General features: G+C 38.4%; 2 protein-coding genes across 4 annotated transcripts; one reads left to right on the top strand and one right to left on the bottom strand.

Annotated features, from left to right (window-relative positions):
* Positions 1-25,978: 25,978 nt before the first annotated feature.
* On the bottom strand, positions 25,979-40,842 carry LOC148011073 (uncharacterized). 3 transcript variants are annotated; one of them, XR_015689523.1, is made up of 5 exons: positions 40,708-40,842; positions 40,379-40,474; positions 39,539-39,630; positions 26,384-26,518; positions 25,979-26,302 (listed from the first exon to the last, which is right to left on the bottom strand). XR_015689523.1 is itself a non-coding variant. In XM_087671830.1 (4 exons), the coding sequence occupies exon 4, from the start codon at positions 35,253-35,255 to the stop codon at positions 34,641-34,643; it is 615 nt and encodes a 204-aa protein (XP_087527956.1). In that variant the 5' UTR covers positions 35,256-35,750; positions 39,539-39,634; positions 40,379-40,474; positions 40,708-40,842; the 3' UTR covers positions 34,552-34,640. The 3 variants fall into 3 exon arrangements, 1 of the variants encoding a protein (XP_087527956.1); XR_015689522.1 differs by having other exon boundaries at positions 39,539-39,634; XM_087671830.1 differs by lacking the exons at positions 25,979-26,302; positions 26,384-26,518 and adding an exon at positions 34,552-35,750 and having other exon boundaries at positions 39,539-39,634.
* Positions 40,843-41,316: 474 nt separating this feature from the next.
* On the top strand, positions 41,317-45,535 carry LOC148011074 (glyceraldehyde-3-phosphate dehydrogenase, cytosolic-like). The gene is made up of 14 exons (XM_087671063.1): positions 41,317-41,587; positions 41,683-41,771; positions 42,279-42,343; positions 42,435-42,473; positions 42,925-43,025; positions 43,108-43,220; positions 43,384-43,483; positions 43,630-43,776; positions 43,874-43,934; positions 44,024-44,121; positions 44,301-44,443; positions 44,672-44,755; positions 44,838-44,927; positions 45,013-45,535. Exons 1-14 carry the CDS (start codon positions 41,474-41,476, stop codon positions 45,071-45,073), a joined length of 1,305 nt encoding a protein of 434 aa, XP_087527189.1. The 5' UTR covers positions 41,317-41,473; the 3' UTR covers positions 45,074-45,535.
* Positions 45,536-72,089: the final 26,554 nt, after the last annotated feature.

A 72,089-nucleotide genomic window follows, 5' to 3' on the forward strand; every position in this document is an offset into this window, starting at 1 on the left:
CATGAAATCCAAGTTCTTGAATAACTATCTCCCCTTGATGAAGATGGCTTGATCATTTATGAACCCAAAAATATTGTTGGCAAGTGGGAATAGGTTCTAAGGAATCAAATTCTTGTGGAGTGTGTCATAAAATGGAAGGGTTTGCCTATGGAATAGTCTTCTTGGCAACATGCTTCATATTTGGAACAATTTCCATGGCTTCTTCAAGAGGATAATTCACTCATGCTTTATCTTCATCAAAATTTGATTTGGATGCCATGCTTGGATACTACATATTTTCCTCTACATTTCTATAGCTTGCACATGAAAATTGGACACTTCTACTTCAAGATATGGCCAAATGTGTATTGCAACCTATTTTGGCTAGCGTATAACAATTTGTTTCACTTACATGGTCTTTCTTCATCAATTTATTTGGTCTTTTTTAGCATGGAGTTTTATTTTAGCACAACTTCATCTATTTCAATCTATTCTTGTATTCATCCTTGTAATCTTGTCCCAATTTCAGCTTTGAGAACAAAGCTCTTTTAGGTCATGATGGCTTGTAATAAAGTGGAAATTCCTTAGCCAATATTTAGCCTACTAGGGTGGAACCCCAAGAGGAACACCAAAGAAAAGGGAATTCTCTTGCAAGAAAATCTATATTGTAACATCAACAAGCTTTTATTTCATTTTTTTGATCATCAAAACAAAGAAAACAACAATTCTTCACGCAACATCATAGTAGATATCTCCCATGGATTTGATAAAATCAACCATATTATCCAACATCTTCACAAAATCCATCAATATAACAAAGCACACAAAGAAATACACCATCTTTGAATGGAAATACATCACATATTATTCATCTTCAATATCTTCATAATTCTCTTTCTCAATCTCTCATACACAATTACACTGTTTTGATAGAATTGACTATCTCTGATTCTCTCTCTCTCTCTCCATCAATAATACATCATATCCTCACTACAATACTCAATAATCACTCTCAATAATCCTTCTTAGGTCGTGAATACACCTCCCAAAAGGTATGTCAAATATGAAGAGTCACCAGAGACATCATAGTGTCCTGTGAGATCTGTCTTCTGTCACTGTCCCTCTGTAACCTTCTGTAAATCTTCATCAGTTACTTCTTCACTTCAATTAGCTTGGATAGAGCTTCCATTCATCCTTTTCCTAAGACAAGAACACTTCCCAAAACATCCATACATCCATCATAACAGTCAACAGAAACAAACAGAACAGACCACAGAACAACAGAGCAATAGGACTATAGAGCTACAGAAACACAGAAGCTACAGAACTTTACAGAAGATCAACAGAACCCATAAAAATCATAAAAACCAAAACAAAACCAATTCAATCTCTCATAAATCTTTTAACACATCCTCAATCCTCTCTCAAAACATCCATTCAACCATCTCTACTACCAAAATAGAACCAAAACAGAACAAAACAGAAGAAAATCAGACCTTACATAACCATATAGAGAGAGAATTAAGAACTCTTCAGAATGACATATTTCATCAAAAACCAACATAAACCCTTTCAAACATACTCAAACCACTCCAAACACTTCAAAATATCTTTAAACTCAAATAATCAACCACCAAAAACAACCATTCAGCAACAAAAACAACAAAAAATCAGACCAAAAACCAATCATTTCCACACTCAATATATCCCCACACTTAATAAGGAAGCGTCCTCGCGACCTAAGAAAATTGAAGAATAAAAGCTCTATGATCTGCTAAAAAAAATCTTCAATTCAGCATAAATCACCCACTTTGATCACAACCCCAACATATCAGCTTCATAACCTGGATCTGAAACACATATGAAAGGAAAACAAATAACACAAAAAAAAACCATTCCAATATTATAAAAACCAAAATAACTCAAACTATTAAAGGATATAAGAGTTCTGCATCCAAATCTGCAACTGCAACCATGTGATAACCAATTGCATCAATCTTCACAGCTTCATCTTCATCAGCTCCACACAATTGAAAAAAAATCACCCAATACAAAAAATACCCATATACAAATATAGTCTGAATGGCATGGATCCCCAAAAATTGGAGAGCAAAAAGAAATTTTCCATTAATAAAGGAGGAATGATACAATGAGGAAAAAGCTCCATTGCTAAGTAGAATGAAGGTATTTCTTCTTAAACTGCATACTAAGCTTTAAACGCTCCAAAGCTTTACTCTCATCAACAAAATTCTGAGGCACATTCTAGAGGAATTGTAAGCAACACATCCTTTCCAGTAAGATGAGGAACCTGGTAGGGAAGGCCTGTGCAAAGTAGTACAGAACATCCATCTGAGCAACAGTCACGTCTACATTTGGATTGATGAGCAACTAAGAGATACTCTTTCGAGTATTCAGCTTTGACTCTACTGATGCATGAAAGCAAGATACCAACAAAAATGAGTTGCAAGGCGAACAATGGTATCCTTAGAAGTAACATGCACTTTGGCAAAATGAAGGTAAGAGTTCGAACATGGTGCAGATGTATCCCAAGACCCTGGAATGAGAGGCCAGCGGTCCTGTCACACAATCATGTAGCGTCCATTGTCTTCGACAGAGTATGTCACTGTCATATCCTGGAGAATCTAGCACTGACTGGGGAGGAAGATTGATATAATCAGATGAAGGGGGCAATGGAATAAGAGGAGAACATTGTAAAGGAGGATAAGATAAATCATAAAAGGAAGGCAAATGAAGGGATAAGGAAGATGGCAAAGATGGAGAATTCAACAAAAAGGTACGAAGGGAATCCACTGAGAAAACAGAAGGAATAGGAGGAACAGAAGGTGGAGGGAGGAGAGGAGGGAGGGAGGAGGAAGAGGAGGATAAAGGGAGGAGGTGGGGGAAGGAGGAGGGGAGGATAAAGGGAGAAGGTGGGGGAAGGAGGAGGGGAGGGAGGAGAAGAGGAGGGTGATGGAGGGAGGAGGAAGGAGGGAGAAGGAGGATGGAGGGAAGCAGAAGGAGGGGAGAGAGAGAGAGGGGGTGTTGGGGAGAGAGAAAGTAGAAAGAAGAAGAAGAAGAAGAAGAAGAGAGAGAGAAATAAAGAGAGAGAAGAGGGAGGGGGGTAAATTTATTATTTTTTTAAATAATAAAGATGTTTTTTCTAAATAATAAATATGTTTTTTTTGAAAAATAATAAAGGTTTTTTGTGTTTTGTGTGTTAAAATAATAAATAAATGAAGTAAAAGAAAGGTGTGCCCCTGTCCCACGCGCGTGCACAGGGCAGGGTACAAAAATTTACCGTGGCAGGATCGGAACGGCGTCGGGACATCGGCACAGGCGGCGCGTACGCGATCGGGCGTGGCAAGACGCGTAAAACCACAAATGCAGGCGTTCATGCGCGAGACGAGTCGCGCAAAATACGTGAAAACAAAGAAAAAATAATATCTCACAATTTGATCGTCGAAACGAAATAGCGTAAAAACAAAAAATGTACCAAACAACAGGGGAAAGATAGGGGAAAAGGTCAACCTGGTTTCTGGGGGAAAGAAAGGGCATGCACATGCAAAAAACACGAAAAACAGCCCCGAAAACACATATGAGGATTAATTTCAGAAAATCCACTCACCGGAATGCAAGGCAAAAAGAAGGAAAAATGTGCAGAAGAACGCGCCCAACAACTTATCACGTCAAAACACCGTTTCAACAGAAATAGGACGCGTTCCCATGGGAAAAACGGAAAAAGAATACACGAAAACGAGGTCAGAAATTAAAAACAAAAGATTGGTTCACCGAAACAGGGTGCAGCCAAAACGACAATTGTGCGAGGGACAAATTTTCATAGGCCAGTCACGTTAAATGCAATTTCGATAGGGTTAGGAGGCGTTTGCATGCAAAAAACACCAAAAAGACACTAAAAAATACTTTTAAAATTAATAATTAAAAATCCGGAAGTCAAAATAGGGGGAGAAAAAAGGAAAAATGTAGGGAAAGGCGCGATGGACACGACTATCAAGTCAAATTGGAATTTCGATGCAAACAAGGCAGGTTCACATGGAAAAATGTCAAAAAGACGCACGAAAAGGTCCCGAAAAATTACAAAAAATAATGTTGGACAAACCGTGCATCGGAAGGACACTGAGTAAAAAGGAAAAATGTCAGGGCAAAGTGGTTGGGAGGGCTATGACATCAGATCACGGGTCCGAAGCAAAAAGAGCACGTTCACATGGAAACCGTCTAATGTATGCAAAACCCGTGAAAATTTAATAACTCAAAAACCGTGCATTGGAACAGGGGTAGCTAAAAAGGAAAATTGAACAATTCAAAGGGACAAATAGGGCTATAAGTTTAGATTGGAATTTGGGGGAACGTAGGGTACGTTCACATGGAAACACAGCAAAATAAAGGAGAAAGGAAAATGAAGGAGGAACATCCCCAAGGGAGGGTTGACAGTGGACGGCTGGGTGGGGAAGGGACCCAGGAGTGTAACAGAAAGTTATGGCATACATGCATGATCAAAGTGAGGCATATGTAGGGCGATATGCAAGGTAGACGCGCAGGGACGCGTTCCCATACTTAAAACCTTAACGGATAGGGTTGACCGAGCAACAGGGACCTAATACCACACAAGAGACCAACCACTAACGTCCCCACACTTAAAACATGAACATCACTGACAACAAAAAGTGTAGGGTTAGAAAAACTTGGCCCACGTTGTCAAGAAACAAGATTGACTGTCGATGGCACGTCCTATGTCGTTGTCGGCTGCAGGAGGTACGAAGGTATCTTCACAACACACGTCCTTCGTGGCAGGGACCACGCAGCAGCACCCAGTGAGGTAGCTGGTGGATAAATCGCGTCGAGTTGGTGTCGCTGACGAAGGAGAGTCACTCAGCTTACAGCATGCAGATGGGATGAGAGAACAGTCACTCGCCCCATTACGAACATCACTCAATGAATAATGATTGAAACCCATATCTCACACCCGGTTTAGGAATTGACAAGGGGGATGATGCAGAGGGAGTATGCCAAGGTGCATAGTTGATGGTGCATTAGTGCGTCCAACTCGTCTGGCATAGGTGCAAGCAGGAAGTCAAGGGAGCCTTACAATGCAGTGTACAGAACAAGGTGATGTGTCCTGTGATAATGGCAGAAATCCACCCTGTGGATGCATAGGGAAAAGAGAACATACCTTGCGCCAAAGGTCGTAATGTCCCTCAATCTCACCTCTCAGTAATTGATTGAAGAAACTCCAGTCACACTCAGCCCACCCTCTGTCTCACGCTCATTTGATAGTTACAGAGGGCAGCCCTTTCCTGAAACCCACTGATGTAATCCTCACGGTCACTTGTGCACAGGTTGTATGCCTTGTGCACATTTGATGGTGCAACTGTGCATCCCGCCCTGTGCTGGCATACGGTGCGAGAAGGAAGGCCAGGGAGCCTTATGGTGCAGTGCACAAGAATAAATTGTGCTTTGTGCATTGAGAGGCCCATCCCTGCATGCAGCACTTCATTCACACTTCTCACCTCTCATTTGATTTGAAGGGAAAAGACTGGTCACTCGCCCCACCCTCTGTCTCATTCTTTGTTGATAGTTACAAAGGGCAACCATACTCACTTCCCCATCTGGTTAGGATGAAAGCTCGCGTCACTCAATTGCTTGTCGATGAAGATCGTGTCGTCAATTTTATTGAAGAGGCATACCGAGGGAGGTAGCCATCAAATCGAATGTTGTGTTAGATAGGAACATGGTGTCTGCTAGAGGACTGTCAAACGCTTTGCAGAAAGGCACAGGACACAGCGTACCAAGGGAGGCAGCTTCGGAACTGGATCCTAGGGATGTCAACTGATGAATCCACCTTCTGGACTGCTGGGTGTTGCCACCTTTTCCACAGCTAGCTTCCTACCCAAGGGTGTTAACCACCTTTTCTTGGAACGAGGCCTGCTATGATAGGGAATTTCTTCCTTTTCTCCCATAACAGTTTTTTTTTCTTCTTTTCTTATTTTTTTTTCTTTTTTCTTGTTTTTTTTTCTCTTTTTTCTTGTTTTCCCCTATTCCCGAGGGTGTCTCCACCTTTTCTCGAAGAATAGGTCGGCATGACAGGGACCGAAGTCCTTTTCTCCCATGATCGATATGTATATTTTTTCTTCTTTTTCGAATTAAGCAAGGGAATGGTAGAAATACCATTTGTCAGAACCATCCTCGCCACTGTCACTGGTGGAAAATAGAGGATAAGAGATCAGGGGCAGGAGGTTGGGCTGAAGGGACAGAGGGTTGCGTCCACCTCATCAGGAGTGGCTGTAGAACGGCTATCAGAAGTAGCATAATTACAGTGCCACGCCAACGGGGGAAAGGATCAGGTGACCGTGATTGTCAAGATCCCCAAGGAGGGAAGTACTTCTTCAGGCGATATCCATTGATCAGGAAGGGATCATCAGAGGCATCAACGGAGAGCCATTAGGATTGACAGTAAGTACCTTATATGGGCCCATCCACCATTGTTGAAGCTTGCCAGGAAACTTGCCAAATCGTGAATCATAGGCTAGGACCAAATCACCTTCTTTAAACTCCTTGTGCTTGATGAAGCTGTCATGGTAAGCCTTACGTCGAGCTTGCGTGGCTTCCATGCACTGTAGAGCCATCCTACGAGTTTCGTCCAAACATTCCAAGTGAATCATCGTCCCCCAAACGCTCTTTAATAGCCACTCGCAAAGAGGGAAATTCCAATTCAACAGGGAAAACAACTTTTGTACCATACACCAACTGGAAGGGTGTCTGTCATGTTGCTGCTTTATGGGAGGTTTTGTATGCCCAGAGGGCCTTTGTAAGTTGATCATCCCAATCACAACGATGTGTGGCAAATGTTCTTGTCAGGATTGAGAAGAGGATGTGATTGGTGACTTTGATTTGGCCATTGGCTCTGGGGTAATAAGGAATGGACTTGTGATGGTAGATCTTATACAGCTCTGTCAACTCTTCCATGACTTTATTGATAAAATGAGTGTCTCTATCACTTACCAACTCTAGGGGACTGCCAAAACGGGTGATGATATTCTTGTACATGAATAGGGCCACGCTGTTACCATCGTCCCGCTTTAGGGCTTTAGCTTCACATCACTTTGTGACATAATCCGTACATACTAGGATGTATCGGTTCTGTTTTCTTCTGGTGGGTGGATCAATGGGACCCAGAAATCAATCCCCCACTTCTCGAACGGCTTTAGAGGAAGGATAGGTTGCAATGGCATAACGCTGGTCTTGGTGGGTTTTCCCATCCTCTGAGAGGCATCACATCGCTTACAGTAGTCATAGGCATCCTTATGAATGGTCTGCCACACCAGTAACCTGCTAGTAGAGCCTTCCTAGCTGTAGCTTCTCCTGCAAAGTGGCCTCCACATGGCTCGTCATGGCAAGCCTTCAAAACAATCCCAATCTCATCTCCTGTAACACATCTTCTGAGCACTTCATCTTTGCCTTTCTTGTACAGTGCACCGCCTAACAGGGTGTAGGGGGCTGATTCTAACATAAGCTTCTTCCTTTCCCGACTAGAAATGCCAGGAGGGTACTGTTGGGTTGCCAGCAGATTGGCAATGTTTGCATACCATGGGGTTACAATTTCTACTAGAAATAGGGAAGCATCAGGGAGGTTTGGATCATCGTGCTCCTCGTTTGCAGTCTGTGGGATACACGGCAGATGATCAGCCAGAAGATGGGAATGACCAGGTTTGGTAATTACCTCAAAGTCGAACTCCTGGAATAGAATGAGCCATCTCATCATTCATCCTTTCACGTCTGCTTTATTCATCAAGAAAGACAGGGCCTCATGATCCACATAAAATTTAAAGTGGGTAGACAGTAGGTAGTGGCAAAACTTCTCTAGGGCAAACACCATTGCCAAGCACTCCAGCTCTGTCACTGTATAGTTCCATTCCCTATCAGTGACTTTTCGGCTTGCATAATATATCGGTTGATCTAATTTGGAAAGGCCCTTTTGACATAGGATAGCACCTAGCCCTTCAACTGATGCATCAGTGTGTACATGAAACTCCTTCGTCCAATCAGGAGGTTGCAGAATGGGTGCCTCAATCAGACACTGCTTCAGAGTGTTGAAGGCCTTGTCACATTCTTCCGTCCAAATAAATTATGCATCTTTCCTCAGAAGCTTGTGCAAGGAGGTTGCCTTTGTTGCAAAATGGGCTATGAACCTTCTGTAGTAACCCACATGGCCTAGGAATCCCCTCAACTGTTTGAGGTTGGCGGGTGCTGTCAAAGCTGCAATCTTCTTGATCTTTGCAGGGTCCGTTGATATCCCTTGTGCAGAGACAATGTGGCCCAACAGAACTCCCGAGGAGACACCAAAGACACATTTGTCGGGGTTGAGGGAGATCCCATACTCCAGGCATCGTTCAAAGCATTGTTCCAAATGTCCCCAGTGTTCACGGATCAAACTATAGACACAGAAGTCATCCAAATATACCTGAATAAAATCGTGCAAATGATTTTGGAATGTGGCCATCATGACTCGCTGGAAAGTAGCAGAGGCATTGCAGAGTCCAAACGGCATCACTCGGTAAGCGTAGGTCCCCCATTCTGTGGTGAAGGTTGTTTTGGACTGATCTTCTTCTGCTATCTGCACTTGGTTGTATCCACTGAATCCATCCAGAAGGGAATAAAGCTCATGTCATGCCACTGTGTCCAATAGTTGGTTTGTGAAAGGGATAGGAAAGTGATCCTTCTTCGTCTTGGAATTCAACTTGCAGAAATCCACACATATACGAAGCTTGCCATTCTTCTTGGGTACAACTACGATGGGTGAGACCCATTCACTATTTGCCACTGGATAGATGAATTCGGCTTCAAGAAGCTTCAACAGCTCTGCTTTCACCAATGTGGAATAATTCGGATTCATTCACCTCTGTCGTTGCCGTATTGGCTTGGCATCAGGCTCCAAATCAATATGATGCTAACATATTGTGGGATCAATCCCCTTTAGGTCTTTATAGGACCAAGAAAACACGTCCAAATTCTCTTTCAACAAGTTGTACAAGGTTGACAACTCCTCTTCTGGTAGGCTGCTACCCACCTTTAAATGGCGTTCAGTGCCATCTGCATCCACAAAGGTTAACTGCCTTTCACCTTCTACTTCACGGATGAAGGTCCCACGGACTGCTTCTTGGTACAGATCCGACTCCTTCAAGGAGGTGGTGTCCTCTTCTGATGTCCCACTAGACCCAACGTCTTCTTGCAGTAAGGACTTAGGTTGCCTCTTGAAATGGTGAAATGGGATCAGCGCTGTCTCGGTTTTGGTTTGAATGTTAATTGTCTTAGAGCTTGAGGACTCCTCTTTAGAGGATGCATCCAGGAATGTTACAAAATAGGGGCTCTCGAAATTCTGTTGTGGCCTTGGGACTGGTACTTGTTGACAAGGAGCATCATCATCATCCTTTCTTGACAAGTGTGGATGGGTGCGACAAGAACCACTGATAAAAGACAGCTTATTTTGCTTGATCCACTTCTTATATAGGCTTTGCCTATGGAAAGATCCATTTACCAATCCAAAGGGTACCATTGCCATTCTGTCCCACAGCATGGAGTCTTCTGCTTCTAAAGCTTCTGGAACTCCCTCCTCATCTATGCCTTATGTGGGTGGAGTGGTTTCTTCTATCTCGCTTTCAAAGTCTCCTCCTTCAAATTCATCATCATCCTCTTCAGACTCCGGCTCTACCTCTGTAGGCGCTCTGTAAGAGAAGAATAGGTCCTCTGCTTTGCCTTCTGTCTCTGTCACTGGCTCTGCTATGGCCATGTAACAGGGAGAGCAGTACATCCATGCTTCTATCTCACTGTCAGAAGTGATTTCGAAAATCGTTCCTGGTTTAGGTAGGAAGTATTCCCCCATTGACAAGGACTTTGCATCTTGAGGAAGTTGGCTTACAGTGCCCACTGTCAGGGACTGTGCCATTGTTTTCTTGGGAAGGATCTATTTGACAGCATCTTCGTTTGCTGATGTTCCATCTGTAGCCTCATTGGGGGAGTCAGAAGATAATTCCAAGGAGGTGGATCTATGTCCTTTTTTAGCACCATATAGCTTCAACACCACTTTATTGGGTCCTCTACCCAAGGTCAAGGTTCCTTTAAGCCAATCCGTCCTTGCTCTAGCTTCAAAAAGCCATGGTCTGCCTAGTAACAGGGGGTAGGATGTACCATAAGAGTTTGGCTTCACCACCAGATAGGTTAGCCAATAATCTTTTCCAGCCACTGTAGTCTTCACATATGGGAGAATGCCCAAAGTCTTGATTCTGCTCTGATCCGCCAGTCTGATGAGCCATTGGGTTGGTTGCACACCTTGTAGGCCTAGATCCTTTATTGTCACATCCGTCATAATGTTCACTGATGAGCCACCATCAATCAGTGCATTTGCAATAAAGCAGCCTTCTATCCACACATCAGTCTCTGGGGTACTCGGATCTAGGAAGGCATTAGCCACATCCATTTCTTTTACAGTCTCTGGAGCTTTGTTGGACTTTTTTGCTGTTGAGGGAGCAATCCTTAATCTACGTCTTCTTGTCAGTATACTTTTGAACAACTAGGAGACAACATCAACAATTGTCGGAATGTGAGGTTTGGTTTAAAGGTATCTAGATCTCTGACCAGATCGTATTCCTTAATAGGATCCACTGGCTTCTCTAACCGGTTAGGGAATGGGGCAACACCCATTTTCCTTTTCCTTTTTTCTTCCAACAGGGGTATCATGGGGGCTTCTTCTGCCACTTGTGGCACTTCCTCCTCTTCTATCTCTTGGACCTCTAGTCCTGTCTCTAAAACTGTCTCTGTGACTCTTTGTGGCACTGTAGTGCTCTGTACGGCACTGTCAGGCTCTATTCTGTTCTGTTCTTTTGTTGGAAGATTGAACTTCACTGTTCTGACAGGAAGATTATTTTCTTTCTGGACAAATGGTTCCTTCTTCTTTGCACGCGTGATGGCAGCAACTTCCAATTCCACTAAATTGGAGGTAGACTCTTGGGCCTTTGCCAGACTATCATCAGCATTGTTTTTCACTAGGACTGGGCTTGGACAGTCTTTTGCAGTGTGGCCTTCTCCTTTGCATCGACTGCATAAGGGCTTGTAATCCACTGACCTTCTGGGATTTGGACAATTTGGTGAAATGTGTCCCTTTTCTCCGCGTCTATAACACTCCACTTCTGATCTCAGACCACCGCCAGACTGTCTTCCTCTGTAACTTTGGGATGGAAATCTTTTGGGTCCGAAATTAGGACCAAACTTCCTAGGCTTTGGTCCAATATCCTGTGTTGTCATTTTGGATTCTAGCAAGTTGAATCTTGCGTCTTCTTCCTTCCTTCTCTTATCATGCATCTCCTTTAGAGAGCAAATATCCTCTGTATGGTTCTTCCGCAAACAGTAGAAAGAGAAAGCTCCAAGAATGGTTGGTTTTTGTGTACATTCAGTGGCTAAATGGCCTACTTGATGACACTTACCACACCAAGTATTTGACCGCATCACATCTCTTCCTGCTCTTGCAATGTTGGATATGCTAGCGATATTCACTTTCAGCGTCTGTAGCTGCTCTGTAATCACATCCATCAACTCCTTTTTGATATTTGCAACTGAGTTGGATAAATAATCCTTCAAGCTTTCTCCTCCTGAGGCACTGGCAGTAGGGTTTTGAGGAGTCTCTGTAATCACTGCATAAACAGGTTGGGCTGGTGCAGAGGGGTCTCTGTTCTGATTCTGATTCAGAGCTCCTGTTTGAACTGTTGGATGTTGGCTCCAGTTGGTAGGGTTCCACTGTTGCTGCTAATTTGGCATTGGGAAAATTGTTTGGGACCATTGTTGTTGTGGTTGAACCATCATTTGAGGCATTGATTGTGGCCACTGTGGATTTGGTGCATTGTACTATGATACTCGGGGCATCTGTTGGTAGGGGTAGGGGACAGTCCCTAGGATTTCATTTGGTGGGTACATCATTCTTGACATCAGAGGAGGTAGGACTCCTCTTCTTGGATTCATCGCCAATCTAGCTTCCACTTCATCGTACAGTCTTGCACCTTCTGTTGCAACTTGCAGTGTGGCTGGTCTTTGCAGCTCCATAAACTTACGGACTTCTGGTTGTAATCCTCTGAGAAACACTCCCTTCTGAATGCCATCATCTAGATTATGGTTAGTCCATCTCTTCAGGATGGATTCCATTCGTGAGATATAAGGTTCTACTCTTTCTCCAGAGGACTGACTTAAATTCATAAATTCCTCTCACATTGGCTCTTCAAAACCTTCATGCCTAAATTTAGTGAGGAATGCCAACTTCAAGTCGTCCCATGTGCCAAAAGTTCCTGCTGCTTGTCTCTTATACCACTGAAACACCGCACCCTTGAAAGTGGCAGGGAGTATTGCTAACCAATGCTCAGGGGTTCTGGCATTGTTAGCCACACATGCTACCATAAACTCTGCTACATGAAGATCGGGGTCTTCATTGTACTCTCCCTTAAAAATTGGCAACGGGACTACATTCGCTGGCCTTCATCAATATTTCCAGGACGGATCTGGCTTGGAAGTGGACCTTCAACAGGACGAGGAAGGGATTGATGTGCCATTGGGACTTCTGCAAAGAGTGCTTTTAGGGCGTCAAAGGAAGCTTCTCTCTTCTCACGTACCTTTGGACTCGTTCTAATGCTTGCCTCTTTATTGCGTCATTCATCAGGGGGTTGGCTCCACTATGTTGTTAGTGCTCCACAGAGGGATAACAGAAGGCTTCAGTCTCTGGAGGACTCTCTTGCCAACATTTCTTCTACTTCTTCCTTTTCAATGTCTCTAAATTCTGCTTTCATGCCACTGCACAGAGGAAGGTATTCGGTTTTGAAGGTATCAAAATGCATACGTCTAAGCATTGTGGTGGTGCCATCATCATAGTAATGCCAGCTTCTGATGGTTTCAATAGTGTATATTGTAAAGAACACTTTGTCTACCAACTTCCAGTGGGTTACCAATTGGACAAACAAAAGATTGTCAGAACACCAAGCATCCCACGTATCTTGCTGTTGAGCGTCTACGAACAAATTCCAACTCTTTTCCTTCTTGTCTTCGTGAACCTCTACAGACCAAGACTCCTGAAGCTTTTTTCACAATCTCCCACTTGATGATGTCTGGAAACTTCTCAATGAATGCCAAATCTTACATGGATGGTCATTCTCTCTGTTTCTGCTCTTCAGTTTGCTCCCAAATAGTTTGCCACCAAGATGTAAGTCTCTATTGCTTCAACAGGAAGAGGAAACAATCCACCACATAGAGCATGCATCATGATGGTGATATGTTTTCACCATTGTGGGATGAACTTCTTGTGGAAAGTGGCAAGAAAATAGACTAATTGCCAAAAAATTATATCCAAGGTAGTGAGGCTGAAATTATCTTAGATGGTGGGAGGTTCAGACCTCAAACATGAAATGTTAGAATTAGTCAAAAATATCCTTGACAAATTACATCTTAGCCTTTTATACTTAACTCTATGTTGAGAGTGGAAATGATTGGTTTTTGGGCTGATTTTTTGTTGTTTTTGTTGCTGAATGGTTGTTTTTGGTGGTTGATTGTTTGAGTTTGAAGATGTTTTAAAGTGTTTGGAGTGGTTTGAGTATGTTTGAAAGGATTTATGTTGGTTTTTTATGAAATATGTTGTTCTGAAGAGTTCTGTAATTCTCTCTGTATGGTTCTGTAAGGTCTGATTTTCTTCTGTTTTGTTCTGTTTTGGTTCTGTTTTGGTAGTAGAGATGGTTGAATGGATGTTTTGAGAGATGATTGAGGATGTGTTAAAAGGTTTATGAGAGATTGAATTGGTTTTGTTTTGGATTTTATGATTTTTATGGGTTTTGTTGATCTTCTGTAAAGTTATGTGCTTCTGTAGCTCTGTAGTCTTGTTGCTCTGTTGTTCTGTGGTCTGTTCTGTTTGTTTCTGTTGAGTGTTATGATGGATGTATGGATGTTTTGGGAAGTTTTCTTGTCTTAGGAAAAGGATGAATGGAAGCTCTATCCAAGCTAATTGAAGTGAAGAAGTAACTGATGAAGACTTACAGAAGGTTACAGAAGAACAGTGAGACAGAAGACAGATCTCACAAGACACATTTTTTTCAGAGGGAGTTGAATTTAAGGGCACTCTTCTTAGTTACACTACCTAAATCACAAGATACCTTTTGCTCTATTATGTGCACTAACATACCTAATGATGGGTTATAGGTGCAGGATGTAGAGGGTGTACTTTTGAATGAAGAGGTTAATAAAAAGAATGTTGATGCTTCCCATACCTCTCATGCTTTGACAAATAGAGGCAATAATAGTAGGGGTGGTAATGACCATCATGCTAAAGACTCTCACTAGTCACATGGAAAGTCTCGTAGTAAGTCCCATTGCCGTAAGTTCTCATTAACTAGTCATTATTGTGGGAAAGTAGGACATATGTAGCCATAGTGCCATAAAATGCATGAAGACAACTGCAAAGAATAGGGCAATGGTAAAGCGCATGATAAAAATGATGATTGCAACATTTTCCCTAGCAAGTCTAATGTTAAGATCGAAGAGATTAATATTGTGCAACTTGATTCTGATGATGATTTCATACTTACAGCTTCTCCTCTTGATACTTCACTGCTAAGTGATGCTTTGTCAGGGTATACTCAATATTGGCTAATAGTTTCATGGGCTTCTTTGCATGAGAGGGGTTTCACTCCTACCACAGTCTAATTGGATCTGTCTGTTCAACATTGGAGATCGTTGGTATTGGTGATGTCTAGCTACAGTTTGGTTCACGTTGCATGTTTACTCTTCATGATGTATGTCATATATGAGCTCTCATGAGCTTATCTCTGCTGGTACTTTTGATGATGCAGGTTATCTAGTTTCTTTTGGTGATTCCTCATGGAAGATTACTTGTGGGAATCTTGTCATTGCATGTGGTGCTAAGTCCAATACTCTCTACCCTTTACTTGTATATGGGTCAGTTGACCATATTTTGGCAATAAATGCAGTTCCATATGTATCTCTTTGGCATTGTCACCTAGGCACATGTCCTTCAAATGAATGAAAATGCTTACTCGTTTTCAGTATGTTCTGTCCCTTGAATATAAGTGCTTTGAATCTTGTGATCGTTGTTTATATGATAGGTAGATACGTAATACACATAAAAAGTCTAGTAGGACATGCATAGGTGAGCCATTGGCTCTTATTCATTTGGATGTATGCATGAAGTATTTCATTACTTTCATTGATGGCTATATGCATAAAGTATGGGAATATCCTATTAAGCAAAAATCAAAAGTCTTGGCTACATTGCAATGTTGGCTTGCTTTGGTTGAGAACCAATCTGGGTATATGTTGAAATACCTAAGGTTAGATAATGAGGGTAAGTATGTCTCTAAAGCCTTTGAGGAGTTTTATGATGAGAGGGATATTAAGCATCAATTGACCCATACACCCCACCCCATAATGGTATAGCTAAGCGTTTAAATAGGACCATTCAAGAGTGAGTTTGTACTATGCTTAGCCAGGTAACCTTACCACAACATTTTTGGGCTAAGGCAGTTACTACTGCCATACACTTGATAAATCGGTCCCCATGCACTGCCCTTGATTATCAAGTCGCAGAGGAGATATGGTTTGGAAAACCTCCCTCATATGCTCATTTCTCTATCTTTGATTGTGAGGCTTTTTGTCATGTATCCAAGGACAAGCGCAATAAGTTGGATCCTAAGTCTAGGAAATGCACCTTTCTTGATTTTGGGGATGTAGGAGAGATGTGCTATCGCCTATGGGATCCGTATGCTCGAAAGGTTATCCACAGCCACCACCATGATGTTGTTTTCCATGAGGAGAAAATGCATAAGTAGCCTGAGCATGTCGATGAGGTATGCAATGTGATATTTCAGGAGGAGCCTCATATTACAATGTAGCCAACTAGACAGCCTATAGCAAAGCAGCAGAAGTTGATGCTCTAGTGGCCTAGATCCTTACTACTCCCTAGGATGTATAGGTCCAACAACTAGCTTGGAGGTGGTCTACTACAGATAAATACTAACCTGCTTGGTTTGAGACCTCTATGGATTATGTTTTGGTGACAAATGCAAGTGATTCTCTTACTTATGAGGATGAGGCCATGTAGCACAGAGGTGATGGTCACTCTTGGGAGATGGCCATGCAGTCAGAGTATGACTCACTATAGAAAAATCATATATGGGATTTGGTTCCTTTGCCTAGTGGCAAGCGTGCATTGCAATGCAAGTGGGTGTACAAGTAGAAAAATACAAGGCTAGATTTGTTACTAAGGGCTTCAAGTGAGAACATGGTGTGGACTTTGATGAAGTCTTTTCTCTTGCTGTGAAGATGACTACTCTTTGCTTAGTACTGGATTTGGTTGCCCACCTTGACTTGGATCTTTATCATATGGATGTCAAGATAGCTTTTCTTCATGGGGACTTCATGATGAGATTTACATGGAGTAGCCGAAGGGCTTTGCAAAACATGGCAGGGAGCACCTATTTTGCAGATTGAGGAAGAGCCTTTATTGCCTTATGCAGGCACCTAGGGAATGGTATCATGAGTTTGATACCTTTATGCATTCACACGGATATTCCCATAGTGATATGGATCCATGTTTATACATGAAGAAGGCTCATGATGACAGCCTTATGATTTTGATCCTCTATGTGGATGATATGTTGATTGCTAGGAGTGCTCATTATGAGCTGGATACCTTGAAATGTTAGCTCAAGAAGAGCTTTGAGATGAAGGATATGGGACAGGCCTCACAAATTCTTGGGATGTGCATTACACACAATCGCTCTAAGGGACTCCTCTACTTATCACCGCAGAAGAAGTATATGAAAAATATCATTAAGTGGTTTCATCTACAAGATGTTAAGCCTATTGATTGTCCTTTACCTTCTCACATGAAGATTAGTCAGGCCGATTGTCTATAGTCTAATGAGAAGAAGGTTGAGATGCCCAAGATCCCTTATGCATATGTAGTGAGCAGTTTGATGTATGCCATGATAGCCACTCATCTTAACATAGCATTTGCAGTGGGAGTTTTGGCATGCTATATGGCTACACCTAGCAAAAGGCATTGGGATATTGTCAAGGATATCATAAGATACCTAAAGGGCACAGCAACTATGTACATTTGTTATGGTGACCAGGATACATGAGCCATGGGATCCATTAGCTCTAATTATCTAGGATATGCATACAATAGAAAGACCACCTCTCGTTGTGCTGTGCCTTCACCTTTGTTGGAGGTGTGGTTTCTTGGATGTCCAGGGTGCAAAAATGCACGGCCCTATATAGAGGCAGAGTATGTTATAGCCACTAAGGCTTGCAAAGAGGCTCTGTGGCTAGGCCATCTAGTGGAAACCATCTAGTTTGGCAAACCTTGGCATTATTGATGTGGTCCCTATATTACATTCGGATTCTATGAGTGTTATTCAATTGGCCAATAATCTGGCCTTCCATGCAAAGACAAAGTATATTGAGGTATGTTACCACTTTATTCAAGAGGTCATTGAGGACAAGTCCATTGAGCTTGTCAAGATCTCAACTCATCAAAATCCTTTAGATCTACTCACTAAAAGTCTTTTAGTGGAGTGTTTTGCCTTCCTTAGAAAGTTGATGGGTGTTGGATGAGATGATGTCTTTCCTCGTCCTATTGTACTTATGTACATTTGTACTTTCACTTTTTTATTATTCTCTCCTCGCTAGGGGAACATTCGTCTTTAAGTGGGAGGTTGTTGGGGGTAAATGCACATGTGCCTAGCTGCCCATATATTAGTTACACTAATAGTACTCACATACTCGCAAAAACATACATTGCAAGTGGCAAGTGCCCATCATTGTCACTTTATACTTTATTCTTTCAATGACATTTGAATAAAGGGAAGGTCAGTGACACATTGTGACTTGGAGTTCCCACATCTTGTGTATTTCTCTCTCTTGCTCTTGCTCCTTCTATCATAGCTCTTGCTTTCACTCCGTGCTCCAACTTCATGGCTCACTCCCTTCACCTAGTCAACCACGTAAACTTAGGGCACATCAAGGATAGGACACACCTAGGAAACCTTGATTCGGTTAGACTTGTCTCCATGAGTTACTCACACAAATTCTTTCAAGTTTTTCTAATCTCTCACAACTACAATAATAATATAGGAAGCATGATAACTAGTAGGTTATCTAAGCATCACTCAATGCTACACTCCTACTGAGCATTGTAATCTCTGTCATCATGTCCATGAATGTGAGCCCCATTGATTGCACATTACTTCAAGGTTTTTCTCATGCTGTCCCATTGGCTCCTCTAACCCTCAACAACAATGATAATACTTCCCATTACCTACTCATCAACAATAGGTATTCTACTTCATTGACAATTGACTAATTGAAGCTTTTGTACTATCTTCTAACTATGCAATAGCCTATGTAAGCACATGCACTCACATAATAATCAGACCATAACCTATTCATAGATTGGATACTTAAGTATGCAACACCACTCTAGCTTTTGCCTTGAGTGGTGGCTTGCAACTTCTACCTCAAGCCAACATCCTTTGTGGTGTCCAATTCAATTGATTCCAAACAGCCTCCCACTAGGAGACCCTAATTCCATGAGCCTCATTCAATCCTTATTACCACTTTCTGCTTGGCATCAAAATCATAGAATAACTCTAGTTCCCACAAAACCTCCCAACAACTTTGACATCCAAATCAAGCTCTAGCAATAACCTCCACTCTCCTCATCATGATCCCCCAATAGTCCTTGATATTATTCATCTTTGGTGCAAGGCAAAGCATGCTGTACTCATCTAGAAAGGGGGGTAATGTTTAACTATAGGACAGAAGGCAGTAGGAGAGCAAAGCAAATTGACAAAGACACACAAAGATGAAAAAAGTAAAGAGAAGTGCAAATCAAGCAAAGGGTGCAAGGCATATAGTTTTCAGTCAAGTCCCATAACCATTCAATTAATTGTAATATTATTTTGAAAGCTAGTCATAGCACCCATGCAAGTTGTGATGTTTTTTGCCAAGTAGAAAGACCCATAGCTCAGTAAGGGCATGAGCACTAGCTTTCATTCACATTCGTGATGGTTGGCATAATTGAATATGTATGTATAATCTGAGAAAGGCCAGTTGCGAGCCAACAAATAGAAAGGATGAATGCCCAACTTAAGTGAAATCCCAAACATAAAACCACACATATAAAAATAAAAAAGTGAATGGATAAGCTCATTCTTGTGGTGTGCAAACTTGAGAGCACTCTTCTTCTTATTGCTTTTAGTCCATCTACTTGTGCTCCATCTTGAGAGAGAGAGAGAGAGAGAGAGAGAGAGAGAGAGAGAGAGAGAGAGAGTTGAGAGGCGAAGCTCCTTCCTTGCACATGCTCTTTTCTTCTTTCCCTTCTTGGATTAGGCATGGATTAGAGGAGGATCAAGTGGTCTTTTCTTTGCATTTCCTCTTGTAAATCGGGTGCTTGTGGATCAGATTGGTAGCTACGGAGTATCATCACACGGATTTTGGGGCCACCATCAAGCCTTCACTTCATGGCATTGAGGGGAAGGTAAGGCAGTAAGCTCACTACACCCTTATTGATTTGTTTGTTCTTGCTTTTGTGTGGTTTGGGAGAAGAATGGATAGATCGATGAGTTTGGAGGATGTATAGTCTATGTGAGAGGTAGCAATTGCCAAATCGAATGAAGTGCTTGAAACAATAAGTGTTTTGTCAAGTCCGATAGTCAATCTTGTGAAAGCTCTTGACATCAACAAGGATGTCATGTTCTTTATAAAGAAGGATCCCAAGGAATGCTACCACTGCATAAGGAAAGGACACATTAGCACCAAATGTAGATTAAAGCACCTACCCAAATGTAATCATTATAAGAATATTAGACATCATGAAGAACTAGCAGGTTCAATAAACAATCAAACTTCACGAAGGAAAACAACCAAGAGAAAAAGGTAGAAGGGCACATTTTCTGAAGACTGAAGACTAAAGACAAAGAGCATGATCACCAACTAGCAATAGCCATAGAATGCACCTAGTGAGGGGGGACAATCAATCATGTAACCACATGATCACCTTGAAGTAGCCAAATAAGGCACCAAGGGGGGTGTTGAAATATTTATTTGAGCATATGTAAGGATGGCATCTTATTGGTATGCAACTATAATATGAACTAGTCTTTAGAGTGTGGAGAGATGAGAATGATGAGTTGGAAGGGTAAGGATCCTAGGTAGCAAGTCAAACTAGATTCAATGCAATAGAATGTATGTGGTTTTTCTTTGCTTCTCAAACTTACAGCCTACGTTTTCAATGAGCCTCCTTCAATTCTCTATTTTTTCACCTATGATCTAATAGTTTCTATCATATTCTAGTGCTCAACCTGGAAGATCACTTTGTAATCAACTAGGTCTAAGACTAGACTAATCATCATACTTGGTTCAAAGAGAATGATTGACAAGGGGGAGGTGGGCTAGACTCCTCTGCCCATAAGTCGAAATCTCAACTTTGACCCCCCTAAAAGGATGCTTAGTTAGGATCTAAGACCCAACCCTAGAATATCATCATTCAACCTTGCTTTTATTTCCATTTTTTGGAAAGCACTTGACCCATTGGATCTACCCTCCATTGGATAACATCGTCGCGACCATCCACCCATGCAGTTGGCATGCTTAGTTATCTAATTAGAGTCCTAGCACACTATGAGACATACAAAATTAGCTTCCTTAATACAGGTTTATTTCATGCCTAAGCTCAGTACACAGACAATGAAAATAATATTTTCAAACTTTATTAAAAGCAATTTCCATAAACCATAGGAGCTTTTATGTTATGCCATATTTTAGTTTGAAAAGGGTTGTGAAATTTTGTATAGGGAATTGGCATAAGCCATATCGTGACCATAGAGGCTATAACTGTAACAAAGACACATGTTTATTGAGGATGTTGCAAGTTTAGTTCCACCACAATAGTAGAGCACCATCACCAATGGCTTAGTAAAATTACTAGAATGACAGAGATATAGAGGCTTATGATGGCATTATTTGTTAAACATACCACAATCCCACATATTCATTCATGCAAGTTGATTCAAGTACTCAGAGAGTGAACCATAGATAAAGGTGATTCTATGGGCATTTTTTAAACAAACATCAAAGATACTAAGAAGCAACAAACTATTGTAGATAAGATTTTGCTGAATAATTCACTTATGCATATTGTTCTCGATGGTATTCTTAATTCTTATCAGAGTTTTATGTGTACTCTTTATTTGATTATGAAAGGAAAGCCCATTTCCTTTTCATTCGATGATTTAATTTCAATTTTTTTGTAAGAAGATCAATCTTCGCAAAATAAGTTATATAGACCAAGATTTTGTGCTTGGTCAAAAAGGTGAAGGAAAAGTTTACATTTCCACTAGTAAGTAGAAATATGCAAATTGAAAGTTAAAACCTTTTGTGGATACCATAAGGCAAGAGATCATGCCATTAAGTCTTAAACTGGTTGCTAAAGAAGCTAGTATGGCTATCATAAACTTTCCATCTTATTTAGAATTTGAAAATGTTGTACAAGATGCATAATGGTTATTTAGTATGCACAACAATTATGTCCCTTCTTTACATGATGATTCTTGCATATTGATGGTGGATTTACTTGTGTCATACTTTCCTATTGGATTCGTTGACCATATTACTATGCAACATAATTTATTCATTTCTCGAGTCCACCCCTATAGGTAACACTATCACGTGTACCAATAACTCTTCTAATACCATTAAAAGAGTTGATTAAATTCTATTAACTATTGCTAATGGTTGTACTTTCACAATTCCAAATGCTTTTTAGGTATTAGAGATTTAAAAAAATTTGGTATCAAATTTTGCACTTGCCAAGATTGACTTGATTGTCAAATTTGTGGGTGACATATATATTGTTCATAATCTCTCATATGGCAATGTGATTATTGTATCTATTTTGATATGTCATGGATTGTACAAATCCAACCCATAGGAAATGTGTGGAAAACATGGCATGTGCATTTGCAAAATCACAAGTAGTTTTAGTTGCAAGACTTTGGCATGCATGTTTTGGTAATCTGAAATTTGCAAGTTTGCTATGCTAGGAGAAATCCAACAAGATATCTTCATTGCCTACTCTTGAGGCACCTATATAAAACACATTTTTGTGGCCTATATATTGGGTAAAACGCAACATGCTATAATTTTGGGAGCTACTTTACTTTATCTTTTTTAGCTAGTGATTGAGTCAGAGTGAAGTTTGCTTATTATGTGAGTAAATCTATGAGCTTGAGAGTATGAAAGATTATCATTTGTCACTCTTGAATGTTTCTCATTCTCTCTTCTCTCTTATGCTTGCTAGCATGAGCATAGTGCTATGAATCAAGTATTGTGGACAAAGAGACCATTGGGAGCATAATGGGAGAGATGAAAATTACGGTGATGGCTTGTATGCTCTCTTGACCTTGCTTCTTTAATTGCTTAAATTCTTGGAAATAAGGGGCAAGGTGAAGAGAGGGTGATGGAGGTGGATATAATCAACCTAGTTTAAAGATAGTAAGTATAGTGCCTTGAAATCCAATGTCGACAGTCTTTGGTAATGCCTTTAAGTAGTGGTCTACGTAGAAATTTTGGTTTAAGCAAGGAAAAAGAAAAATTTAGCTCCAAATTTGATTGCTATTCAATGTGCATCATTTGCCCTTCAATAGTACCATATGGTTGCATGTACTAAGTACTCAGTGAATAATAAATTGCCTTTCAAGTTTTGCATCACACAAAAAACCAATGAAACATTGTAATAAACTATTGTACATCACAATGCTGTAATGGAATTAGTAAAAAGCCCAAAATAGCTTCTAAATGTAATAGTGCATTCATCCACCTAGTTTTGCAATGTTAATGGGCAAAAAGTCATAGGATAGCCAAGAAAAAGTGGTACTGCAATGTAAACTATTCTTTATGAGACATCCCATTGGTTTGATTTCCACAATGATGCTTGGAAGTTATTGTGCCTAAGGCACTTACCCTTGAAAATCAACAACCATATTAGAGACAAGTGGAAACTTAAATTCTTATCAAGGGCAAAGTGTGTAAAGTTTCATCAAGCAACTGTGCAAAGAGTCAAGCCACCTTTGAGCTTAAACTTTGATCTCATTGGACATCTCATACGAGGGTTAATCTACTTAAGGAGGTTGATCTAGGATAAATTTCCCAAACCAATTTAGACATTCTTGTCCTTCCTATGACCTTAACCACATTGATCCATACCTCGCAAGCTAAATTCGTTGCTAAACTTGTTGACTAGATAAAATCCTATTAAAGAATGACCTTGTAGGAAAGACAAAGATACCATAAGGGATATCCATGGACCCAATACAATTAACTTAACTAAGCACTCATATACGAGGAAGGATGAGTTGAACCATTGTCATATGGAAAGTACAATTGTGCCTCCTTTTCAACCCTTCCACACACACACACATAGAGAACACATTTTTTCTTAAATGTTCTAAAATAAACCCTCTTTTCTTAAAAAATAAGATATCCATACATTTTAGGGCTAAGTGGACAACGTAACTAAAGTTAACAGTGGGTAATTTTTTGAATGTCTACACACCATTGTATAAGCATATACCTTAAAGGGCAATGCTAACAAAATGGCCCCTCTAGAAAGCCTAATGGATAATGAAGATTATTGGAATTGGGCACGTGACTATCACATGAAAGTGCAGGCAAGAATCTTGCTAACAATGCTCGCCCTTAAGGCTATGTCATATGGGGTTGTAGCAAGGGGAGTGGGGGGTATTAACCTTGTTGGTATCTGGTTGCATGATGGAGAAGGATCAAGGGCTGTGGGATTTGCTGAAACCGCACAAGTGTTGCCAACATAGATGAAAAAGCAAGCTCTAATAGAACTTTAGTAGGGCTAACAAATGAGACTAGCGTTCCTCGCAAGGCAGCTTCACTTCCCCTATCGCACAGCGGGTAATGCTATCACAAAAACACCACATGCTTTACTCTCCTCTACTCACAACCCCTCTATCTCTCACCCCATTTACACCTCCCCCCTGTATTCTCTCTCTCTCTCTCTCTCTCTCTCTCTCACACACACACACACACACACACACACATGTATAAAAGGCCAAATATGCATTTGCATCAAGGAGTACATAGACTCATATATACATGCAATGACTATGCACTAAACTTACAAACTTGTATCTATACTTGCTCTGCACAACAATTAGAAACAACTTGTATCCTTGGATGCTACAATGAGAAATAACATTGCTATGGTGAAACGAACCACAAATGAAAGATGTATGAACCACACCACAAATTTAAGTTTGTCCAAGCATTGCATGCAAACTCTCAGTATTAATAACCCACATAGGTGAAGCAAAGCCTGAAACCAAAGTTTCTTCTAGAGACTGCGCCAATAACCTTGCACCACAATTTCAAGTATCAACAAACCACAAAGTGTCACTCCTTGATTGCGCCTATGCATCTACATCCAAATGTTACAAAAAAATTTCCAGTTCCCATAGGGTCTAACCAAAACGAAGCTTTCTTTTCTTTGAGAAATAACTAGGAAAATTTTCACTCTCCAATATAGCATGGCTAGGTGAAGCAAGTCCGATCGCCATTATTCGTCTTGTTGATGGTACAAGGGACATGATAGTATATCCTCTCTTTCTTGCACCTAAAATTTTAGAAGCCCACAACGTTAATGTAAATCTAACAACCAACAAAGACTACTTAGCATTAAAACAACAATACTTGGCCTAACATCCGCAAACCACTCAATAGGCTTTGTCATAGCTTGATGCAGGGTCACAAAACAATCAAGGTCTTTAGATTCATACATCGCCCACTCTCTTGGTACTCTATCAGTGTGAGATCATGCAAAACCTCTTATCCTATTCAGCTTCACTCATATGCACTTGAAAACGCTAAGTATATCCACAATGTATTCCTCCCTCCCCTAGTCCATGCCTCTCCTTTGTTTGCAACCCCTCTCCCACACAATTTTTACATCTCTCCCTATATTTTCACACACACACACACTCTCTCTCTCTCTCTCTCTCTCTCTCTCTCTCTCTCTCTCATGTACACATGCATAAAAGGATAGATATGCATTTGCATATACACCAAACTTGTAAACTTTACCCATACGTACTTTGCATGATACCTAGAAGTAGCTCTATACGATCCTTGGATGTTGCAATTGGAAATAACATTGCACCAAACCATAAACAAAAGGCATACAAAATGCATATTTTGTATCCTTGAGTGCAAGAAACTATATGCTTGCTTACTATATTCTCTCTATCCCGAATCTCTCTTACTATTTTTTGCCTCTTCCTCCCTCTCCCTATCTATCTTCACCGCCCCTCCATTTGTTACCCATCTCTTTTTCTCACATCTGTCATCCTCATTCCCTCCCTCCTCCCTTGTTATCTTTCTTCTCCCTCCACAACCTCTATCTCTTCCTCCCTCTCCCCTTGTCACCTCTCACTCCCTCCCCTCTTTTGCCCTTCTCCTCTACTCTATCTCTCACCCCTTTTACACCTCTCCCCTCCTCTATTCACACTCACTCATTCACGCTCTCTCTCTCTCTCTCTCTCTCTCTCTCTCTCTCTCTCTCTCCCTCCCTCCCTCCCTCCCTCCCTCCCTCCCTCCCTCCCTCCCTCTCTCTCTCTCTCTCTCTCTCTCTCTCTCTCTCTCTCTCTCTCTCTCTCTCTTACACGCATGTACAAAAGGCCAAACATGCATCTAGGAGTACATAGACTTATATATATACATGCAATGACCATGTACCAATATTGCAGTTACATCCATACTTGCTATGCACAATAGCTAGAAGTAGCTCTACATGATCATTCGATGTTACAATCAGAAAAAACATTGCTACACTGAAATGAACCACAAAGTATAAGCATATCCAAGCATCAAATACAAACAGGTGAAGCAAAGCCCAAAACCAAAGCTTGCTTCAGAGCCAAAAACTTTGTACCATAAATCCAAGTATCAACAAACCACAAAGTACCACTTCTTGATTACACCTATACATCTACATCCAAACACTACAAAAATGTTGAAACTTTCCATGGGGCCTAACCAAAATGAAGCTTTCTTTTCTTTGAGGAATCACTGGGAAAATTTCCATTCTCCAACACAGCATGCTCAGGTGAAGCAAGTCCCATTGCAACTCTTCATCTCGATGATGGTACAGGGAACGTGATAGTCTTTCCTCTCTTTCTTGCACCTAAAATTTTAAAAGCCCACAACATAAACGTGAACACATCTAACAATTGACAAAGATCACTTAACATTGGAATCACAATACCTGGCTTAACATTTGCAAACCACTCGGCAGGCACTGTCACAGCTTGATGTAGCATCACAAAACAACCGAGGTCCTTAAATTCATACGCCATCCACCCCCTCAGTATTCTATCAGTGTTTCCTCTCTTTCTTGCACCTAAAATTTTAAAAGCCCACAACATAAACGTGAACACATCTAACAATTGACAAAGATCACTTAACATTGGAATAACAATACATGGCTTAACATTTGGAAACCACTCGGCAGGCACTGTCATAGCTTGATGTAGCATCACAAAACAACCGAGGTCCTTAAATTCATACGCTAGCCACCCCCTCAGTATTCTATCAGTGTGAGATCGCCGAACCTTTTTTCCTGCTCAACTTCACCCATATACACTCGAAAACATTGAGTATACCCACAATGCACCACCTCAATAAAAATTGTAAGTAAAATCTCTATGTTGACATCATCATATAAACACTCAATGACCCTTGCAAGCATTCTTCTTATAATATCATGCATTGTCACTATGCGCAAGATACACTGCAGTTCCTTCTGATACTCAGAAGCTGGATAATAATCCTAGCTTGGAGTAGGCATTTGCAAAAGTCAAGCAAACACTTATATATAGTGTAGGAAATATATACTCAATTACCATCAAGTATATGCCAACTGAATACAGCTTCGAGGCCATTTCACATACACACCAAGCAAGGACTACAAAGCCATCAAAATTCAATATATACATCTCTAAAAAAATGCAAGCATATCATTCCACCCTCCAAAAAATTCATCTCTGTATGCATCTCTGCAAAAAAGCAATGCACCTCATTGCATCTTCTGAAGTACCTCCTTGTACACAATGTTTGTCGTGACATTCACAGTGCTTCCATTCTCATCCAATAAGACCCTCACACCGCATGAGGATTTCACCCTTGAAAATGCAACATACAATTGTCCATGTGTAAATACTGGTGTCTTTAAGTAAAGATCAACAAAAGACAATGTCTGGCCTTGTGACTTATTGATCGTCATAGCAAACGCCAGTCGAATAGGAAATTCCCTCCGCCTCATAGCAAACGGAAATTGCAAGGTGCTAGGAATAAAAGTGATCCTAAGAATAAAAACTCATTTCCCTATATTTGTCCCTGTTATTATCTCAGCATCTATCACCTTTTTATTGAATGCCTTACATATCAACCGTATACCATTACACAAATCTTTTGCTGGATTTAGATTCCTAAGCAGAATAATAGGTGCATTCATCTTTAGCAACAATAGATGGGGAGGAAATCCACCTCTAAGATCTAGTGTATTTAAATACTCTACAGTGTATAAAAATGAGCCATCACTCGTCTTTGCAATTAAATCCGCACTATAGTACTGTATAACTTCTCTTGGCATCGATTGGAATGCACAATGATTTAAAGAAGCCACCTCTGTATTTCACGCTGCAAGTATAGCACGCTCATTGAAATATGCTCCAAAGTCTCTCACCATGGACACTTCACCGTACACACTATTAACTAAGGTTTCAATAGAGCGCCCTTTCAATACCATGCTAGATTGAATATGTAACTTATCACAATTCTCTGTAATACCCACTCCATCCCCTATCCCTTGAATCCAACCAACAAATCCATTATCCATTATACCACCAGCGGTTGACATCCTCATATTCCCAGACAACCTTAGCACCTTAACATACTGCCATAAATGAGAGTAACATAGTGCCGCATTAACAATATCTTCGGGGGAGCCCTTCATCACGACGGGCAGGATTTGCCTAAAATCATCCCCAAGCAAAGTAACCTTTCCACCAAACGGTTTATCACAGCTCATAATATCTCTTAAAGTTCTATCAACAGCTTCAAATGCAAACCTGTGCATCATGGGAGCCTCATCCCATAAAAAAAGGCTCGACTGTCTGAACAGTTGAGCAAGATCACTCTAAATAGGAATATTATAGGTGGATCAATTACTTAGATCCAATGGATTTTAAACCTCAAGTGAGTAGTACGACCGCCCTATAGAAGCAAAGCAGCAATGCCAGATGATGTCGTTGCTAATGCTATATGACGATCACTGCGCAACCTAGCAAGCAAACACTTGTAAAGAAATGTCTTTCCAAACCCACCAGGACCATCCAAAAAAAAAAAAACATACCCAGAGTTTCCACCAATGGCACCTATAACTGCATTATATGCAACTCTATGTCCATCATTCAACATTGCCTCTATACAAACACAAACTCTATGTTGCTCTAGTATATCATATGCATATTCTTCTTCTAAAAGAGGGTTAATACACAACTGAGAATCTGTTCGATGAAGTTCTGGCAATCCATCAAAGTCAAACGATCTTCTCTCATGCTGTCGCAAAAGATCCTGAAGATGCAATAAAGCCCTCTTTGATGCCTCTTGTTGTAGAACTGTAGAAGATATATGCACATGCTCTAGATGTAACTTATACAAAATATCCTCCACCGTTGGTGACATAAACCTATCCCAAAGCTGACCAAGTTGAGTAGGCTCACAAAAGACCAAAATTGCAGCAAACAAAGCACGCAATTGGGCACCAATTTGTATGGATGTAGCCTCTTCCAAGCACGCAACACACTCATCATCACCCTCTAACATGCCCTTTGCAATGCAAGCTTCCTTAAAGGTGTTGTACACCACGTTGCCAATAGTACGCAAATCATCAAAAGACATATATCCTCGAGACACTATCAAGAGCATTTGCAAGTAATAGCGCTCAGCAGATGTGGGCGGCACAAAGTATATTCGACTACATGTATTTCCACAATTTCTCTTCGTCCATACCTTTCGTTGTGCATTCCACACCCAATACACCGGGAAGTCTTGATAGCGAATAGCTCGAACCTCTGGATAAATACGATTGCACACAAACCATCCGTAAGAGTAGTTTTCCTAATATCTTCCTTCTACATGACATCTGATATATTGTCTGTATCTTGAAACACCACATAATTCACATCAGGCAAGTGCACCTGCAACTCCTGTATATCAGGCTTCTCATTGTGCAATGCACAGTCATATATTTGCCAACACACTTCCGAAGCAGAAACATACCGTGCATCTAAATAACTCTTGATCTCATCCACTTCACGAAAAGTCATACCATTTAACCCTGAGTTTCCAACAAAAAATTTAATGGTTGTACAATCATGTCCCTTGTATATATACTTATACAAATACTTAACAACTGCCACCGTTGAGCATACCTCAACATTTATATGTGCATTGTATTTTGTACTCAAGTATGGATTGTATGGAACAATCCATCGATTATCAATAGTATTACCCTTTATTGTGACCGTCTTTTCATCATCTCATTTTCTATAAACAAGATAGCTAGAGCTATCAACAGTTGTTACATTCACAAACCTTCGAGGGAATTTTTTAGTGCATCGACCATTGTGCATGCAAGGGCTCTTGGGATTCATTGCACTGCAAGGACCATGGACATTGCATTTTGAGATAGTTTCAAACAAAGCTGAAGACTTTGCTTTATCAGGAAACTCAACACAAATAAATATATCATAATGGCATGCTTCAGAGGGTTTAAAAGGTGCTCCAAATTTAGCAAAGTATGAGAATGCAGTAGCCCCCACTTTTGAAACTCAATCACACTAACATAGCCTGCAACATTCCCAAACAGATTCCTTTTCAACAATGTATGCATCATATCAGCATGTTTTTTATGGAATACCTGAGCAGTCAAATCAGGATGATCATAAGCAGTCTATCCAGACAACAAAGCATTAGTTATCTCTAACCACTTTGGATTACATGTCATTGTAATAAACAAATCATGTTTTCCCTTACTTCGTACTATAGCCATGGCATCTTGATATAACTGATACATGAGTCTTGGCCCACTGGTAAAAGAAGATGGCAAAACCACCCTTTTACCAATAGAGGCACCAATAATCCCCACTGGTCTATCATCCATCACTCCCATCATATCTGCTAAGCCTATAAACTTCCGAGCGTAAAACAGATTGGTTTTGACAACACCAAGCAAACCTACATTGCTCTATACTACAATAAGCATCAACAATAAATTGTTGCAAAAATCGACCACCCCGCAGCATGCACACCTCAGTGTCCTCACGCACTTGTAGTCAAAATGCATAAAATTGCATCTGAGTAACACAGTCCTTATTAGACAATCCATGTATATTAATTGGAACATTAACACCACTATAAGGTACCTTTACATGCCAACCATCATCGCCCATAGGAAAAAGAAGAACATATCGCATTGGCATATATGCCCTATATAGTTTTAAATAGCAATACATCGTCCATCTCGACTATAAACATGTATGTCTCAACGATAAAGAGTATTCTCATCGCCTTGTCCTGGCATGATAGCTGTAACCTCAGTTTGCCACTGGAGCTGAGTATTGTTTATTAGCATATTAAACCCCAAAAATAGTCATTCTCAAATCATGCAAGGGATTGTTTTGCAATTGCATACCCACATATCTAAAAGCTTGTGCATATGCATTGTGTTGATGCATCATAGACTAAAGCTCCCCAAGCAAGTTTGGCAATAAATTAGGCATAACATCCAACCGATTAAATAACTCATGCTCAGTATCATAAACATAAAGTTGTGCAAATCTTGGCCTTTCCTATCGTTGCACATTTGGAATCAAAGGGCCTATATGATCATAAAGGTATAAGAAATTTCCACAACAGACAAAAGCTCATCAACATTGGCACCAAGTGACACAAATGCAAGAGCACTATTATATGCTCGAATATTATTTTTAAATACTCTGCTTTGAGGATGCGTACCATGCAACAAATCATGCAATAACTGTGGTGGATATTGCAACTGTGGCAACATTGCTTTTCCATTTCAACAACAATGTTTACCAAACAAAACTGACCCCTGCACTTGAGCCTCACATCTCCACAATTTAGCTGAACATCACTCACACATCTCAGAAAGACTCTCCATGGAATGCAATATTGTAGTTGCAGGATGAATATCCATTGCAGGCAAAGCATGTAAAATGGAGCGAAAATCTCCATTTTGAGGACTAAAGGTTGGAGTATTATTGACATGTGACTCATTAATCATATGATTTCCTAGGTTTTGGTGATTTTCAGCATCACAATTATAATCATTAGCAAATTGTTGCTCAATCAAATTGTGAAGTCCCTCACGAATCAAGCTACCATGATTTAGAGCCCCTCCTTGCAAAATGTTCTGACACTCAACTATAGTAGAACACATCTCTTTGTACCCCCTTCGGTCATGTTTTGCCATTTGAGCCCTAAGCCTAGCAACTTGTCATCGTCTATATCGTGTAGAGTTGAGTCTATGCCTATGAATACGAAACACATAATCCCCGCTAGTTCTCTGATTATTTAATCCCATATTGTTTGGATTCTCACAAAGCCTGCACATCAAGAGAAAACATGTGTTCTTTTAAGGAGAGACTTGACTGGGATTAGTATTTTCAAAAAGACTTAAAAGTAGAATCAATCTAGAATCACATAATCGAAAATACTACAACAATTTAAATCAGCACAATCCTCCTACGTGCAAGGAACAATAATAGTTAAAATTAGAATCATTATATATTTTTATATATTCTATACAATTAGATATCTAACCCAAAGACAAACGAAAAAAAACTATTTCTAACCGGCGCGCAATCCCCCAAAGCCTATAACTCAAACCCAAACATTACTCTTCAACATGAATGCGCAATAAACTATAAAATGTTAGGATTCTTAAATCAATGAACTCTTCTCTGTAGATTGCAAGACATAATAAGTATTTCTATAGATCAAACCTCAAGAAAGAAGCAATATACTTAAAAATAAAAATGTATTTAATATTTACAAACTTTTCAAAAGAGAAAGAATACACATTATTATTCCAATCCATAGCAAGTTCCTAGATATTGAAACTAATATTGGAGAGAGAGAGAGAGAGAGAGAGAGAGAGAGAGAGAGAGAGAGAGAGAGAGAGAGAGAGAGAGAGAGAGAGAGAGAGAGAGAGAGATGAATATTCAAACATTACAATTAGAGAATATTACTCACATGCATTACACCCCAAAAATGAATAAAGCTATATACCCACATTGTTTGACATGATAATAATAATTCTTTGTACAAATCAAGCGTCAAGAAAGAGACATCACACCACACTGTAGGTACCCAATATAGTTTACTGAATTTAGTCTCGTTACAAAAAAAGAAAGCACACATTATGAAAAAAAAAGCAGTGGCCCAAGCATTTCAATATCTTCATAAGCGTGACAACAATAGATCATAATCTTCATCCAAATGTTAGAGAGAGAGAGAGAGAGAGAGAGAGAGAGAGGTGAATATTCAAACATTATAATTATAATTAGACTATACAATTAGAGAATATTACTCTCGCATGCACTACACTACAAAAATAAAAAAAGTTGTATCCACATTGCAAGACATGATAATTATTTATATAGATCAAACCTCAAGAAAGAGGTATCACATCGTTACATTAAAACCAATATAAGCTTCACAAAAAGAAAGCACACATCTTCACAAAAAAAGCATTGGTCCAAGCACTTTCAAATAAGATATAAGCGAGACGATAATAGATCATAAGCCTCAGCCAAGCAAGTCCTCCTCAATTGGGACCATTCATTTGACGACTCAATTATTGTAGCAAGGCATTGAACCTATTAACATTCATTTGAAACTGCAAGAACAGTAGTCGACAACAACCCCTCTGGCAAATCTCAGGCTCATGGTCATCTCCAAGTCCCCCAAAACGATACCCACATATCATTCAATAATAAATTCATCAACCTGCTTGTCTTAGAGACAATTGCCGAAAGTTCCCTCACTTCACCACCCAAACCACTCGAGACTTGTTGAAGAACACTCTGGGTGTGCTTTGTCTCGCACACAACACCATATGAACCTTTAGCTTGTTCATGCAACTCTGCAGAGTAAATGGCAAGTGCATGATCAACACGTGTGGATAAACTCATCTGTAGTTCCATCAACTCATTCATCTTGGTCTCGAGGCGTTTAAACTCCAAAGAACTTGAAGCATCCTTTGTGTTTCTTCGGATCGTTGATGTCCTTGTGGGTTTTACTAGCATGCCCTCCCTGTTGCCTCGCCACTTCTTTCATGTTTCACACATTAACTTTATTCACTCTATTAAACTCCACATTTTGGCTGCAACAAAATACACAAATGACTATCTCCCCAAAAAGAACACAATACCTTGACAAAAATACAATTATTAGAATAATTAGCTCCCATACCCATGCGAATGGCTCCAAGTAGGCAAGCGTCGAAGACATGATATTATGGTTGTTTTCTTTGATTCAACCAAATCAATTGCATTCAATGGAGTCGAATGCACTATGTCTGGAACATCGTCCATAGCTTTGCTTTGTTCCATGATGACTACACGAAACTTTCAATAGAGTATAAGAGTCCCAATAGAGAAATCTCAAAGCCATTGACGACAAACACATTTCCAACTGAAAACCCTAAATCGGAAGTGTCTTGGACTCAAAGACAAAAGAATAGTCATGCACGAACACATATGTAAATAATCATGCATGAGCACATATATACACAGTGCTCGCCAAAAGCCAATTAATGATTCCCCTCTCTAATGGATGTCCATTCATCCACATGTGCACATAACACCCACCAAAGGCCCAGCAAGCATCAGTCAAACTTGAAGAGATGATATCCTAGACTCGAAAGTGAAAGAATACACATGTATTAAGCCCAACATGCATAACCAAATGCATATATGGCCATGCCTTACCTCCTCTCCTCTGACGCTGTGTGTGTGTGTGTGTGCAAGCCCTACTAATGGATGTTCATTCGTCTAGATCCATAGATAGGTCTTGCTAAAGGCTCGAATGTGTTAAAGATCCAAAGGTGTTCGACGCTCAAAGATGAATGAATACCAAGGTGAAAATATGAAAAAATAAACTACTAAAATGAGTTCAAAAAATCTTAATAATTTGGAAGAGATAGACAATGTTTTTTAAAATGGAGATTTTCATCAATAGAATAAAACACAACTCTTTAAAAAGTATTGCAGAGATTATATATATCAAGTATGTGGTGATTTTCAATTTGGAAGAGATAGACAATGTTTTTCAAAATGGATATTTTCAAGGATGTGCTTATACAGCGACGACTCATCCAAGTTAACATTGCCAAAAACCTATCTAGATAAACTTTGAAAGAAGCAAGTTGCACATCAAGGGCAATGCTCTCGAGTGAAAGGGGATGACCCCACACAACAATTCATCTGGGTTAACATTGCCGAAAACCTATTAAGAGAAACTTTCAAAGAAGTAAGTTGCACATCAAGGGAAACATTCTCATTCTTGTGAGCAATTAACTCACATACACCATCATCTATACGACCAGCACCGTCAATAAGATCTTTCATCTTCTCATCATGATCATCCAAGGATCCAATACGTGGCCAATACTTTCGGACATGGTCATATATCTCCCCTATGTAACCCTTGATTTCTTCCAGCTCATCCTGTATCCTCACCCCATCACAAAGGTTTCCTTCATATTTCTCCTCGAAAATTCTCTTAATCCTTTGTAGATGACTATCAATGCTCTCACTAAGAGAAAATGAAGCCCTTTGATGTTGAAATAGTGCCTTCACTTGCATCTCAAGCCCATCCAAGCGATGAATGACTCTCAAGAAACTAACAAAACTTTCATATCCTCCAACATGCGTGAGTGCATGATGAATTGCCTTCTTCCTTATAACCTCTTTCCCTTTGCACATATTCATTTGCACATTGGGAGCACACTGCACAACATTTGCTACAGACACATTTTTGTCCTCCATGTTGCACAAAACACATGCGTCAACATCGAGGTGTATATAAACTATTATTATCTTATCTTAAGAATTAGAAACAGTGGAAAATCCTAGATGACATTAGATTTAACTTCCAATGCATTAAATTTGAACATACGTGCATTAGACCATATGATTGACTACAATAGAATTTGCTATAGTAAGTAGCATCTAGAGTGAGGTTTCAATTTGTTTATCCCACACATAGGACTCAAGTGGGTCTTCAAGATGCATTTGGATTATTTCAAGCAAATTCCCATGGCTCCCTAGTAACTGAGAGATTAGACTTTTTATCACAATGGATGTATCCATTTCATGATGCAAAACCCCCTTGCATAATGAGAAAAGTCAAGGATCGAAGCCAACGCCATAATGACCAATCAGTTGTTATTTTAAGTGGTGTACCTACCGTTGCATGGTGTACACCATACAATATCCTTTCTTAGAAAATCATGCCTTAGGACAATGCAACATTCCCCACCCCTGCCAATAAAAATATAGTTTACACACTAAACAACCTCCTAAGTTTAAAAACATCAATAACAGATTTTTAATGCCATGAAGGCCGGTTATTATATGCATGCCAATCCCATAAATCGCAATAAGCGAGACAAAGGATAGTTGTACCTCTCGATAATGAAAGTCATGACCATGAATAAATAAATAGTAATATAATATAATACATATATTTATCTTATAAAGTTACTACAAAACCTTCCACTTCATAAAATACATGTGTATTAGACCTAAGTTTGTATGATGCCAATAAAAATATAGCTCACACACTAAATAACTTTCTAAGTTTAATTATTAGTAAAATAATAACAATAACAATAAACTAATATCTATATCTATCTAATCTAATATTCTATATCTATATCTATATAATATAACAATAATAATAACAATAAAATAACAACAATAAAATAAAAAACAAAACATATATCTCATCTATACTAATAATAAAATAATAATAACAATAACAACTAAAGAAATTAATTAAAATAACAAAAAATATTAATAACAATAAACTCAATAACAACTAAACTAATTAAAATAACAAAACAACAACACTAACTAACTATTGACTATTAATAATTACATAACTAATTAAAAATAAAATAACATCATTTTATATATATATATATATACATATATATATATATATATATATATATATATATATATATATACTAATAAAATAATAATAAACTAAACCAATCAAAATAAAATAGAAATTTATCCAATTAAAATAACAATACCACAATAAACTGAATAATAGCTAAACTAATAACAACAACAACAACAATAATAATAATAATAACAATAACACTAACAACCAAACCAATGAAAAGTTAAATTAAAATAATAATAACAAATATAATATAACAAATAAAAAATAACACATACAACTAACAATATCTAAATAAAATAATACCACAATAAACTTAATAACAATTAAACTGATTAAAACAACAAAACTAAAATTGAATAAATCCATCATAATATAATAATAATATAATATAACAATAACAAACAACAACTAATAACAGAACTATATAACTATAATTATAACTAACTATTAATAACTAATTAAACTATAAATATATATTAATAATTAATTAAAATATTTAATTATATCTTAAAATAATACAATAAGAATGTAATAAAAATAATATAAAACAATACAACAGTAATAACTATATAATATAATAACTAAAATAATAATAATAATATAATAGTAATAACTATAATTATAAAATATAAAACATAATAAAAAACAACTATTAACTATATTATTATTATTATATCTATCTTCTATCTATATTTATTACTCTATAACTATAATATCAATTATCAATATTCAATATATGTATTTATAATTAGTTTAATATACCTAAACAATACATTAATAATAAAATATAATATAATACTCTAAAATTTACACGCATATAATAATAAACAATACAATATCAATATCAATAATATAAAAATAATATAATATAAGAATCTATATAATACATTAATAATCTCTATTTTCTCTATGTATTATATTATAATATCATTATCAATGTATTATATATATAATACATTGATAATACAATATCAATATCAATAATATAGAATTAAAATAAAATATATAATATAATTAGCTTTCATTAATTATTAATTATGAACATTATTATTATTTTCATATAATTATAACAATTACAATTACAATACAATATATAACAATATAGTGCAATGTAATAAAATAATATCAATATATTCAATATCAATTATCAATATTTGTATTTATAATAGTCTACTTCTACTATACAATACAATAATAACAATCACAATAACACCAGTACAATAATGATATAATAATAATAATATAAGCAACCATTAATTAACTATTATATATATATATATATAATATATGTAGCTTATTCTTTCTTATCTTATTCTTATAAATATAAATATAAACTATAACTAATTCATTCATAATTCATAAATACATAATAATAAATAATCAATCAATTATAAAGAACGATGATGATATATAATAACAATATAAATTTTATATATATATATATATATATATATATATATATATATATATATATATATATACAAGGCAACATTAATTAACTAAACTGTTATTGTTCTTATTCATTAATAATAACATATTAACATTATTATTATATAATTATATTCAATATTCAATATCAATTATCAATATCTGTATCTATATGTGTATTTATAATAGTCTACTTCTACTATACAATACAATAATAACAATAACAAAAAACAAAACAATACTATAATGATATAATCTATATAATAAGCAACCAGTGACCAATTAAAATAGCAATACTACAATAAACTAAATAATAACTAAACTATAATAATAATAATAATAACAATAACAACTAAACCAATGAAAAGTAAAATTAAAATAATAATAACAAATATAATACAATATTATATAACTAATAAAAAATAACACGTACAACTAACAATATCTAACTAAAATAATACAGCAATAAATAAACTAAATAACAGCAAAACTAAAATTGAATAAATAATAATATAATATAATATAATAATAAAAAATAACTAACAAACTAATAATACATATAATAACTAATAATATCTAAATAAAATAACATCATAATAAAATAAAGTCAATAACAAAGTTAAAATAACAACTAATAACAAAACTATATAATCTAATAATATAATAAAATAATAAAATCATAAATTTTTAATAATAATAATATAAAACAATACAATAGCAATAATTATATAATATAATAACTAAAACAATAATAATAATATAACCTAAATAATCATATAATAATATATATGGTAATAACTATAACTATAAAATATAATAACTAATAATTAATAATAATAATAATAACTATTAACTATATAATAATATAGCAAAAAAATAATAAAATAATAATACATAGTAATATAATAATAATAATAATTAACTAAACTATTATTGTTTTTATTCTTATAAATACAAATATAAATATTATAACTATAACTAATAACTAATAATTCATTAATAACAACATTAATCTTAACATTAACAACAACATCAATCTTAATAATAACATTAACTTTAATTTAACAATAACAATAACATGAATCTTAATGATAACTTTGACATTAACAATAATTATAACATTAACATCAATCTTAGAGAGAGAGAGAGAGAGAGCCCGCCCGCCTTCTCTCTCTCTCTCTCTCTCCTCGACGCCTGGCCCACCCACTTGGCCTGCTCGATGCCTATCCATCTGCCTACCTGCTCACCTACCTGGCCCACTGACGTGCCTGCTTGGCCGCCAAAAGAGAGAGCGCCTAGCCGGCCGACTCACCGCCCATAGAGAGAGAGAGAGAGAGAGAGAGAGAGAGAGAGAGAGAGAGAGAGAGAGAGAGAGAGAGAGAGAGAGAGGCGCGCGATCACAGTGGAGGTGGGAAGCGAGAAGGTGCAACTAGTGGTGCAGGCAAGGTCGGAGAGGGTGGGGGCCGGGCAAGTGGTGGTGCGGCTGTTGATGCGCCCGGTCTCCCCTCTCGAATCCATCATTATTAGCAATCCCCATGCCTCCCGGAATGTGAATCCATCGTTGTTAGCGATCCCCACGCCTCCTAGCCGTCTCCTGCTACCTGAGAGAGAGAGAGAGAGAGAGAGAGAGAGAGAGAGAGAGAGAGAGAGAGAGAGAGAGAGAGAGAGAGAGAGAGAGAGAGAGAGAGAGAGAGAGAGAGAGTTGCACCTGAGCGAGCTGGCGTGCTCCAAGCTTGCGCCAAGTCCACCCTGCAACTCCAAGTGTGCTTGAAGTCCACTGCTTCCAAGCGTGCTCCAAGTCTACCTGAAGCTCAAGCGACAAAATGAGATCAAAATGTCACTAATCATGAGAGAGAGAGGTAATCGGGCATTAAAGCCACCTTAACCTCCCTCAACCCTACATGCAATTCAAAAATAGGCTTGGGAAGGAAATGGAGGTTCGGGAGATACCAAACAATAATTCATTAATAACAACATTAATCTTAACATTAACAACAACATCAATCTTAATAATAACATTAACTTTAATTTAACAATAACAATAACATGAATCTTAATGATAACATTTACAACAATATTAACATTAACATTAGCACTACATTAATATTATTAACATTAACATTAACAACATGAATTATATCCTAATTATAACATTAACATTAACAATAATGATAACATCTAATAATTATAACATTAACATCAATCTTAGAGAGAGAGAGAGAGAGAGAGAGAGAGAGAGAGAGAGAGAGCGCGATCACAATGGAGGTGGGAAGTGAGAAGGTGCAACTGGTGGTGCAGGCGAGGCCGGAGAGGGTGGGGGCCGGGTAGGTGGTGGTGCGGCTGCTGATGCGGCCGGTCTCCCATCTCGAATTCATCATTATTAGCGATCCCTACCTACGCCTCTTGGAATGTGAATCCATCGTTGTCAGCGATCCCCACGTCTTAGCTGTCTCCTGCCACCCGTGAGAGAGAGAGAGAGAGAGAGAGAGAGAGAGAGAGAGAGAGAGGCGTGTGGGAGGGGTGCCGAGAGAGAGAGGGAGAGTTGCACCTGAGCGAGCTGGCGTGCTCCAAGCTTGCGCCAAGTCCACCCTATAACTCCAAGTGTGCTTGAAGTCCACTGCTCCCAAGCGTGCTCCAAGTCTACCTGCAACTCGAGCGACAAAATGAGATCAAAATCTCACTAGTCATGAGAGAGAGAGATCATCGGGCATTAAAGCCACCTTAACCTCCCTCAACCCTGCATGCAATTGAAAAATAGGCTTGGGAAGGAAATGGAGGTTTGGGAGATACTGAACCTGTAGCCAAAATGATATATAGATTTAGAATAGATATAGATAAAATCCCAACAAGTGATATAAAATTGGAAACTAGAAAAACCTTAACGATCGAGATTCGACTATTAACTATGCAACCAAATGTAAACGGTTGAACATTAGAAACGCCTTGCACAACTTGACAGAACGTCACTCGTCTATTCCCGTCCTTCTGACCCAGCTAACCTCGTGCAACACCGCTCAAGGGTGGAAAAAGGAGCCATCCTGATTCCTGACTTATAGCTTTCACGCGTTAGCCCGCTGTTTTAATCAACCGCCAAGTGCGCCCGTGGTTTTTGATTGCGTTACAAGAGCGAGCGCTGTTCGCCACGTCACATAACTTCGTCAACTTTCATTGGTCCCACCAAGACCGCGTGGCAAATCCACAAATCACGTATTTCTTGCAATGAAAAAGCGAAAACGTATTAAAGTAAAAACCACGGATTTTTTGTTTTTGCTGTCTCGACCAGAATTTGGAGGACGGAGAAAAGCACAATAGAAAAACTTTAATATTTACAATCGTAGGATGTTTTGAGATCGGACGGTTGAAAATGGGGCGACGATCGCGAGCTGCCGTCGAAGAAGCCGAGCCGTCACGATGTAGACGATCGAACGGCTGGAAATGCATTTTGTCGTTTTTCATTTTTGTGTTTGTTTAAATATTGCGGTGTTTTTAAGACGCGAGCTTCATGGGAGTCCTCTTCAGGTTTTGGCCTCGACGATTAGGGTTTCCTGCAACAATCTGAACTGCCTTGCCTTCTCCTTTTTCGTCTTCTGTTGCCTATCATTTTTCTTCCGTGTGCTCCGGACCTTCCTATCCCAAAGGATCCATGGCGGCTTGCACATTTGCCCGATCTTCACTTTCCGGCCTTTCCTCTCACGTTTCGGAATCCTCTGCGGCCGCTGCCTCATCACGTGCTGGCACTCCGTCAGCTTTCGCCAAGGTTAAACTCAGATCTTTTTGATCGCATGTCCTGGTAATCGCGTTCTAAGGCTATGGCTACGGATTTGAGGTTATCGGCTCTTTGTTGCGACGCAGGTTGGCGTGAGGAGCCAGCTGAAGCCTTTGTCATCAGATTTTTGCGGTTCTATTACAAGCCTTCAGAGCAGCGACTTAGGGAACTCTAGGTGAGTCACGACAGTTCTTAAGAGTTAAGCAAAACATTTAGATCTGCCAGATCGCTAGATCAAAGGCACGTCCCCAACTCGGGATCTTTTCTTGCATCGAAAGATAAACTGATGGCTCAAGTCTGCGGCCAATTCAAGGTCGAGCTTACGGAATCAATAGTGCACGCTGGCTATCGAACTCGCTCTCATATGGAGCTAGTTCTCATGAAGAACCGAGGTTTACTGGAAAATGAATTCAAAAAATTGCAGAATGCCTTCAAAATTTACAGAAGAAGGCTTAAAACCTTGACCTTTACAGAATTTGTAGTTATTAAAATCGCAACTAGATCATTTAGATGTAATTTGACTTAACGTCGCTAAGGTCTTTGTAATTGCTGCCGTTATTGTTACTATTTCGGGAACAATGTATAGAGGTCCTGCGCGTCAGATATTTGCGCGGCCAAATTAGCACGAGTTTCCGTTCACCGGCAATATTTGTTCTGAACTGAAACGCCGTGATTGGTGCAGAACTTTGGCATGGCACTTTCCGTCCGTGAGAGCTACAGCCACGGAGATTCCTCCTAAAGTGAAGAGTAATATTTATTCCGTGTGTGATCTAGATCCAGTCTTATACTTTGCCCATTTGATCTAGGAGAGATTCATTAAATTTAACTGTCCGTGCAGGCTCTCCAACCAAAGAAGTCGTCAAAGTTGGAATCAACGGTACGCTTTCTCATGTTTTACTTTTAGAAGAGTCAGACGTTGGTGGGCAAAACCTGCACCGTTGTCAATAGCGTGTCTAATTTGTTTCTTAGCTGTGAATTTGCACTTGCCTTGGTGTGAAGTTCTCTTTTCTGATTCCCTTAGGCTATGGAAGCCAGAGTCTGCACTGATTATACGAATGCACTACCACACATAAAGAAATTAAATAATTAAGTACATTTACTAGTAAGGAAGCAAGTCTCATGGACGATTAAGGACAGTTGATTTTCTCTATCATTTACATGTAAATATGTATATTAGCAATGCATTGAACTTGGTTTGTAGTTTGCATTTTGGCTCTGAGCACATGCTAGTTGCAGAAGTATTTCATAGTTGAGGTAAATTTGATGTGCATTGCATGAATGTTTTTTGTTTAGTGATGTGTGCTCTCTTTGATTGTGCTTGTCTCCAGGGTTTGGACGCATAGGAAGATTGGTTCTGCGTGTAGCTTTGGCTAGAGATGATATTGAAGTTGTGGCTGTCAATGATCCATTCATTGATGCCAAGTATATGGTAAATGTCTTGTTAAGAGCTGTTTTATGTAACTTATAGTGGAGGTTGTTCTGTCTGTTGTGCCTAAGTTGTTTTCTTCCAGGCCTACATGTTCAAGTATGACTCAACCCATGGAATTTACAAAGACGAGATCAAAGCGGTCGATGAGGAGACTTTGAAGATAGGTGGCCACAATATCAAGGTTTATGGGAAGAGGTACATATCAATGTTCATAAATGCAAGGGTTTTTTGAACTGCTAATCATGTGACACTTAAAGGAATATCTATGTGGCCATATACACAAGTTTTGTATGCCCCTTGAAAGAAACGGCTTTTGACTTTCAGCTGAAGGTTGCTAATCAATTGATTGCCAATGCAGGGACCCATCTGAGATCCCATGGGGCTCAGCTGGGGTGGACACTGTTGTTGAAGCTTCAGGAGTCTTTACTACAATGGAAAAGGCTTCTTCCCATCTTAAGGTGGAATTTTTGGGATGAGCTTTGGTAGTTTTTTGAAAGTATTGTCATATGTGTCGAATTGGGATTATTGTGTCTGAGATTATCACGAGCTTGTTTTTTTGTGGTTTATTTCAAATAGAGGCTAAAATCAAGTTGATCTGATACAGGGTGGTGCAAAGAAAGTAATCATATCAGCACCTTCTGCAGATGCCCCAATGTTTGTGATGGGTGTTAATGAGGAAAAATACAAACCAGAGATGCAAATTGTATCAAATGCCAGTTGCACAACGAACTGTCTAGCTCCGCTTGCAAAGGTATTATTTATTTGTTTGAACAATGGAGGATTGTTTCACTCTGTTGGATGTGCTTATATCTCTACTTTCTTCAATGTTTTTTTGTTTTGGTGTTCAGGTTATACACCAAGAGTTTGGAATTCTTGAGGGTCTGATGACTACGGTCCATGCAACTACTGGTAGGAGTCCTGTTTTCTATTAATGCACTTGACATTTACTCCTGACATGTCAAATCTTGCCCTGTGACTGTTTTCTGTTTGTTCAACAGCAACTCAAAAGACAGTGGATGGTCCTTCTGGGAAGGACTGGCGAGGAGGCAGGGGTGCAGCACAAAACATCATCCCTAGCTCAACTGGTGCTGCAAAGGTACGACGAAGAACACAGATAACAAGGAATCCTTGTGCAAATGAGTGGATTACAGTTTGTATGTATGTACTGTAAAAGTCGCATGAGCTCACAAAGAGAGAAGTGCGAAAATAATGCCAACAGGCGAAAGTTTCCTCCTCTTTGTTTGCTTTTGTAAGTATAGTTCTTTTTTGATACAGGCAGTGGGAAAGGTTCTACCTGCGCTGAATGGCAAGCTGACTGGCATGGCATTTAGAGTTCCGACTCCTAATGTTTCAGTTGTTGATTTGACTTGTCGACTGGAAAAAGATGCTTCTTACGATGAAGTTAAGGCAGCAGTCAAGTGAGTTTTACTTTTATTCCACTTTTGCCATATTTGAAGCAATAGTTTTCGTAGGTTCTAATCTAGCGACTTATCTGAGCTGAACTTTTGGTATATTTGAAGCGATCAGTGTAGGTTCTAATCTAGAGACTTAGCGGATTTGAACTTTTGGCATAGTTGAAGTGATCAATTTTCAAGGTTTTAATCTAGAAACTTGAATAATCTGATAAGTCGTGTTGTCCTATGCAGAGCTGCTTCTGAAAGCTCAATGAAGGGGATCCTTGGATATACTGAGGATGATGTGGTCTCTACTGACTTTGTTGGGGATGAGAGGTTTGTCGAGATCCGTTTGTGCCTATTATAGAAGTACCTTATTTGACATTGTTTTCACTTCTTTCCATTCATGAATATACAGGTCCAGCATCTTTGATGCAAAGGCAGGCATTGCTCTGAGCAAAAAATTTATGAAGTTTGTGGCATGGTATGACAATGAATGGGGCTACAGGTGAGTCTACTATTCGATATGTGGGTTGATGTAATGCAATTTTAAAGAAGCACAAGCTGACAAATGACTATGCTTTAATTTCTAGCAACCGAGTGGTGGATCTCATCAGCCATATTGCTTTGGTTGCTGCTGGCAAGAAATATTGAGAGCTTATAATCTATGAGACTTCGAGGTTGGGCCTGTCATTAAGCTGGCGGTTTTTGTGTAACACTCAAGAGCGTCCCCTATCAAGGTCACGGAACCAAGTTTTTACTTTGGCAGGGGGTGAATAAGTTTCAGGGTTTAATTGGTAGAGAGGTGATCTATGTGCTCCGGCTTGCTGATTGAGGTTCTTATTTGCGTGCTTTGCATTTCAAGAGCCTCAGGGGGTGAATAAGTTTCAGTGTTTAATTGGTAGAGAGGTGATCCATGTGCTCCGGCTGCTGATTGAGGTTCTTATTTGTGTGCTTTGCATTTCAAGTGCCTCTCTTTTTTTGAAGAGTTTTAGAATTTACATACAAATATGAGGACTCCTAGTTTGGTTCTGTGACATTCAATAAATGCCTTGAAGCGAAGACTATTGTAATTTTCACAATATTGGATATATTTAGAGCTTGATTCTGTGATAACTTGAATTGCGTCTTTTGCCACTTGGATTGTGAAAAGTCCATTTGGAATTTTGGGTCCCAATTTTTCCTCGTTTTAAAAGTGGAGCTTTAGTTAGTTAAATTAGTATTATGCAAAGGTACAGTGGCAGTCTCGTTCAAGGTTTTGCTTTACTAGGAAAGACTGGCATAGAAATTGTAATTTGTTAGCTTTGTGATTTGCAGTGCAATTTTTTTCTCATAAAAGGAAAACTTGTCAATGTGTTCGAAAGAAGATCAGTGATCTAGAGTGGAACTAGTTTCAATGTGGAAGTAGTAATAAACTAGAAGTTAGGAGATTCTAAGTAAAGATGCGCATTCATCCAGAGGGTGGCGTAACTAATAGTTTTTGTGTTAGTTGTTAGTCACAGCAGTAGTGATGCTATGCTAAAAGTTGGCTGTAAGGAAGCAAGTTCAAAGTATGGAATTCTTGTTGGGCCCGCTAAAGCAGCCTGCCCATATGTTTACTGGTTTCAGACCTTGTAGAAATTATGATGTGTGCTTTAGATTTGCACTTGGGACTCTGCCTCTGTGGTTTCAGACCTTACTAAGAGCCAGGGGACACTTTAGATTTTGAGACCTGGGCGAATCCCAAAATTAAAGACAAGAGGCAAGGAGCCAATACTGGACCTGCAGAAGTTCCTGAGCCCGCAGAACAGATTTTTTCCAGGATTTCAGTGAGTCCCAGTCCCTACATTTTTAGAGGGGACTACAAGGACTCCCACAAGCTTCACTACGTGGCAGCCTGTGGATCTCTGTGACTCTCTTTCTCTGTTTTTTGAAATGGTTTTTATAGGGTTTATTATTTTTAAAGTTTATTTTCTGCACAGGCAGTCACGGGGGGAACAAAAGTATATGCTTCAGAAGCATGGCTGTAAGCTTTCCATGGCTGGTCCCCTCCATGGCGGGGCTCTAATGGACCTCAAAGCATGCATGTATCTTCCAAGACTGCCACATTCCCTTTTATATGTGATGTTTCAGTAAGCTCAATAGGCATTCTGGACCAGTAACCCAAATGTTACAAATTTGTCCTTAGAAATGGCGTGCGTGTAAAAGCTCACAATAACTAAAACGAATCTAACAATTTTGCCTCTTCCTTATGACGTGTTTTGTGACAATCGGCATATCACTAAGTAATTGATCCAGACAATGCAAAGCTATCTCCACCTGGGGTAGTTATTTGCAGATAAGAATTTGGCTCTTCGCATAAGGACTCTATTAGGTTTCCCAGACTTAGGGATAGCTACTAAGTATTGAGCTACTTGTCAAATAATTAAAATTTCTAGGTGTGACATGACTTGTTTTTGATTGACTGAATTTATAGTCACCTTTACTTTTGAATGCATGTAGAGACTATACGTGTGGCAGCACTTTAAGAGTTGCACCATATACCCAAGTCAATTGACTTGGGTGTTTGGTAGCTTCTAAATTAACTTGGGCCGAACCCCCTTTTAAAGGCCAAGTTATTTTAACTCTAGCTAGTTCACTGAGTACTCTATTTCTTGGAGGTACTCCAATTCCAAAAGTTATGGCACAAAAATTGTATTATGCAAACCATCCATGCATTATTAAGTTTTATGCAATCATGTGAAAGTAGAATTTGCTTAGGCATGTCTTGGTGCAAATATTCATGCATTATTAAGTTTTATTCATACCATTTAAAGTTATTCTTGCATTATTAAGTTTTATTCAAACATGTGAGTAGAATTTGCTAAGGCATGTCTTGATGCAAATATATGAAATATTCTATCATACCTTTTAAAAGTTGATAATGTGGTTTAGTGACCAGTAGGGTCTGAACTGTAGCACTAATTTTTTTGAAGAAAAGTTGCAAGACCCAATATTTTTCTTTGGCTACCCTAAAACAGAGATTATTTTTCCTTTTAGCATTTTCATGCACTTATTGGGCATAGTCTTCCTTTCTTTACATTAATCAATGGTGTCAAAAAAAATTGCAGCATTAATAATGCAGCATGATCTAAACAATAGCATTAAATTTCTTAAAAGAAAGTTGTAAGCCCAATGTTTCTTTTGCAGGGTATAAAACAGATCATTTTTACTTCCATTGTTTCCATGCACTCTTTGTACTTGACAAAGAGGACCTTGTTCCTAGTATTCCAAATGAATTTAAGCATAGTTGTTGAGATGAGATTGCCCAATCTCTAGTTGGCCTCATCAAGGTTGCCTTGGTTAGAGAAAAGGTAGGTGGTTATGCCAAAGTTGTCCTTTAAAAGTAGCTTCTCTAATCCATCATTTGAAGTTTCTTCAAAATGGAGAGATGTGGATATAATCCCTAAATAGGGTCTTTTTCCTCTCTTCATTCCCTCTGCAATAGGGGAAAAGTGGTAAGCATTGAGGGAAAGTTATTCTAATCATAAGTTGCCACTTAGAGATGTCAAGCTTGAGCAAAGGTGTAGCCATTCATGTGCTTGAGCCTCTTATGCCAAGTGGCAACTTGTGCCATGGGGAATTTTTTCTTTCATTTTTTAGAGATTGCCACAAGGATGAGCGAGAAAGTCCTAGTCAAGTCCTTAGCTCTTTGGCAACTCCAAAGATGCTTCCCACCTTCACCACTGTGTGACCTCAGCATTAGCGTCACCTTGAAAGCCAAAGATGTGGGCTACTCTTCTATGTGGCGTTGCATTACATTTGTCAACCATTGCTTCTCTTTGCATGAAAGCTTAAAGTTCTTAGTTGGCCATTTGATGGAGTGCCATTGTGTAGAATCAACATCCCATAAAGATTGCCACAAGGTACTTCCAAGGTTGTTAAGACTCCATGGCATTTTTGCATCCTAGCTACTAGTGCATCCGATGGTTTGTAGGTGAAGGGGGACAACCATGGGATTTTGGTGGGGTCACTAGACCTATTGGGTTGCATGTCCTAGGAGGCATATGGTAGCACAAATTACTAGCACATGGCTAAGAGTTGCGCCACCTTTGATTGGGGGATTCTAATATTGAAATGGTGACATGAAATAATTTTGTGCCAATCAATGTTAGCCCATGAACGCTCCATGATTGAAGAATTGTTAATCCAAGACATGATGCACCTCCATCCTCTTCAATATCCCAATGTTACATTTCTCCTATCTTGATACAAGCACAAGAATCGTTTGATCAAATTTTCGGTCAAGCCCCATGAGAAGAGTTGAAACACAGCAAGGAACCAATGTAAACTATTGAAGAAGTCATGAAGGACTTAACTATTGCAAGTTTCCTTGCAAGGGACAACATGATGAAGTACCATCTATTGAACTTTCCCTCGAACTTATTCTAACACCATTGGAATCTCGGGCTTAGTGAGATACCCACTCCAATGGAAGCTCCTAGGCTCTTGATTCTCTCTCCTAGCTTGATCATCCTAAAGCTATAGCTAAGTAACCATTGTTCTAGGTCTTTCCATGAAAGGAGGAATGGTTTGGTCTTTGTTTGGTTAACCTTAAATGTTGATAGCTCAAAGAATTGAGCATAGGTTTCCAAAAGCTTGTCAATTTATGTCCTTTCATAAGCCACAATAGATGCATTATCATCCATGAAGGATTGGTTTTGTATCGGGGCTTGTAAGCAGAGAGAGGTCGCAAATGACACCACCTTGGACTCTCTTACCTAGCTTGTGAAGGAGAGGGTCTGTAATAAGAGTGAACATCAAGGGGCCCCAAGAGCACCATTGTTGGATAGACTTTCTTAGCAAGAAGGGTTTAGTAATAGTTGCATTCATGTTGATTGAGGTTGAGGCATTGTCGAAGGTGGTTGCAACCATGCCACTAAATATGGAGACCCAAATTCCATAGTAGAGAGAACTCCAAGAACGAATGACCAGTTAACTCGGTTGTACCCCTTATCCCAATCCATGTTAACAAGGATGAAATTAGATTGGTGGCTTAGTGCACAATCAATTGAAAAAACAAGATTTACCACTACATCATGCTCCCATAGAATAAGCCAAATTGTTTGGAATGAATAAACTTGGAAAACAAAAACTTTACACTCAAAAGGCAACGCTTTAGCAAGAACTTTGTAAGAGAAATTTAATATCATTAGAGGTCTCCAGTTAGGGCTTTATAGAGAAGTTCAACATTATTTGAGGCCTCCAATTACAAGCTTTGGTTAGCATTGGAGGCTTAGGTATTAACTTGGTTAGGGTAGAGTTGAGAAGCCAGTTGGTATCACCATAAACTACCTTAAATAATTGAGCATAGCCATTGAGTCCTTTGCACATGCTTCCCACAATGCTTGGAGGACCTTTGGGGTGGCCCATCAGGTCATGAGCCCTTGCCAACCTTCATTTAAAACACAACTCCCTTTACCTCATCTATTGTGAAAGATCTTTCAAGGAACGAAGCTTGCTCGAGTTGGATGGAAACAACCATGTTGCCAATGAAACATTGAAACTTGCTATTATAGTCCCAAACATCAAGAGGTTCTATTTCAACTATTGTTCCTTGATGCTCTTAAAAAACTTTTAGGAATACTTGTCATCATGGATTAGATTCCTTGATCATGTTTGATGCTCATGCATGGTTTCTTTTTGTTGTCTCTTTTTTGGTGTGTTAAACAAGTCATTGGGGGCCATAATAGCATCTCCTATCGACCTTGTACTTGTACCTTAGTGACATGGACCTTCACTTCCTCTTGCTACCTAAGAAAGCCTTCCATGTAGTTCAACAACCTTTGTAAGATCTCATCCTTGGATTGCCATCTTAGGGTTTGCAACATAGAGTTATGTCCATGTCTTAGTTAATGCTTCCATGCATCCCTTCCAATAATACTTCAATGTAACATTTGATGGATCCATCAACTTTGAAGATGATGGTGTCGAAGGTTTGAAAAGGTTAAGACTTGATTTTTGGTTCACTCCATCTCATAAAACGATGGTCCATGCTATTGGTATTTTCTAAAGATGGGAATTTGGAAGGTGAGCCTAAAAAATGAGCATGACACCATGACTTCATTCAAAATGTGTGCTTGATAGGTGAGTTTAATGATGATGAAAAATTTGGATATCTCAATCTAGAACTTATAATTTTATACATTCACATATGCTTTTATCTCGTATACTCTAGTATTATTGTGTTTTGGTAGCTTGTACTTTTATATCTTAATGAGGCATCAAAATAATCTCATGTTTACCATGGAATGACTAAACTTGACTCTTTAATTTTGTGGTAACTTTAGGAAAGGCCATATACCCATAGGAATAGAATGGCCAAAAGGAAAGTTGAATTTTAGTTACATTGTAAACAATGTGTTCAAGGCCTAATCTTACGACATAGAGTACTATGTAGTACTCACAATGGTTATGTACACAAAAGCATATGAGCCACAAGAAACATGCATAATCTAGCTTTTGATATTTTAGTGATCTCATACCCATAAATGCTTTCTAGAAGAGTTTATACAAGAAGTGAGCTTTTGGAGTGAGCTTTTTTTGGTAACCTCTAGTTTTATTCCACATAGTCCACTTGGTCCTCTTTTTCTTTTAAGTATATATTAAGCACCATTATTACTTCTCCATTGCCACCACCACATCTTACTCTCCTTGTCCTCATTAGAATCACAACTAATTCTCATGTGTGTGTGTGTGTGTGTGTGTGTATTAGGGACCAATCATTGACATCTCTCTCTCCTCAATACTACCACTACTACATCCTACTCTCTCCCTCTCATCAAAAACTACAATCAACACACACACACACACACACACACACACACACACACACACACACACTCTCTCTCTCTCTCTCTCTCTCTCTCTCTCTCTCTCTCTCTCTCTCTCTCTCTCTCTTACTCACTCACTCACTCACTCTCTAACAACACATCAGTAGTTCTCTCTTCTTAACTCTTTTATAGTTATTTTTTATAATATTATCATAATGTTAGTGGTTGAATACATTTACATATATATATATATATATATATATATATATATATATATATATATATATATATATATATATATATATATATATATATATATATATATATATATATATATATATCTCATATATTGGAGACCCACAGCATGCATCTCCCTCTCCTCCTAAATAACAACCTCTCTCTTTGTCTTTTTTACCCCTAATTCCCTCATTTATCATTTGCGTGTGTGCGTGTGTATGACTCTCTCTAACAGTGCATTAGTATTTCTTTCTCCTTAATATTACTAGATTAAGCTTGTGTGCTTATGTTTGACAATATTATCATAATGTTAGTGGTTCAATTACACATACATACGTGATATCATACTACGTATACATTCACATTCCTCTCTCATCTTTCTTTGTATCTATTTTATAATTGCATCCTGATGTGTTAGTACTTCAATTATACACACGTGCAAACCACAAACACATCTATTTATACTTACACATTCTCTCTCTCTCTCTCTCTCTCTCTCTCCCTCTTTTCCTCATTTGATTAAGCTTACATATGGATTGAAGTTATGCATTTGCTTACAATAGACCATTGCAAGCAATTGGTTTACATTGTCCATAAAATATAGCTCCATGTTGCTTCATTACTTGTAGCTATAATTCCTTTTGAGAATTTTTCATTTTACACTCCAAACTTTAACAATCAAATATTTTAATATATTGATATATTTCACATTGTATTGTATGAACTTACTTTTAAAAAAACACTAAATCCACAAATGCATTTACAAGTTAGTGAACTACTATGTAAAGCAACAAACATATACTAGCTCCATTGTTGGAGGGTGAAATGGGTATTCTCTAACAAACTCTTAAACCCCCATATGAAAACCTGCTAGCTTAGTCAAACATGGAAGTATGTATTCCAAGAGGATAGTAGCCATGGGATTTTCCCTAGTCAAATAGGGAAGCATGTGTTTGAAAAGGATGTTATCATCCACAAATAGTAACATTATAGAGCTAAAGTAGGGCCAATCAATATCATCAAAACATTTTTGAAATTAAGACTTCACCTTGATTTCTTCTCGAAGAATGAGGTAGGAGAACAAATGCATGTGTTGTATCACTTTCTTATGATTAGTCATAATCTCTTTAGAAGAAGATATAAAAGTACGATATATTCTAAAGAATACATGTGGAATTACTTACCAGGAGTCTGGATACTTACATCTCTTGTATTGTTTTTTCTTTGAGTATTTTTGGTATAATGCCTTCTCATTGGAGGGGAATTCACCTTTAGGTAGTTAAGGAAGATAGGACATCTTCGGTAAACCTCCTCATTTCATTGCTACTTAATGTGGTGATCCTTATGCATGAGCTACTCCTCCTTCAAGTCCACCTAATCCCTATATTTCCTTGGTAAATTTTGCAATATCCCCTTCTCTAATTGCCCATACATGAACTTGTTATTTATAGTTCTATTACATATAGAGAACACATCAACAACGTACCATTGCAAATATACTTCTATAGAAGGATACCAAGTTATGTCTAGGGAAGTCTCTATGTTGCTAACTTGCATGATTTGTAAGACTCAATATCATCATTTGGTTTTAAATTCTCTTTATCTTCTATATGAACTAGAAGAACAAATATATCTACTTAAATATTGTAGTAGTTTTCTAATTAAAAATAGAGAGAGAGAGAGAGAGAGAGAGAGAGAGAGAGAGAGAGAGAGAGAGAGAGAGAGAGAGAGAGAGAGAGAGAGAGAGAGAGAGAGAGAGATTATATGATTCACTTTGAATTGTTTTCCACTAGGAAGGGGGTTGCTAGCAATTCCTTCCCATTAAAAAAAAACCACAACTCCCCTATGTCATCTCTCTAAGGGGATGTGAAATTTTTATTTCATCAAACATGGATTCTCGTCTTGATCCCTTCTTGACGAAAAAAACTTCACCAGTTGTCTCCTTCATCTCTTTGAGGAAACTTATGATTATTATTATTTTGTCTGGGAAGGGTTTGCCGCTAGCCCCCTATTTAGTGAAAAAGAGGACATGAAAGTTTTTTCATCAAGAAGCGGTTGTCGAGAGCCCATTGTTCGGTATTTTTTTTTACAAGTTCCCTCAAAGAAATGATGGAGTAGACTTGTGAAAGAAACTTGTCTTGGGATGGAGTAATTACTAGCTAAGAATATCATATTATATGCTTATTTATAATATGTTTTAATGTGAGACATAGTAGATTGAGAGTTTATGAATGAACTATATTGAAATGTTTTGACCTTATGAACAAAAAGCAGTCCTCTCTTTTGGAAATTTTTTTCTTTCTAACATAGAGAACTAATAATTAATATAATGTAGAATGGCTGTTTTCTTTGCATTGTGTATTTAATAAAATGAAGACCTTATCAAATATAATTATAATCAAAATGTGACTTTTAGTCTAATTGTAAGTAGGCCAAAAACACACACACACACACACACACACACACACACAGAGATTAAATCATTGGATGAGTACCATTCACTCTTCACCATGATTGGTTTTTCTTTGGTATACACCACACACTATCCAATGTGAATTTTCCATCCCTCTTGTAGACCAAACTTTGATGCTTCTCTTTTCTCCAAAGTATGGCCATTATGTCTTGAGGATATGCTACAAAGGCATACATCATATATGAATTAAAGATTTTAGAAACGCCACAAAGGCATACATCACATATAAATTAAATAATCTAGAACAATTTATACAATTCATGTACTTCAAAGATTGACTTTATACATACCATGTAACATGTAGTAGAACTTTCACTTCATGCTTGCACCATGTTTTGAAAGAAGCTATATACAACATCAATAAACTTTTACTGATTTTCATAATCAAACACCATCTTTCAAAGTAAAGGATGCAATTTGACTTTTTTAAACCTTGTTTTTCCTTTGTCACTTTGATAAAAAACCAAAGCATATAGTTGTTCCACCCATTGTAGTCTTATGGCATGTGAACTATGGCATTTCCTTCCTCATTGATAGGTATTGAAAGAAACTTTCTAGCCTTAGTTCCTCTAAAGAAAGGCTTATTTGGTAAGTTACAAGATTTTCATGATCTTTTCTCATCCTTTTCAATCGTTACTCGATGCTTGTGTAGCCCAATCTCTAAGCGTTGGTGTAGCACTTGTCACTCTTTACTAGTTCTTCTTTCCGTCCTTTCCTTCCATCCTCTTTGTCAAGGAATATAGACATGGGTATTTTGCCTTTGCACCATTGGAGATTTGACGCACACATTTCAAAGTTTTCAAGTTTCCAGCAATGTACCATTTAACTCTAGTATTTGTCATACCCTTCGACTAAGAGCAACTTGCCATTTTCTTGGTAATTGATGATGTTGGGAATGCTTGTGCATGTAAAAAAGAGCTATAGTACCTCAAATGTTTCCTTAGGAACTTCACATGTAGCAAGCCAACATATATAACACTTTGATTGAACATTAAAGTTCCTTGGATTGTTCTAGTCAAATTGCAAGGCTCTATTAATCAAAGTGATACTAACTCTTTTGAGCTTTACTCCCTTAATGACCTCATTTTCATCCAATTTGATGAAGAATTGCAATTTACCACTACATTATTCAACAAATATATGATAGTACATTACCATTGTCAATTGTACCTTGGATAGATTATGGTAGTAATTGTTGAGATTTGTAAACTTAACCTCGTGTACATGTTTAATCTCTATCTTTAGTGTTTCCACACCAATAACATGCGTGGGATTCGTTAGTACCTCCAAAACCTTGGAGTTTAGCCTTGGAGCCTCTATAACTTTGAAGGTTTAGGAAAAGACATGATTTTGTTTCTCTTTAGCACACAATCAAACTCATCCTTTAAACCCTCAAATTTTTTTGAGTAAGTCCCAATGCTAATGTTGGCCCTATCATCACAAATAGTTTGTAATTTGTGCATCCACAAATAAGAACTTGTTTGAGACATCTTTTAATATGGACTCAATTATCTTCTTCTTTATAGCCTTGAACTTTGGGTTGTTCAAAGCGTTTTCTAATGTACTTGCCTTCAACAATCTTTGAATGCATGGTTCAAGCTCACCCTCATCTAGATTTTCATTTTGAGTAACCTTGCATGCCTTGATATGTTGCATCCATTAGCCATTGTTCATAATAAACTTATAAATTGAATTTTTATATTGTTTGCACTCCTATGTCAACTTGTTATTGAACTTCTTTAGATAATCCAATTGTAACTTTGTCCCCTCATATAAGATGCTAATATCATGAATAGTGTCCTACATTATTGTGATAATTTGATTACTTTTCTGAGTTATAATTTCATTTCGTTGCTTCACTTGTCCCATTAGTTGTTATATTTGAAGTTGATGCGCAACGATAATATCATGACAACTTTTTGCAATTGCTTGGTAGGTTGTGAATACACGACCTAGTGTAATCAAAGAATCCATTTTTACCCTTACATACATACTTTAGCAAGTTTGTGATTCCTAAGAAAATTGGAGGTTTATTAGTTAGGGGATCAATTAGGTAGATTTCTCCTCATCAATCCATAAGTCCCCATTCTTTAATCCCATCTGCCTGTACCTTTGTAAATCTTGAGGATTAACATTGGTATGCTTTGTCCTTTTGAATAATGGGGTATATTCAAGCTCCATGTCAATATATAGCTCCTTTTTACTTGTATTTATTCTACTAATTGATCGTGGTCTAGTTATATATATATAAATTGATTACATAATATAGCTTAATTCATGTTGAGTGTGTCAAGGTATTCTATATAGACACACATAGATGTTAATGGAAATATGGGGTTTGATGCTTATTGATTGTGGTCCAGCTATAGATATATGAATTGATTACACAATATAGCTCAATCCATGTTGAGTGTGTCAAGGTACTCTACATAGACACATAGAGATGCTAATGAAAATATGGGCTTTGGTGTGTATGGAGGTAGATTGGAGAGAGGCACACATAGACACATTGAGATATTAATTTTATTAGGATGTTTGCTTCTATGGAGGTAGATTTGAGAGGTAAAGATAGATACATAGAGATGTTAATGGATGTAGAGAATTATATGTTTGAGGATATAGACAAGAGAGGCATAGATTGATGTACAGAGATGTTAAAGGAAAGTAGGTAGCTTAGTATGTGAAAGTAGGACAAACAAAAACAAAGAGATGTCAAGGAAAATGGAATAGTTGAGTGTAAATGCAAAGTACATAGACACATACATATTACATACAATGGGTATTAATGATTGATTGTGAGCAAGAGAGGTTAAGATAGTTCAATGTGTTAAGGTAGATTGCATAGATACAAAGAAGAGGTCACAATAAAGCTAGAGAGAGTAGTGCAATGGAGCAAAATAGCTTAGAGAGAAGATATATCAAGTGTTTTTGGATTTTAGACAATTCAATTTTACCTCCAAAAACATTTCCAAATAATGGGAAAATTGACCAACATGCTTGTTCTTTGACCAAAAGCTAGAATATAAAAATTCCCTAAAGAATATTCATCTTGCACACCAGTGGGACTAGGATAGGGCTTAGGTTGTTGAAAAGAGGATGAAGGAAATAAAATAGTCCTAGGTTGAAGTTTGAAGTAGCAATGGGTATACAAATGGAGAAAAAGCAAGAGAAACAACTTCAAAGGCACTAGTGGCAAGGGCATTTGGGAACCTTTGGAGCATAAGAGGAGGATGAAAATTGGTAGCCTATTGTATTGGGGATGATAAAGCAAAGGCTGGATTTTTGAGTTGCATGTAGGAAAGTTTTGATAGACCTTTCAAAGTCTCCAAAGGCCTTGTCAGGTTCTTGTGATAGAGGTACCACATCTATAGAGTCAATGCTTTGGGTCTGGGAGATTTCCTCCACTTGGATGGGAGAATGTTGCACTTGTGTACTTGAAGACCTAGCCTTTTGGGGAGGTCTCTACGAGAACACGGGCAAATAGAAAGGCATGTTCATGATATGACTAGTCAACCTAAATAAAAACAAAGAAAAAATTTACATTGAAGTAGCATATAACAAGATTTAATTTATGAAAGAAATAGTGTAGTATTATAATTGAATGGACATCAAGTAGTACATGTTTCAGAGATTATGTTTGAGGAAAGAAAAGCATTGTCTCTACGATCGGTACTTGTAAGGATGCAATGCACACCTAGCAACGTCTTATATTGTTAATGGTCTAAAGGTGGATATAATGGCATCATCGTTTTTGCATTTCTAAATCACCACTAGATATTGTAAAAATTTAATACTAGACAAATATGAGATAGCATTTATGGCGGATTTATATTTGTTCAATGTTTGAAATATAAAGAGAGGACATTACAACCAAGGATGTGACACTCCCCTTCCAACTTGAAATAGCATTGTGAAAACTACTTTGATTCATAAATGTTAGAACACTCTTCAGAGTGGCAAATTTCAAAATAGAACAAAAAGCTACACTACATGACATTAAGAAGATACCCAAACCTTTGGAAAACCATATCCCTCTATTTACCATAATCATCCTTACATGAGATTGAAGATGCAATGTACTTGAAATCGACACTTGAAGAAGAGGCATGACATGCATTGATACTCAAAACTCAATTTAGAATGCAATTTTAAGCATAAGAATGCAAACCAAGAAATTTAGATATTTGTGCAATCCACATCATAAGGTTTTAGTAGTGGTTTAACATTTGCAATATTTTGATGATGAAAATAATTATGATAAGAACAAGCAACAATAATATTTTTCAATGCATGAATTTAGTACATCCAAAACATGTAAACAGTGTGACAGTAGAGGCGAAAGTAAAATCTTGTGATAATCATTCCAAAGTCATTAAATGAAGCATAAGAATATGCAATGAGTCCTAGAGTACTTTGTTATAAGGAAAACCATAAATCTTGATTGGAACATCAAATGCATGTTTTCATTCTATGACATTAGGCAAGTTATAAAAATAACAAACTATTGGATCCAATCTTTATGCAAAAAGAACAACATTGGTGCATGTTACATAGAAAGAGATTTTAAGGAAACAAGAAACTTATACGCACATGATAAGGAAATAGGTGAATTGACTATCTATATTGCATATATGAAAGCAAGATTTTTCAACATCATAGTAATGTTGCTCACAAAGATCTTCAAAGATTCCAATAATATGGTTCCATTATGTTGAAAAATCCTAAATCATAAGTGATTAACCTAGACTTTAATTTGCACAAGCACATATTAAAAAATATGCTTGTAGAATGTGCTAGACAAACCCTCTTTGGCAAAACGTGTAGTAATGTAACTCAATCAAAATGTATGGAAAACTCATACAAAAGAACTTTAAAGTTTAATATAGTGATCTAATGGTAGATACATCAAGCATCAATACAAATCATGGCAGAATGTGTAGTAGAATTGAGCAATAGGATTTCTTTTTACCATGATGCAACATTTAGAGTATATAGTTATGCAAATGCATGGCCAATATGTAACATATGTGAAAGCAAAAGTATTCAATTTTTATGGTAATGAAGCTCATGAAGATGTTCATAGATTTCAGTGAAAAAGGTCATTTCAATTGAAAAACTCTAAAGCACAAGGTGATGGCATATACATTAATTCGCACAAACACACATCAAAATGTATGTCGATAGAGTTTGTTGGGGAAGCCCTAATTGATAGCATGTGTAGTAATGCAACTCATTCAAAAATGTACAAAAGTCTTGTAGAAGAGAAATTGAAAGATAAACATAATGACCTAATGGAAAAAAAATCAAGCACAAGTATGAATCATGGCACAATAAGCTGTATGAATCAACAACAAAACATAGCCTAGGCATGATGTAGCATTAAGATCATACTCCCTTTCCTTGCCAAGCCCATACCATGTGAAATGAAATTAGATGTGCGACTTGCAATCCGATTAAGTGACAAGTACATGAGCAACTTGTGCTATATGCATTTGGAAAATATAGGTGGTGATGCAAGGGACAAGTGCCCTTCGATTCTTGGAAAGCCAACAAGGCCAGTGCATGACTATATGACTTGTAGGATTGCCTTATGTGTTGGCATGGAGATGTGATGGCTGACTCTTGCCTTGAAAATTTTGTTTTCTGAGCCTTGTGTTTTTTTGAAAGTGAATGGTATGCAGGCCAAGTAGAGGCCTTTCAAGGGGAAAGTAGCCTGACAATGCACATTTTCTAGGCCATGCAATCCTTGTTTCTAAACACAAACATTAAATATGTGAAAGCAAAGATTATGAAGGCAACTCAATATATATTTCAAGGTCCTTGACTTATGTGGCAAGTGCGTGTGCCTAGGAGTCTAATTCCCTTTTTGGGTTGTAGTTACATGGCACATCTACAGCTAAGAGTGCTATGTAAGGACAAATTAGTCTCAATACATCTAAAGTCATACTAGAAATTGACATGTGTATTTCATGGCTCTAGCAATTATGTAAATTGCACCCCATCTACATATATTATCCTCATGATAGCGGCTTGCAACTTGTCATGCTCTATCACCTCAAGATTTTATGCATGGATAACATTTTTTAAAGTATAAACAAACATTTTAGTAAGTGTAGTTTCCATAGCTTTTATGTGGAATATATTTTTGCTAGAACTTGAAATGTACTACTAATTCTTATAATCAATTTATTGTTAATGCATTTAAACTAGGAAAATAAGAAGGTACTAAACATGAAGAAAAAAGAAAACAAAAGTAAGCAACTAAAGAAACATAAATTAAGCAAGTAAGAAGGTACTAAACATGAAGGAAAAAGAAAAAGAAAGTAAGCAACTAAAGAAACACAAATTAAGCAACTAAAATAAAATAATATAGAGTGTAGAGAAAATAACATTAAGTGTAGAAAAGAAACTTTGCTACTTTAACATCAATCTAGTGTTGGAACTTAAATACTTCAGAAAATTGAATGCTCGCCATGGTCAAGTATACCTTAGCTTTTTGACATGATCACTTGTCCTACAATTGTACATTGAATGATATCAAAATTTTTGTTTAGTATATAGTCAAAAAGTAATTGCGTGAGCGAACCAAAAAGTGAGGCCTTCGAGCGCACTTGCCATGTAAGCCAATGAGCTTGAAATACATCCAAACCCAAACCATTCATAGGTTGGAGTTGAAATTATTATTTGAGAATTCTTGTTGGTTGGTGCCATGTTTTTTACATTAAAAAAAAATTAAGCTCTTGTTGGCCCACATATGATGTTAGTTATGATCACATTGTCAACACGTCAAAATGAGAATGATGTGGAAGTAAAGGTGATGGTATATTTTTGAATTATGCACTACTATGACCTTCCAGTGAGCTATGCACATTGTCACTTCTCTTTGATATGGCACATGTGTAATGTTCCATTTGTGGAGTGCTCTCGTAATCATGCTTGTTGTGAAAGCGTGTATATAATTTAGTAACCATGTTCTATCCCATTCTATGCAACACGCATGAAATTCTTAGTCTCCTCCTTTATTCAATAGTTCTGAAATTTGGCTCTTGATTATAGTATGGTTGCCTATAAAGTGAACTGCCAAGCTCAAGGGAAGATGGATTTGTATAGATTGGATTTGGAAGCATTGGTGGGGTTGTACCCATCACTTTATGAGAAACAACATAGGTAAAATGGAAAGAAAAGGTGCTCCAAAAGACATTTCACTTTTGGTGCCAACTTGTTCATGTCAATCAAGGACGTTCAATTCATGTTTTCTTGTCAAATTGAATGTAGAACAACATTAGGAGTGAGTGGTCTCTAAAATGGCCATAAGAGATTGCATTAGTGTAGTGTCAGCTTTCAACTATGCAAAATTTGAAATTGTGAACACAATGGTTTTTATGAGGTAAAAGGTTGGAGGCTACATAAGATACTAATTTGACACACGTTTATTTGTGGGGTTGGTTAGGAACCCAGATGGCATATTTGGTGATTTGTAGTATACAACATGTTTATGCAAAAATACCCATTAATTAAATATGGATAAAACACTCATACAAACTTAGCTAAAGCTATCACAAAAATATTAAATATGTTTGACTTGCTCCAAACTTGAAATGGTATCTCATAACTTGCATGGATTGGTAGATACGCTAAAGATGGACTTGCTATGAAAGAATGAGATATTTGGAGTAGATATAGGTCGATACATTTTTGGTAGCTTGAAAGCTTGTCACAACCAATTAGAAACTATAGAAAGAGGTGAATAAATATTATGATGTTGATACATGGACAATGGCTATATTTGTATACATGACGATAACAATCATCATCATTAGGTCTCATTTATGGATTATGTGGCAAACATGTAGTTCATGGTAATTATGATTATTCACATAATCATGATATGCTACATGACGGAAGTTGGTACATATTACAATAGTCTCCTATCTGCTAATGCATTGCAGTTGACCTATAGTTGCTGTTGGTGGAGGAGGTCATGTATTGCTTGGTCATGACATGCTACAACCATGATGGAACTAGAGGCAATGCTACTACTCGAAAGGCATGCTGCATGCTACATGCTTGTAAGGAGAAGATGGACTTGTTGCACATAGGGTAGCATATTATAAGGCCATTTTTGTTGCATCATAACATCTCACAAACTAGTCCATTTCATCTAACACCTTGCACCTTCCATTGCAAGTAAGGCATTGGGATAAGGGCTTCTATTAGTGCAATCATCACAAACCTTTCAAAATAAGCCAAATGTTGGCAATTGTTCAATTGCCCGGATAAGTATACGATCCTCATGCAATTTTTCATCACATCTGCTCCACTAATGTAGCATCCTTGATATAAAGCAACCTAGAAATATGAACTCAGTGGTTGGTGGGAAGCTCTATAAGCTCATCCCTAAACTTGGGGTGCATCCACCTATCCTTGTCATCTACATGAACACCCTAACCTTGTAGGTGACTCCACATCACAATAGGCTTCAAAGGTCTTCTAGACTCCCCTCAAACTATAGTCTAGTTTGGATTATTCTCTATGACTTGATTACATGAAGTTGAAAGCGCTAGTGATTGCGGATTAGGCTTTTGGTCTTGTCCTCCCTAATTGTTCTTGCTTGTTTTAGCAATTGAATTTCTGTATCCAAGTTATTTTTTGGCAATAGTTAGTTGTGTTTTTTTGATAATGATGAGTTTGATATGATGCATTTTTCTAGCATGTTGCATCATCTTGTCACTTTCATGCATTGTCATTGCCTCTAACGGCTTGCTAGAATGTAGCCATAATAGATGGATCAAAGAAGGGACTATTGGAACACGTCTAAGGGTTCCTTTGAGAGCTTACTTCAGGGCTTTTCACCTCAAAGGCAAGTCCATTCAAGTCTACATGGGCTCCTCCTCATGGGAATTTTCTCCCTTCCTACCTCAAGGTTCATGTATGTCATGTATCGACAATGAATAGGTCAATAATATAGCACTATAGCACCATACAAAGAAGGTCCACCTACTACTAATGCTCATCAAATCTAGCCCCATCAACAATTGGATAACCATGATCAAACATTAGATGTGAGATCGTGAGAGAGCCCAACAAACTCAAATGCATATCAAGTAATGACTCTAGTGGTTATTAGGGAGGTATTGGGGGTAAAGGCACATATGTCTATGCCACTTATGTATTACTACATTGATAGTATCCACAAGCCTATCCACTATAGGTGGTAAGGAATCCCCACACACCTGTGCACTATAGGTGGTAGGCATATATCACTATCACTTCATTCTTTATTCTTTCAATGACATTTGAATAAGGGACGGTCGGTCGCAAATTGTGACTCTTGTAGTCCCCACATCTTGACTCTCTCTCTCTTGCTCTCTTGCTCCATCCACCATAGCTCACTCCTCTATTGCTTCTACTTTCTTGTGCTCTCACTCGAGCTTCTCACTTCAACTAGTATCAAAGCATTTGTTCAAGGTTCTTCTTTGCAGTGTGTTTCAGTCTAGATTTGAAACCTATGGCTCAAGATTAAATGGTTGCCCCTCAAGAAGGTATGCATCAATCCTATGCTTCATAAGCATCTAGCTGACTTGTGTGGGCTCCTTTGTCACATCAAGTAGACGTGACCAAGCTTCAATAGCAAGTGCTCCAATGTAGCCAACAATAGCAACAAATAGGTCAGCGTGGACATTTCCCTTTTTCCTTGTGCTTGTTGTCATCATGCATTTTATGGCATTATGGTTGAATATAACCCTGCTTCCCAAAATAATGACAAGTCAATCTAGACTTATGGTTATGGGAGTTATTGTGAGACTATCATGTGACTGAGAATGAGACTACTAAGAGTCTCTCCTATGACAACCATTATCGCTCTTACCATTATTGCCTCTCATTGCCAAAACATGGGAACTACAAGTAATTATCAATATTCTTTCCATTGATCTCTTCATTCAAGAGTGCACCCTCTACATCCTGTAATTTCAACCTATCAGCAACAAGCATATTTGCACACATAGCATAACAGAAAATGTCCCATGACTCAGGCAATGTAACCAATAGGCCCAAGAGAGAAAAATTCTCCTGAAAGTCAATCCCCTGTGAAGACATGTGGCTGAAAATATAACAAAACTTATTCAAGTGGGAAAACATGGAAGTCCCCTCATACGAAGTTCCATGAATTGCTTCATCCAATACATTTGTGAAGCATGACTTTGCTTGTCATAGATATTACAAATCTTCTCCCATAACTCCTAGGTGGTGTGCTCGTTAGAGACAACATTATAGAACAACTTCTTAGAGAGTGACAAAATGATTATAGATTTACAAAACTCATCTAGTTTAGCCCAATCCTCTGTATTAAAGCATTCGATCTTTACACCCTCATGCCTCAATGGCTCAACATGTAATTTTTACACTAGAACTTGCGAGATTTGTGCCTTCCAATAGCTATAATTTGTGCCATGAACTTGTCAATATTGAAGATAACACTACAATTCAATCCATCAATCATAATGTAATGGATAAAAGCACATTCCAAGGCAAATAAGTTGTTGTAAATGATAGCAAAACAAGCCAAAATCATAGCCAAATAGTGTCTGATAGAGAAAAAATAACAAAGAGTAGGACGGTCCACTAACTGCTAAAGAATGACGGTGAAGTCAGAGTATCTGGCCTCATAAATGATGCATAAATCTGTAATTACAACAAGCTAAAAATAATGACATCTTTGTAGATCCAAATCTAGGTGCGAGAAGTCAACTAATAGAATCCAATTTGCAATTTCCAGGTAAATCTTACAAGAAGTAGGATATGAACAAACCAATAATAGTCATTGAGTATGCAACTACTACTGAGAATCGTCAAACTTAATGTGTCAAAGTGGGACACATATAATAGGCATAACTGTCATGCATATAGGAGGTCTCAAGATAACAAAAGAGAACTACTAGATACACAATTGATTGAGAAAGTGTACAAAAGCTTAGTATATAGCCAAGCAGGATGAATATATCACTGATGACAATCTGATAGAGATAGGTACCGACTCAATGCATGAATCAAATTAGCCCACTAGGCAACAACTACATCCAAATAGCATATGAAAAGCATAAACATAGCTCAACTGAGTCCTATAGTCTCATTGAAGTAAGCTCAATTTCACAAACCCAAACATTTTCTCAAATAAAAATAGCTAAGTAGCTCAAGTGACTCGCACTAGAACAAAATCAAATGCCAAATGAGCAATGCAAGCTCAAAATATCAAGTACATGGTCATCTATAATCCTAGATACGTCAAGCATAGAGTTGGGAGCATAAAAGCCAAGAGAATCTTCAAGCTCGTGATGTCAATGATCACTATAGCAACTAGCCAAAGCTCAAATATATATAATCGGGCTCAACAATGAAGCCCAAGACATTCCATAAGCACATCCAGGTGCGTTACATCAATGCCATACATCAATACATCCACTAAAGTATCCGAATATCATTAGATGGCATTAGGCATTGACTTTCACAATCAATTAGCTTGCTATGATGATAGTATACAATAGATAAGTCTTGAACAATAGTTAACCAACAGATCTATCTTCAACACAATAATAACAAGTCTGCCCTCAATCTAGTAAACATCAAGTCTATCTTGCAACACAATGAATAGCAGGTCTATCCTACACAGTGTAAATAGCAAGCTTGCTCTGCATAGAGTAAACAGTAGGTCTATCCTACATTGAGTAGATAGCAAGTCTAAGGTCTATCCTTCACACAGAGTAAATAGTAAGTTTTTCTTGCATAGAGTAGCAAACAATAAGTCTATTGTGTCAATGCTAGGAAGAAGAGGCATGAAAACAAGTGCAATTACATTTGTGTGTTCCTTTTGTGATATTCAAAGATAAAAACTTACGTGCAATATGTGATGATGGAGCATGTTCCTGAGATAAGATGCAACATAAAGGAAAGTGGCCTACTAAGTCAAACAATGCATAACAAAGTATACTAATCAACTAGCATTATAAGTATGCTAGTTATAGATACGTATAACAAACCAAATATACTAAGTGATAAGTCAATGGCCATATAAGAGTCATAATAATGATCACTGACATGCTAAGTATAGACATACATATCCACCAAACAAAAAATCCTTCATCAATGTCTACACATGTTAAGTTTATTGTCTTAGCAAGCAAGAGGTGGGATACAGACCTTCTATTTATTTATTTCTAGTACATAGAGCTTAAAAACCCTTTTCTCCTTTAGAACTATCCCTTGAGTAGGGTATTGTACCAAGATTTGTTTAGAGGCTTAGGCGAAAGATCCACCTTATTCTATTAATGGTCCTCAATAAGATTCGAAGGGAAAATGTTTGACAAGAGAGAATAAAAAATAAAAACCTAAAAAACATATGAGAAGTTTAGTCATCTTAACCATAAGAGAGAAAACCTCATCAAAATCAACACCATGCTCTTACTTAAAACCCTTTGCAACTAATCTAGTCTTATATGTTGGCTTGGGGTGTCCAAGAGTACTCTTTAACTTGTACACCCACTTGCATTGCAAAGCACAATTTTCATTCATCATCAAAGCATTACCCCTAGCAATTCTACCATCAATATTGAAGAGATTAATAATGTGCATATTGATTTCGATGATGATTACATACAACTTCTTATCTTGATGTTTCGCAGTTGATTGATACCTTGTCCACATATGCTTAGTGTTGGCTAATTGATTTAGGGGTTTCATTTAATTTCACCCCTTATCAAGAGTGGTTATGATCCTATCGCATCATAACACAATCTATCAAATTGGGTAATGACTTGGAATTAGATATTGTTGGTATTGGAGATGTGCAATTGTAGTTCTTTTCGGTAGTATGTTTTCATGATGTATGCCACGTTTTGACTTTAACTAAAAGTCTACTTTTCGTTGAATAGTTGGATGATGCAAGTTATGTTGTCTCTTTTGGTGATTTCTCATGGAAGGTTGCATGTGGGAAGGCACGAGGTGTCAATTCTGGCACTCTTTATCTCTTACTTGTATTTGGGTCTATCAACTATGTTTTGACACTTGGGTGGCTACAGTACCACATGTATCGTTATGGCATCGTTGCCTTGGGTACATGTCACTCGGGAATGAAAATTCTTACTCATTTACAATATATTTTTCTCCTTGACTATAAATATTTTGATTCTTGTGATCATTGTCTTCATAGCATGCAAACATATAGTTCGCATAAGAAGTCTGGTATTATGCACATGGGTGAGCCTCTAGCTCTTATTCATTTTGATATATGTGGATCTATGCCCTACAAGTCATTAGAAAGTATAAATTATTTTATTACTTTTATTGATGATTACTTACATGAGGTCTGGGCATATCCCATCACGCATAAATTGAAAGTCTTGGCTATGTTTTAGTATTGTCTTGCTTTTATTGAGAATTAGTTTGGGTATACGTTGAAATACCTATGATCTGACAAGGGGGGTGAGTATATATCTAAAGCCTTTGAGTAGTTTTGTGATAAGAGGGGTATTGAGTGTCACTTCATCACCCTGTATACCCCACCACCCGTATATCCCACCCCAAAATGTATGGCTGAATGCATGAATAGGATGATTCAGGAGTAAGCATATTGTATGCTTAGTCACCTAGGCTTACACAACACTTTTGGGCTGAGATAGTTACTACTATTATACATTTGATTAATCAATCCCCATGCATTGCTTTTTGATTATCAAGTTGATGAGGAGGTATGGTCTAGAAAACCTCCATTATATACGCATTTGCGTGTCTTTGGTTATGAGGCTCTCTGTCATGTCCCCAAGGACAAGCATAATAAGCTGCATCTTAAGTTTGTCAAATACATCTTTCTTGGTTATGGGGACACAAGTGAGATGGGCTATCACCTATGGGATATGCACGCTCAGAAGGTCATCTACATCCACGTTGTTGTTTTCCATGAGGAGAAAATGCACAAGTAGCTTGAGTAGGTGTTGAGGTATGCAGGGTGATATTTTAGGAGAAGTTTGTTGAAACATGGATCTAGGATATGGCAATGCAGAAGCTAGGAAGGTTGAAAGATGAAAGCTAAACTCATGAAGACATAGACAAAGACAAGACCAACTGTCACACAAGTGAATTAGGTTCCAAGATTGAGACTTGGACTCATAAACACAATCTTGTGTGTGGACAATGACACAATGTTAACTGTTAGATGAAAAAGGTGGAAAATCTAGAAAAGCTAAAGCAGAAGACAAAGGCCAAGGCAAAGTGAAATGGAAGACGAAGGCGCGCCAAAAAAAATCTAGAAACACAAGAAGCGCATAAAAGTCCTAAATAAGGGAAAAGGTGCACAAGGAAAAGCACAAATCGATAATTTTGTAAAAGAGTGCAAGTGCATTGTGATTTAATTTAAGAAGCACGGGGCTCTCACTCGTGCAATTTGTAAATATAGACAGGCGGTGGAAAGGAAGCTAGAAAGATAGAAAGACAATGGGAAAAAGGGCCTAGGCCACGGCTGGCCATGTAAAAAAGGGGATAAGGGGATGACCACCCAAAAGGGATTTAGGGTTTTGTATATAAAGTTGAAAAGTGAATGAGAAGCTCATTCTTGTGTGTGGCCAAAGCTTCTTCTTCTTCTTCTTCTCTTGTTTCTTACCTTCTTGCTTGTGCTTGAGTGAGGGATTGAGGGTGTGTGAGGGAGTGAGGGAGTGAGTGTGTGAGAGTGAGGGATCGTGAAGAAGAAGCTCCCCATGTTCTCTCTTCATCTTCTATTCTTCTGTTCTCTTCTCTTTTCTCGCACAGCTATGGAGGATGGAGCTTGACGGAGAGAGCTTGAGGTTGCTTGAGCTTGCCGCAAGGATCGTGGAGCTACCAGAGTGCAAGAGAGAGGAGGGAACTCGATCAAGCATCAAGGTAAGCTCACTATGCTCGTAAGGTAGGCATTGCATGTCGGTTATGTGAGAGGTAGCCATGGCCGCTCGGCTTGAAACACTTGATCAATAAGTGGTCCGTAGGTCTCAGGGTAGAGCTGCATAGCTCCCCTTCATTTTGTTTCTATTGTTGGGACTGACGGAATCGAGCCTCGAGCGTTGTACGTATCGAATCGAGCACAGAAGTAGAGTTTGTAGCCCGAACCGTTGCTAGATAGTTTGGAGATTTAGGAGGTTTTAGTCCTTGGAGCAAGGAAGTATTTTGATTTGTTGTTGAATATTAGAGTAGGACCATCCATCTCCATCTTTGTTTTTGATTTTTGTTGCATTAGGTTAAGATTAGGATAGGAAAAAGAAGGAAAACAGAAAGGGTTTTGCTGCTGTTGGAAACAAGAAAATAGGGGCACAAATTCTGGAGTGCCATGCGATTTGAGCACCTCAGTGATTCCAGGTATGTCTGGCATTTCCTTGTAGTGCTTTGCACCTATCTGGAAGGCACTGGATGATTCCATGGAGTAGGCGCTGAGCTTGAGTCATCGCGTGCAACCCACGGGTTGTCGTCTGCACAGTTAGACCAAGTTGTCTGGGTCCGATTCCCAGAATCGGACGGCACGCAACTTGTGAATAAGATTGATAGCTGCTTTCAATAACAAGTAACTCATTAGGAGATATAATAACATCAAGGAATCCACTATTAGAAGAAGATCCCAAAACATAGTTGGGTGCTTGAGAGCCCCATCAGTAAGACCTTAAGAGGACACGAAGATCTAGAAGGCGACAACATAGAGGATCGGACACTGCCGGTTCTACTCAAATTGATCAACGACCTTGTGGAGCTGGAAGTGGGAGCAATGTCAGGATCACGAGGTGGACAAGGAGAGGACCAACAAGACTTGGGAGAATTCCTAGTCTTAGTGTAGGAGTTAGTCAATGAGTGCGACTTATTGACTAGGATGGTAGTTCAGGGTAGACCAGTAGAGGAAGTGGTAGCAAGCCTAGATGAGGAAAGAGAGGCGATTAGAAAGGCGCTAGAGAGCATAATTTCCTATAACCACGAGCAGAAGGCTAGGAAACTCCAACAAGATGTAGACATGTACGAGGCCTGGTGTGTGCTAGCCTTGGCTGGTGCAGCCAAAGCAAGGCCAAATGTAGAAAGAGAACGAGCAGCATAGGCTAACTTATCATTGAGTGAACTCGTAGCCAAGCGGCTCATGGACAATACGTCCGCTGAGCAGAGCGCAACAGCCTTAGCCACCGCATTACTCTTGGGATTAGGGGTCACGCAAGGGGCAAAGGGGCAATCTAGAATCCCTATTGTAGCAAAGCAGCTAGACAAGTATGAACCTAGCAATGACCTATATAGCTTTGTGGACCAATTTGAATAAGTTTGCGAAGCAAACGGTCTCACGGACCTTGCACAACGCTTTCAAGCTTTCGGTCTGTGCTTAGGTGATAAGGGGAGAATTTGGTACACTAGTCTAGATGCAGCTGAGCACACGAACTTTGCCCGTCTTAAGGACCTCTTTATCAAGAGATTCTCTGAGGTAGGGTACTTTGACAACCTCATCGTCTGGTTGATGAATGTCAGTCAGAGGGAAAAGGAAGGCGTAAGGGACTATGTCACTCATGTGCATAGCCTCTTCAAGAGGATCCCTCCAAATGAGCGAAGGATGTGTCTATCGTATTTATAAATGGAATTCAAAGCGAGGAGCTCTACAAGGCTTTGGCTAATAACTCCACTCTACACCGAGACGTGTTAGCTAGAGTCTTTGCAGAGGCAATAAGGATGGACGATCAGCTTAGGAAGCGAAGCATGAGGAACACCAGTCGGGACAATACAAGTCAGAGAGCTCTAGAGCGGTCAACAGTTTCAAGAGAGAGAGATAACTCTAGCATACAGGATAAGGAAAAGAGTGTTGACCAAGGCCAGGAGCTGGCTGAGGTGAGAATGGAGCTTGCACAATTGCAAGACCAAATGAGGAAACCTATGCGTTCGCATGTGTAGTGTATACATTGTGGCGGTAACCACCTCCCAGCCGAGTGCCAAGATCCTAGATCTAGGCCGTGCTCGAACTGCGATAGGTTCGGTCATGACGCATTACATTGCAAACTGGCAAGGAGATTCCCATATGCGCAGCAATACAATCCTCCATACTTAGGCAACATGCGACCTAACCTCTTTGGCAGGGGAGCCCAGTTGGCGCTTCTAGCACCAAATGACGCAAGACCACCATTCCTAGGTTAGAGATGAATCCAATAGGCATACCCAGACCACCAGCGCCCTATGTAAACCATCCACCGAGTGACGCTCCTGTTCACTATGTGGAAGAACCTAGTGAAGAGGAGACCTACGTGAACCCATACATATCCTATGATGAGGAAGGCAATCCAGTCCTGATGGAATACCGACCAGTACTGGTGATGGTGCTAGGTAGAGGAAGAGGCAGAGGCTTTGGAGGACCAAGCCAAGATCCAATCTCATGTTGGACTTGCGGTCATCCAGGCCATGTTTCATCACACTGCCCGGAAAGGGAACATGCAAACAAGGACAAAGCTGACCTTCGATGCACCGAGTGTGGAATCACACACCTATTTCCTAACTGTCCTAGACGGAAGCCATCAACTAGTTCTGCCAACGTGCCCTCAGTACCCTTGGGGCTGTTCGATGTGGAGACATTTGACAGTGAGGATACGCCCATCCTACTACATGTCATGATGCGAGCGCAGACAAAAATAGGTAGGCATCTCATTGTCTGGGTCAAGTAACCTGGATGTAGCCTCGTTGGGAAAGAAAAGCCGGAGGAGAAGGAGAAAGAGAACAGACGCAAAGATTACCCTTAAGACTGAGGAAGCTACAATGCTAGTGATGGGAAACAGGGTCACTAATGCAGAGGTAGAGACCTCAGCTCCTAAGACAACAGAACTAGGGAGTGCCAAGGTAGGGGAATACCCCCACCCCAAACGGCAACTCGAGGCTATAGCCAAAGTCAAGGAGTGGGTCAAGGACGCCCAGGAACACCTTAAGGATGTAGAGCCCATATTGGAAGACCAAATTAAAGACCTCTCTAGTGTGAGTACACCCGTTTCACCATTGCGACCTCAATCGGGGAACACACCCACACCACATGAGATGCCATAGAGGCAGGACCATGAAGAAGCATGTTAGCAAGCTAACCAAGACATATGGCCAAAGAGTGCTAACCAAGGAGGAAGGAAACCACCCAGCAACCTCCTCACCACTTTAG

Source organism: Lygodium microphyllum, chromosome 29 (assembly GCF_053477565.2).
Source record: "Lygodium microphyllum isolate KBCC chromosome 29, Lygodium_microphyllum_v1.1.10, whole genome shotgun sequence".
NCBI classification, from domain to species: domain Eukaryota; kingdom Viridiplantae; phylum Streptophyta; class Polypodiopsida; order Schizaeales; family Lygodiaceae; genus Lygodium; species Lygodium microphyllum.

Bases quoted from the DNA above. Each gene is read 5' to 3' on its own strand.
- LOC148011074 (XM_087671063.1), top strand. From the start codon at position 41,474: ATGGCGGCTTGCACATTTGCCCGATCTTCACTTTCCGGCCTTTCCTCT. The intron at 41,772-42,278 runs GTGAGTCACGAC...TGATTGGTGCAG, and splicing joins AGCGACTTAGGGAACTCTAG to AACTTTGGCATGGCACTTTC. The intron at 44,756-44,837 runs GTTTGTCGAGAT...ATGAATATACAG, and splicing joins GACTTTGTTGGGGATGAGAG to GTCCAGCATCTTTGATGCAA.
- LOC148011073 (XM_087671830.1), bottom strand. From the start codon at position 35,255: ATGGAGGACAAAAATGTGTCTGTAGCAAATGTTGTGCAGTGTGCTCCC.